Source organism: Camelina sativa, chromosome 19, assembly GCF_030686135.1.
Source record: "Camelina sativa cultivar CO46 ecotype springtype chromosome 19, ASM3068613v1".
NCBI classification, from domain to species: Eukaryota; Viridiplantae; Streptophyta; class Magnoliopsida; order Brassicales; family Brassicaceae; genus Camelina; species Camelina sativa.
Window position 1 is genome coordinate 27,114,249 of NC_141898.1, and position 69,005 is coordinate 27,183,253.

The 69,005-nt window shown below is 39.0% G+C and overlaps 9 protein-coding genes, 2 non-coding genes and 2 pseudogenes across 16 annotated transcripts; 4 read left to right on the top strand and 9 right to left on the bottom strand.

Moving 5' to 3' along the window:
- Positions 1-4,370: 4,370 nt before the first annotated feature.
- Positions 4,371-4,882, bottom strand: LOC147921117 (uncharacterized). The gene has a single exon (XM_087502588.1). It carries the CDS (start codon positions 4,794-4,796, stop codon positions 4,590-4,592), a length of 207 nt encoding a protein of 68 aa, XP_087358714.1. The 5' UTR covers positions 4,797-4,882; the 3' UTR covers positions 4,371-4,589.
- Positions 4,883-5,266: 384 nt separating this feature from the next.
- Positions 5,267-8,964, bottom strand: LOC104766740 (secretory carrier-associated membrane protein 1). The gene is made up of 12 exons (XM_087502585.1): positions 8,022-8,964; positions 7,297-7,398; positions 7,158-7,220; positions 6,883-6,916; positions 6,675-6,797; positions 6,516-6,578; positions 6,338-6,431; positions 6,097-6,142; positions 5,946-6,013; positions 5,823-5,871; positions 5,676-5,741; positions 5,267-5,577 (listed from the first exon to the last, which is right to left on the bottom strand). The coding sequence occupies exons 1-12, from the start codon at positions 8,073-8,075 to the stop codon at positions 5,491-5,493; spliced, it is 849 nt and encodes a 282-aa protein (XP_087358711.1). The 5' UTR covers positions 8,076-8,964; the 3' UTR covers positions 5,267-5,490.
- Positions 8,965-8,975: 11 nt separating this feature from the next.
- On the top strand, positions 8,976-10,818 carry LOC104766739 (lipoyl synthase, mitochondrial). Its single transcript, XM_010490680.2, has 4 exons — positions 8,976-9,606; positions 9,691-9,902; positions 9,987-10,366; positions 10,456-10,818. The coding sequence occupies exons 1-4, from the start codon at positions 9,200-9,202 to the stop codon at positions 10,573-10,575; spliced, it is 1,119 nt and encodes a 372-aa protein (XP_010488982.1). The 5' UTR covers positions 8,976-9,199; the 3' UTR covers positions 10,576-10,818.
- Positions 10,819-11,611: 793 nt separating this feature from the next.
- LOC147921118 (protein EPIDERMAL PATTERNING FACTOR 1-like) lies at positions 11,612-13,511 on the bottom strand. Its single transcript, XM_087502587.1, has 2 exons — positions 13,140-13,511; positions 11,612-13,061 (listed from the first exon to the last, which is right to left on the bottom strand). Exons 1-2 carry the CDS (start codon positions 13,390-13,392, stop codon positions 12,835-12,837), a joined length of 480 nt encoding a protein of 159 aa, XP_087358713.1. The 5' UTR covers positions 13,393-13,511; the 3' UTR covers positions 11,612-12,834.
- Positions 11,625-12,384, bottom strand: LOC104766738 (putative cell wall protein). Its single transcript, XM_010490679.3, has one exon. The coding sequence runs from the start codon at positions 12,294-12,296 to the stop codon at positions 11,874-11,876; it is 423 nt and encodes a 140-aa protein (XP_010488981.1). The 5' UTR covers positions 12,297-12,384; the 3' UTR covers positions 11,625-11,873.
- A 6,882-nt stretch (positions 13,512-20,393) lies between the features above and the next one.
- LOC104768009 (ethylene-responsive transcription factor ERF053 pseudogene) lies at positions 20,394-21,409 on the top strand (annotated as a pseudogene).
- Positions 21,410-22,046: 637 nt separating this feature from the next.
- Positions 22,047-23,868, top strand: LOC104766735 (protein THYLAKOID FORMATION 1, chloroplastic). Its single transcript, XM_010490674.2, has 5 exons — positions 22,047-22,469; positions 22,593-22,863; positions 22,962-23,178; positions 23,416-23,531; positions 23,645-23,868. The coding sequence occupies exons 1-5, from the start codon at positions 22,277-22,279 to the stop codon at positions 23,757-23,759; spliced, it is 912 nt and encodes a 303-aa protein (XP_010488976.3). The 5' UTR covers positions 22,047-22,276; the 3' UTR covers positions 23,760-23,868.
- Positions 23,807-27,777, bottom strand: LOC147921119 (diacylglycerol kinase 5). 6 transcript variants are annotated; one of them, XR_015591359.1, is made up of 12 exons: positions 27,133-27,777; positions 26,920-27,048; positions 26,738-26,823; positions 26,507-26,633; positions 26,376-26,424; positions 26,020-26,102; positions 25,817-25,884; positions 25,346-25,420; positions 25,042-25,129; positions 24,817-24,933; positions 24,279-24,720; positions 23,807-24,084 (listed from the first exon to the last, which is right to left on the bottom strand). XR_015591359.1 is itself a non-coding variant. In XM_087502589.1 (12 exons), the coding sequence occupies exons 1-12, from the start codon at positions 27,457-27,459 to the stop codon at positions 24,007-24,009; spliced, it is 1,533 nt and encodes a 510-aa protein (XP_087358715.1). In that variant the 5' UTR covers positions 27,460-27,777; the 3' UTR covers positions 23,807-24,006. The 6 variants fall into 6 exon arrangements, 3 of the variants coding, with proteins under 3 accessions (XP_087358715.1, XP_087358716.1, XP_087358717.1); XR_015591361.1 differs by having other exon boundaries at positions 25,015-25,129; positions 27,133-27,721; XM_087502589.1 differs by having other exon boundaries at positions 24,415-24,720.
- Positions 27,778-29,662: 1,885 nt separating this feature from the next.
- LOC147921120 (uncharacterized) lies at positions 29,663-32,281 on the bottom strand (annotated as a pseudogene).
- A 6,104-nt stretch (positions 32,282-38,385) lies between these two features.
- On the bottom strand, positions 38,386-39,212 carry LOC147921121 (uncharacterized). The gene is made up of 2 exons (XM_087501369.1): positions 38,588-39,212; positions 38,386-38,477 (listed from the first exon to the last, which is right to left on the bottom strand). Exons 1-2 carry the CDS (start codon positions 39,210-39,212, stop codon positions 38,386-38,388), a joined length of 717 nt encoding a protein of 238 aa, XP_087357495.1.
- A 27-nt stretch (positions 39,213-39,239) lies between these two features.
- Positions 39,240-41,842, bottom strand: LOC147921122 (uncharacterized). Its single transcript, XM_087501370.1, has 2 exons — positions 41,756-41,842; positions 39,240-40,016 (listed from the first exon to the last, which is right to left on the bottom strand). Exons 1-2 carry the CDS (start codon positions 41,840-41,842, stop codon positions 39,240-39,242), a joined length of 864 nt encoding a protein of 287 aa, XP_087357496.1.
- Positions 41,843-51,451: 9,609 nt separating this feature from the next.
- LOC147921123 (small nucleolar RNA R71) lies at positions 51,452-51,557 on the bottom strand. The gene has a single exon (XR_015591916.1). It is a non-coding gene; the product is annotated as a small nucleolar RNA R71 (small nucleolar RNA).
- A 15,547-nt stretch (positions 51,558-67,104) lies between these two features.
- Positions 67,105-67,211, top strand: LOC147921124 (small nucleolar RNA R71). The gene has a single exon (XR_015591851.1). It is a non-coding gene; the product is annotated as a small nucleolar RNA R71 (small nucleolar RNA).
- The last annotated feature ends 1,794 nt before the right edge of the window (positions 67,212-69,005 follow it).

Genomic DNA, 69,005 nt, shown 5'->3' on the forward strand with positions numbered 1-69,005 from the left:
TTGCAATGAATGAGTATTTTATAAATACTCAGTCAGGAAATCCTCATATCTACTTGGCTATACACACAAGCAATAGAGACATCTCTAACCATCAACCAACAATCAACAATCAACAATAACAAACCAGGACTCTGCATCGACCGACACGAAGCATGCATCGACCGACACGCACACTGCATCGACTGACGCATGCTCGACATAGAACAAAAACCCTAGGTTTTATGCGCCGTCCTCGCACTTGCATTGACCAATGCACATGCCGAGCATCGTTTTTCCCCGAAGCTTCTCGCCGGATCTTCGTTCCTACAACCACAAAACTCGATCCCAAGCCACAAGAAACCTTCCTAACGTCCCAAATAACATTCTAACAAGCCAAACAACAAATAAACAAGCAGATCAGAGAAATCTCCAGCTTAGATAAGCCATGATCATGCACTTACCTTTGCCAAGACGATTCTGAACCTCAAACGAGAAAGAAAACACTTCCAGGAAGCTCCTACAACGATCCCAACTACAGATCTTGTGACAACCCGTCCCGCGGATCCCACTAGCCCACCGCTAGCCGTCCAAACGGACCCCAAGCTGGCCCTGCAGGGCATCGATCCTAACCCCTCACTGTGGATAGGAACTATTCATCCAAATCCACCAGTAGGTTATTGGTGCGCCAGGCGTTCCTCGAACCCTGGTCCCCACCCTTTAACAACCTTCCCACAGGACATGCTGTCACCAATTGACCAGAGGGGTTAGGATCGATGCCCTGCAGGGCCAGCTTGGGGTCTGTTAGGGCGGCTAGAGGCTAGTGGGGTCCGCAGGATGGGTTGTCATATAAAAATTACATCGACCGACGCACAAAGTGCATCGACCGATGCACATGCCGAGCATCAATTTTCCCCAAAGCTTCTCACCGGATCTTCGTTTCTACAACAAAAAACTCGATCCCAAGCCACAAGAAAGCTTCCTAACGTCCTAAATAACAATCTAACAAGCGAAACAACACATAACAAGCAGATCATAGAAATCTCCAGCTTAGATAAGCCATGGTCCTGCACTTACCTTTGCCAAGATGATTCTGAACCTTAAACAAACAAGAACACGCTCCTAGAAAGTTCCTACAACGATCTCAGCTACAGATCTCTACAGGAAACGCCACCAATCACCAGAAATCACCAAGAACACTCAGGAACACTTAAGGAACTTTTTCTCTCTTTTCTTTTCTCTCAAAAGCAGCTAAACACGACTAATTGAGACAAAACTCGAGTTAAGGGTTTTCCTAACCCAAAACGCAACGTTTAACTTAAAATCGTCCGCAGAAAACCAACCTTGCATCGACCGATGCAACCTCTAAACCGAGATTTTCGGTTTGCGAATCTTATAGATCTCTACAGGAACAGCTTCCAATCTCCAGAAATCCTCAAGAACACTCAAGAACACTTTTCTCTCTTCCTTTACTCTCAAAAACAGCTCAACACGACTAATGAGACAAACATTCGAGTTAAGGATTTTTTTCTATCCCCAAAACGCAGCGTTTTACTTAACTCGAACCGCACAAAACCGACCATGCATCGACCGTTGCATCACCAGCATCGACCGATGCACATCCCAAACCGAGATTCCGGTTCGTGGATGTTACAAGCTTTCACTAATTTGGATAAGGATTGACTATGCGACAGGTAATTAACCACTTTAGAACGGACACTTTGAGATTTTTGGTGTTTTTGAAAACAATTATATAATTTTCAAAATTATAATTTTTAGGATAATTTCAACTAACTAAATAAAAAACATTCAACATAGAACTCTGGTAACCTGTCTAAATTTCTTACCCAATCTCTTTTAGTAAAGATTGTCTAACAATTGATTCTTTAAAAGGAGACAAATATAAGATAAAAAATTCTGATGGATATGGGACGAGACGGGACGAGACGAGACGAGACCATAATGGATAAGACGATATAAGATGAGACAGAATAAGATATGGCAAGAGGAGATGGATTAGAACGTGAGGGGATGGGATGGGACAGTGACGTGTTTCACGTTCCAAAGTAAACACGTCTAGGTTTTTTTAAAAAAAATTTACATAAAAATAACGCACATATACTGTAGCACCCAGGTTAATATAATTTTTAGTCATTTTACGAATTTAAAATTTATATGAAAATATTTTGTAACGGATACTACCTAGTGGATTATTATCTAGGTTGTCTCTAGGTTAATCGTTAACAACACTCACTAAATTGCAGTGGGTTAATAACGTCGAAGTTATTATTCGGTCTTTGCATGATGAAAATTTTGCATATTTGATATATTTAGTTGTAGCAAAGTCCATTTATGGATTTCTCTATGGAGTGTGTTTGTTTTTAGGCTTCTAAAACTGGGTTTTGTTTGGAGGCTACAATGGGGCAAGATGTTTATTAAATATCTGGGATAATGACTTTGTTGATAGTCATTTATAGTGCAGTATTACAGTTGGTAGCTTCGTTAATAGTTCAATGACATTGTTGATCCATAAGTTCATATTTTTTTACTTTAAAAATACCATATAAATTTAATAAAATATTTCTCCGCACTTCAGAGTGCAGGATACTATCTAGTATAGTACAATAGTATTTTTTTAAGGACCACTATACTCTCAATTATTGTTATGATGAACGGCCATAAGTTGCAATATGTGTGTTTATGGCTAACATAGTGACTAATCTAATATTTTTTTGTTATTATTATTACTAGGTGAATACCCACACTTAAGCACGGGTTGTTGTTTGTAAATTTGTTTTAAAAAAATTACCTTGCTTTTTATTAAAAATTGTTTCAAAAAGAATTATGTTGTCTATTGCTGTTTTTAGTTTTTGTTATTTTGTGTGCTTTTATGTAGTTAATAAACTAAAATATATTTAGTTATAACATGTATGGTAAGATTCATCTTTGACTCAAAATATCAATTATATTTTTTTCATATGTACATCTGATTATTTCGATACCTACAAAAAACAATATAGGATTTACTGATACAATTCTATGCAATTATGTTACTTATATGGTTAATGTTTCAAACTTACTTAACTTGATTCTAAAGAAACAATTCTTATTCTATATATTCTCTCATGTTCTAGTACTCGAGCTACATGCATCATGGTTGGCTCTTGATTAAAACCTGGATTGACATAATTTAAACAACATATGTATAACTATCATTTACTTATTTGCTTCATGAGTTTTCATATGAAAGAGAAAAAGAAAGCTAAAACTAAAAAGTTATTTCAGTAAACACTTTTATGAAAGTGTGTCATGTCTTGAATTTATTGGTACATCTAACGTCTCCATGTCATGTTACTAACTTACCATAATGTATTAAATTGAATAGAGAGAAGGTCATATACATATGATAATTATTATGTAGATCCCAAAAAGAAATTAGTTATGAAAATCAGTTAAGTGTGAGATTAATGAAATTTTTTATTTTCCTTCACTTATATCATCTCCAATGGTTATCTATTTTTGCCTATATAATAGATGAACTCTATAATAAAGGTGAGTTTTACTCCAACTTACCTCTACTCTCACCTCTAAGATAGAGATTGCTATTTTCCTTCTATTTATAGAGGAACCCTATTTTTTTTTACAAAGGTTCTTTTATAAATAGAGGAAAAAATAGCAATTTCTATTTTAGAGGTGAGAACAGAGGTGGATTGGTGTAAAACTCACCTCTATTATAGAGTTTCTCTATTGTAGAGAAAAAATAGGAAAAACCATTGGAGATGGTCTTATTTTAGTTAAGTTCTTATAGAAAGTTTTTATTATTATAGAAAGTTCTTATTTTGTAGTCCTCTATTATTATTATTATTATTATTATTATTATTATTATTATTGAAAAAATATTATAGAATTATACGATTTTAATGAATGATTGAATAAATAATTCCAAAATTTAGATTACAAACTATAACTATATAAGCAAATTTTAATTGAACTTTACTAAATGGAAAAAATGTTTCAGGTTATCACATTTACACATTGTTGTATGTTTTTATTACAAATTATGGTACTACTTTTTTAAGAGTGCTTGAAGAAAAATTATTGTGCAAGTAAGTATTAGTACATACACGTCTTTTGCCTTTATTATTTAGTACATACTACCTACTAATCATTTGTCTCTCTCTTTCTTAGTTTACTTAAAACAGCTCTTGAAAAACAAATTTTATCATTTAGTGATCTAAATAAAGAAGAGAGAGAGAGAAGACGCCTTGAAGGGTGAAAGCTGTGCAGCAAGTTGTTGGATTATTCCTTCGTCTTGACTCTCTAGGGAAGCTACGCACATCACGTTCATGTGGCTTTCTGCTTTTTCCTATCAACCAAACTTGTTTTGAAGAGACTTTTAAAGTAAATGGATCGCTTGCATTAGTAAGAAAGAGAGAGAGACAAATGATTAGTCAGAAATAGAGACAAACGAATAACAAACTCATCAGGACTAAAGAGTCTAAGACTCTAAGGTAAGCTATCAAGCGACATACAATGGCAAGTAGCTTTGTTGATAAAAAAAAGTAAAAACAAAAAAGAAATGTATTAACACGCAAAACGTCGATTCATCAGACTCAGTGGTAAGATTTGAGCACAGCGCCGCAGAAATGACAGACGATAGCCTTCCAAGCTTTGCGGTAAAATGGAACCCCACAGAATCTTGTGGAGGTTCTCATGTCCGCAACCACTGCTCCACCTCCGCATCTCGAACACAACCCGGCCGCCGGCTTTCTCCCCCGGACTTGCTTCCTCTGGTTTACAAGGAAGCAGAAGATGGCCATTTCTTTTATTTCTTCTTCTTGAATGTTGTTGTGGTATTTTTTGTTAGCACTTCAGGTCTTGGGGACAGGGCTTAGTTAGTTAGTAGTAGTGTGTGTGTTAAATACAAGTTTGGGAGATATCCAACCGTTTGGATGGGGGCCGCGTGTCACACACAGATACAGCTGGCTCGCTGACCTCCATTGACTCTTTTTTTCTTTTCTTTTAAATATTCAAAATTGACATTGAATTATATCACCACTTGTGCAACATCTTCTCATCACTCTCAACTGCTTGACTATTTAATACCACAGAAGCCCATTTCCTCATTTACTACACCCATTGACTTTACAACAAAATAATACCTAACTGTAAGGTCACCACCCCATACGTACTTTAGTCGTCGTCACGTATGTATTGGGGGTCAAATTCAAAAGTCCTAGAGAAAGGCGTCTGTGAGTGGACATTGTTCACTTTTTAGGCACAGTGAGGATTTCACAATTTTAGAGCTTCTTTGAAAGATGAGTAATATGAAAGGTTTTAAGTACAATATGAAAAGATGGATAGTTAAATGAAATTCGAGGAAAACAAAGGAGAAGTGAGTGGCGGAGTAAGTAAATCCCCCTTGGAAGAGGAGAGGATCTGAAAAGTTAACTGTTTGTATGTTAAATTGGGGGAAAATGGGAGATGGGTTAAAGGTGTGAATGTGGTCACTGGTCAGAGAGCTGCCATCATTGCTCGTCTGGTAGCCTCTTGCTTCATCTCTGCTGCTTTCCCGCTCCCCCTGAAGTACATGTACACTTGCTGTTCCCACACAAACAGAACAACTTGTTAACCACTTCTTCCCTTTTTTACGTACGTCAAATCTAAAATGAATAAGTGATGCAGGAAGTGAGGGAAACCTGAATAACCCAGATGCTCACGAGTGACTCCAGACAGAAGAACCCAAACCCAATGAAGTAGAATATCTGCCATCCCACCAAAAGTTAGCCAACTCAAAGTACGTACTACAACAGTTTTAAGTTTTTTTATAATAATTTTCAACTTACCCCGACCAAGATATTCCCACTCAATACGTCGATAGCCGGCAATATTCCTCTGCATAACACAACAATATAATATCATTCCACCTCTTCCTTTTGTGTGATTTAAGGAACTATTTTGTAACTTACGTCAGAGATTTTCCCTTGAAGATAATTGGAGGAGCCACCGCCGCAAACACACAAAACCCTATGTGAAACTGCAGTCGTATTTTAAGCTTTTACTCACTTCCACTTTTTGATGTGTCAAAACCCATTTAAAAAAACCAAACGCAAAACTCACCAAATACGTGAAGAAAAACCACCCAAACTTCAGAGCACTATCAGTCCTGCACACAACCAAATCAACCCACATCTCATTCGCATCCAAATTTTGACACTTATTAAGATGCTATCTGGAACTTCACTCTTTTTTTTTTTTTTGTTGCACCCCTCTTAATAAAGGAACACACCACGCAGCAGCAGCAGATAGTGTGCAGTATTTTAAAAGAACAATCTTAAGTGGCATGAATACGCGCATATACCTCATGGCACGATAAAGAGGGCGATACCACATAACATAAGCTCCAGGAACCCCCGATATGAAATAGATAATAGCTAGAAACCATATTGTCGGACCTACACCCGAAGTACATAAGTCAGCAGATTGGCATCATACAGGCTCAGTATACATGGCAACTTTTAACTGGTTCCAAGACTAACCTTCTCCCTTAATCCACGCGGTGGTAACTGCAACAATGTTCCATAGCAGGCACACCACAAGACCTACGACCAAACAGTAGAGATTACTAATAACTCAAGAAATCCACCTCTGTTGCAACTGGAGATGGGTTGATCTCATTTAAAAGAGAAAGCACATACCCAGCATTGATGTGAAAGCAACATATTGGATTCTCTGCAGATGGATGGGTATCTCATTTGAAATGTCATGATGGATGAGAGGAAAAAACGGCGGCCAGTTTTTCTCTTCGATCACAATTCCGGCTACCAAAAGAAAGATGGCAGAATAAGCATTTCACATGGAACGAAATGTCAGGTTTCTTACAGAAGATAAAATTGACAAAGATACCCTGTGCTATAGCATCTTCTTTCCGCTTGAGTTCCTGGAAAATACCAACAACAGATTTCAGAAAAGGTTGTAGCTACAAACTACTGAGGCCAATCTTTACAGATTAGATGACACGAATAAATATGCTTTCACCTACATAACACTTCAAAACGATATGAAATCCGATGTAAACTAATTATTCTTAGTTCGGGAAAAATTATATAAACAAATAATTGTGGGAAAAATGACATCATGGTATGTGACATTAGTTGGTTTCAACCGGAATTACAGCTTACCTGCTCCCGCCGGTTCAATTCAGCCTCTTTTTCCCGGAGTTGCTTCTCTTTAGCTTTAAGATCCTAGAAGTTGGCAATCATACAAAAATAGTCTCAAGGGAATATTCTGAGATTATAACTTGGTACTTAAGGAAAATACCTTTCCAGAGTCTAGAGGAATATCAACTGTGGCACCGCGGTCATACGGCTCAGGGGGAAGAGGGGAAAGCTTTGGCGTTGCGGCTGGAACAGTTCTAGGATTCTGAAGGTTCAAATACAACAAAAGTGGGTGAAGAACTTAAAGCATATAGGAAGAGAATTTTAAAATAGTCTCTAAAGCGTAAGAGGGATTGTTCTGAAGAGGAAACCAAAGAAAAAAGCTAAACAATGGAGATCCACGAGAGCTTTAGAACATCAGAGAAAACAATTCAGTGGACAAGAAACTGATATGAATGTGCAAGTAAACAAACCATTACACCCATATCCAAGACAAGTAAGCACCAAACTGAAAATCGAAAAAAAGATGTAAGTGGGAGATCTAAATTAAAATCCGTGGACACGAAAGATCATAAAGCTCATTCGAAATAACAAACACTCTCTCAACAGGTGATGGGAAAAAGCAAGCGTTACATTGATCTATCAGCGTCTAACAACCCTATAATGAGCAAATTACATTCTGAAACATGAATATCAATCAATCGACCAAATTGAAACCCAAAATTCGATCCCAGGAATTGGAGTAGAGGAAAATACAATTAACATTACGAATCTGAGACAATCAGATCAGAAACAATGCAATTCAACAACAAAAGGAATTAGAAAAAAAAAAAAAAAAAAAAAGAGGAATCCCTAGATGATGACTGATGAGATTGGAATCAAGCTTACCGCAAAAGGATTAACCTCGCCGTCATCAAAGGAAGGAGACTGGTAGCGAGACATTGGCACGTAAGGTAACTCTGCAGATCCAATCTCTCTAGACTTGTATCACCCGAGCGAGCGAGCAACGAAGAAGAAGAGTAAATGTGTTGGCGCGTCTGGGTTCACACCCGGTTTTCTAAACCAGAAATTAATAACCAACCATCTATGTACTGGGTTTACTCCCGGTTTTCTAAACCCGAAATAAATAACCAAACCATCTACAGTATAACAACAACAACCCTTTTTAACACAAATCCGTTTTATCCTCTATGTCTCACTGATCACACCATTAAAAGTGGCAAGTGTTTATTGGTTGGCAAAAGAAGAAGAAGTCAAAAAAGTGTTGTTATTGTAATGTTTTCTCATTCTTTGTTTGATAATCCGAATCTTCTTCATCGGTACTCTTCAAACCTTAACCATTTTGAATATTCATGGGTCTATTACTCTATATACCAAATGATAAGTATAAGTATTGCTAGAAGAATTCTGATTAATGGGGAGGTCTATTATTCGTCGTTTACATGGTTTCTAGTTGGGAGGCATAGGCATTACGTACATAGAACAGTACCTTGCCAGCTCTGCCCACATGGGTTGTTCACCTCCAGATGCAACCCAGCCCGGTAGAAGATGCGACTCCAGTGGAAGAAAGAGGCTGTTAATGGACGCAACTGAAGCAAACAATCATCTGGGGTGCGATTAGCTAGACTGACATTGCCATTACATTACAGAAAGGGAAAAAAATAAAGAAGAAGATGGAATTGGGGCGGCGTCAGGATTGGTAAGAGCAAGTGTCAAGGAAGGAAGGGAGATAAGGTAAAAGACAAGAAAACGCAAGAGGCAGATGTTGTTGTCTCTTCCAGGTCCCATCGATTTCATTCCGAATCCAGTTAAAGAAAAAATCTAATAAGAGAAATGGGAAGTGAACAGAGCTGAGTCGTTGAAATTCAAAAGCAAAACTCAACAGCCAAAAGAATTGGAAGAGGAAAGTTGTGTTTCTCTTCTTTACGTTATAATGGGCTTGATTTTACCAGCAAAAGGCCCAAATAAGAGCTTCTTGCTGAACGAGAGGGTTCAATCGTCACCTTATACCATCTCTACTCATTGCCGTCACCGGTGAGACTTCCTCCTCCTAATCGACGTTTGAGATGCATTCTCGCTCCGCCCTACTCTCCCGATTCCTCCGTCCGGCGTCGAGATGCTTCTCCTCTTCCTCTCCGGTCACCGTAACGCAATCTCCCAAGAGCCTCGAGGCTCTTCGAGCTCGGCTGGCGAATGAGTCGCCTTCCCTTACCGATTTCATCCACGGCGATACCTATTCGGTGGAGGTCGGAACCAAGAAGAAGCCTCTCCCGAAACCTAAATGGATGAAGGAATCTATTCCCGGCGGCGAGAGGTATGTCCAGATCAAGAAGAAATTGAGAGACCTCAAGCTTCACACCGTCTGCGAGGAGGCTAAATGTCCCAACCTCGGCGAGTGTTGGTCTGGTGGCGAGACTGGAACCGCCACCGCCACGATCATGATCCTCGGGGACACATGTACACGCGGCTGCAGGTACCTCCTCTTAATCCCCATCATCCCAGAGAAATCTTTCCTCTCTGAAAAAGGGGCTAATTCTCTATATATATTTTTTTTTAGGTTTTGTAATGTTAAGACATCGCGTACGCCTCCACCGCCTGATCCAAATGAACCTAACAATGTGGCCGAAGCTATTGCATCCTGGGGAGTTGATTATGTTGTGATCACCAGTGTAGATCGAGATGATTTACCTGATCAGGGGAGTGGCCATTTTTCTGAAACAGTGAAGAGATTGAAAGTCTTGAAGCCGGAGATGCTGATTGAAGCACTAGGTAATAATCATCATGGGATTAACAGTTTGATCGTCATGAGTTTTTTCTCTTTTTTGTAATTTTCTTTTTTCTTTGGTGATGTAGTTCCTGATTTCCGTGGAGATGGTGGATGTGTTGAAAAGGTTTCCAAGTCAGGGCTTGACGTCTTTGCCCATAACATTGAGACAGTTGAAGAGCTTCAGAGTTTTGTGCGGGATCGTCGTGCTAACTTTAAGCAGTCGCTGGATGTGCTTAGGATGGCTAAGGACCATGCTCCTGCAGGCACCCTAACAAAGACTTCTGTAATGCTGGGATGTGGAGAGACCCCTGATCAAGTGGTCCAGACTATGGAGAAGGTGAGAGCAGCAGGGGTTGACGTTATGACATTTGGCCAATATATGCGACCGTCTAAGCGGCACATGCCTGTAGCTGAGTACGTGACACCAGAGGCCTTTGAGAGGTATCGTCTTCTTGGCATGGAAATGGTAATTGTCCCTTCCTTACTTAAAAAGTTTTATTAGCTGAGAAATACTTTGGGAAAGAAAGCTAAATGGAATGCGTTGATGGTAAACAGGGATTCAGGTACGTAGCATCTGGGCCGATGGTGAGGTCGTCGTACAAAGCAGGAGAGTACTACATCAAGTCGATGATAGACGCTGACCGAGTTGCTTCTCCTTCTACCACATCCCTTTAGATACCCACTCAAGATTACACTATCTGCATATGTGAATTCTTTCACTTTATTGCTTTGTATTTTTTTTTTCTGCGGGTTTCACTACACTTATCCGAAGCGTTCTGAATAATGATGAGAAAATGTAATACCATCGTTGTTCAGTCTCCTCCAGTTTGTGTCTAGTTTCTTTCTCATACTTCCATTGTACTCCTGGAATACTTCTCTGATATATACGACTCTGCTCTGTCAGAGCATTTTCGTCCAGCTGTATTGAACTTGAAAGTTGAAACAGCAGTGGTGGCCTGGTGGGGACTAACCATGAACTGAATAAACCATTTTTTTACTTAAGATTGTAGAGTGATGATACACAGAGAAAAATACTTTTCACGTCTTTCTTATACTTTTTCTAGATATTGCTGCTCGTAAAAGCTGGGATCACCAATCCACCGTTAAGACCTTGGTGCAGGCTGAGCAATGAACGTGGGGACATCCTCTCTCGGCATTATGAACCTCTATCTATCACTTTTTAGATTAACAAATGTTCAAGACATCGTAGACTTGATGAAGATCATCGGCATTATGAACCTCTATCTGTCCCTTTTTAGATTAACAAATGTTCAAATGTGTTCGTTGATACTTATATTTGAAACCATGTGTATATTTTGTTTCTCATTGCATCATCAATGATACCTTTCTATGGATGTTTTCACTGCTACTACTGAGATGACTTGTGTGAGAAATACATTATTTGATACACTAAGTCTGTTTGGTAGCCTTCTCTTGGTCACAGAGTGGCTTCCATTATCCCTTTTGCATCAGCGTATCATATAGTTATGATTGGTTTACAGGTTTGGTCATTAAATAATCACTCATCAGAGTCTAGGGAATTATAAAAAAAAGTTTGTTACATTCAATCTGATAAGTATATGCATCAAAACTTTAACACGATGGTTTTACCAATGAATTTAATTTGCATCAAAATCTGAATTTATATATGTCATTATATAGTAGAATTAGTATTAAGTATATAGTATCTACAGCTAATTGGAGAGTCTTCTTTAACATGTTACTGCATGAACATTTTGTTTATTTAATATATAATGGTATCTAAAAATGAATTCATCTGACGAACATGACACAATATTCTCTCTTTTTGTAGACAGATATAGAGAGATACAAAGAGACAAAGAGATGGCACACATATGACTAAACGAAACGGCTGGTAAAACAAAAGGTTACTTATCTAACCAAGACTCAGGACATCAAAGTAGACCCGTTTGCATCTGGGATATGCTTATTTGTTGACAAATTAATAATACTCAGGGTAGTGGCACCGGTGGAACTTGGCCGTTGCTTCCTGCTCCAGCTCCAATGGTTGGGGTTGGAGCTTCATAACCGGGGTTCGGGACAAGCGTATCATCGCCACCAGGGAGTTGGGTGCGAGGTCCGGCCCCTTGTCCACCATTATATGATGGGATTCCCCCACCTGTAAGGGGAGCTCCGGTGACAGGATTGTAAGGGTAGAACGGCTTCTTACATTTAGGAGGCAGCAAGAACCTTCCAACACCGGGGATGAGAATAGTTGGTTTGGGCTCAATGGTGACAAGAAAGTCAGGGTGTTTGACATCAGTTGTCTTAGGGGACTTGGGTACGTGACGTAGTCCACTCACCTTGTCTGCAGATCCAAGCAATAGGCTTAACAGCACGACAGTAACTGCACAAGTGAGAAGGGAAGAAGCCATTATTTGATCTTGTTGTAGAGAAGAAACTCGGGAAAGTTAAGACTTAGGATGAAGTCTCGTGTGTTTGTTTGGCCTTGAGGAAGGAAGGCGTGTGTGTATGTATGTATGTAGTAAAATACTGAGCTAATTGTGGGAACATTTAACGAAGGTGAGATGATATGGTTGAAAATAAAGGGTGTGTAACAAATGGGTAGTGTGGTTATTATTAGCGAGCCTCCAAAGTTTGGTGGTAACAACGTAGACACGTACTTTTGTTGTTGCCTTTTAATTATAATTCTGTCTACAGCTTTGTTGTTGCAGTCTTAAATGCGGCCTCATGGACCAAACTACAGTGGGCCTGTGGGATAGCCCAAATGTAGGTGAGTGGCTTTCATCTAATTTCCAAATATTTTCTTTAGTGGATCTGAAAATGGGATAAAAAAAGAGAAAAAAAATAAACTAAAGACGCATTTTATACGTACACATCTCATGTACCCGGAGAAGAAAAAAGGAAAACAAAACGGTTGAATGCGTAAAATAAGTGTAGGAGAGAGGCTGATCATGGGACAGGGTAGGACTTATTGTTGCACATGCACTTATAAGCCATTGGACATGTCTCAGCCTCTTCCAGCGTTGCACACACAAAGCTAACCATCACAAGACGGCATGGGGAGCATGAGCCACAAGCGTGTGAGCAGTCTGGCAACCTAGACCCAGCCACCTGCACGGTGTCCGGCCTCCTCCTCTGACGCTTCAATGTCCCTGTCATCCCCACATGATGATGACCTGCACATGAACAAACTTAGAGACTTGAATATAGTAAAAGAGGTGTGAGGTGAGAGAAAGAGAGAAAAGCACACATACTTGGATGGGAGGGTGTTGGTAAATGCCTAGCCAAGAGAGAGCCAAAGAAGAAAGAGAGGAATACAGCAAGGAGAAGAAGAGTCTTCATGATATATTGTAAGTCGTATAGTAGAAGTAAAATTTTTGAGATAAAGTGGTGTGTGGTACGTACGGCAAGAAACAAGGTATATATGATCGTTAACATAAGGTTAGGAAATTGAAGAGACTCACGGTAGAGAAGAGGAAAGTCACATGAAAACAAGATCGAACACATATGGAATGATATAAATTTTGAGGAGATGTAGTATGTGAAGCCTAATTAAAAACTCTTGAACTCCATTCGTGTTGCTTTGGTGAGTGTCATGAGCTTCCTCTGTGAAAAACTGAAAGTCATACTTTTGTTTGCAATCACCTTTAATTTATCTTTTATAACCCTTCTTTTGTGTGACCTGCATTAATGCCCCCAATTAATGTTCTTACTAAAATTTAAAAATAAAAATAAAAAGGTTGAGCATTTGCTGAGATAGAGGATGAAGGGACATTTTCTTGGGCCTGTGTTATAACATCTATATATATAGTAGAGTTATTGTATATATACATGAATTCATATATAATTACGTACAGATTATACAGAATTGCACAATTCTTCTGTTATCCATTTGAGTCATCTCAAAATTCTGACACTAGCTACTACACTTTCTTAGCAATCAAATTAAATGTTCACTTTAAAATGACATCTTAAGTGATAAAATATTTAGGTTTTGAATGATTGCTCCTTACACTCCATACTACATATTGCGTACTAACATTTTAATATGGAATAGAATGGACTATAGTATATATAAAGTAAATATTAGTATTCACAACACCATAAAATAGTATGTATAACACAATATCATTATGAATGGCAAAAATCAGATTATAGTATGGAGTGATGTGTACAAATTTTTTTAAAAAAAATTAATAATATTTTTTTTATTAATAATAAGAAGATGATTGTAAAATTACAAATCAAAATATATTATTAAGTTCAAATAAAGATATCTGTAATGCTAAATAAATTCAATAAATTCGATTGAAGAGCTTCAATGATTGAAGAGAAGAGAGTACTCTCATGCTCTAGTTTTTGTTTTTTGGGAATATGATTTTTTTGTTATAGATTTTAAAATTTATGAATGATCATATATACACATTTTTTAAAATACAAAAGAAACACTAGTTTTTTTTTATAAATGGAATAATGTCGAAGATCAGCATTTGAAGAGTGTCGAACAAGCAATAATGACTGACTAACGCTCATCTTGAAACTCAACCTTTTAAAAAGATGGAATGTGATACACCGAATTTTTTAAAAAATTGATATAATTGTTAGAATATCAAAAATTCGTTTGCACAAAAAAAAAGAAACAAAATAAAAAATTCAAGGAAATCTAGCTACTTGGACCCAAATTAAAAAAGATTTATTTTTCTAATTATTCAAAAAGATATTATAAACCTATATATATTCTTACAATTATAACAACTATATCTTATTTATAAACTTTATTATTCATGTGACGTAATTATTTACTTTTGAGGTTGAATGTTCCATGTTTTATTCACGCCCGCCTTACAATTCTTGGCAGACATACATAATAACATATTGATCCAATTCCAAACCAATTGGCATTAGAAAGTTATGTATCGTGTATGGTGGTGATAATGACATGGGTAGGGCAAAAGGAGATAATTTTTAATCGAGTTGGTTGATACGTTAAGTTGAATGAGATATAAGCTTTTTCTTATTCGTGTGTTACAAATTTGGTCGGTTTTGTTTATGTCTTTTGTAGGTGGATATATATATATATATATATATATGAAGACCAAAAATAAAAAAATCAAAGCTGACTTTGACGACAAATTGCAAACCCTCGAGAGATGATATGAATAAGCCTAATTAAAATATACACGTTACGTCGTAATCACATTCTCATCTCATGTCATCCTTAGCCGCGGTTAGCCGACCATAATTACTATCAACAAAGTATAAACTGTATGCACATATTTGTAATAATTAAGAAGACCAATAAAGAATGTTTCACCTTCCAAAGAATAAACAGAAGAGGGTGTGGTACGTACTTGAGAGGGGCTAAGATATTTCGCTTAGTGATATCTGTCAACATCTTAGTTTTGCTCCGATATAAAAAAGGGGAATTTTTTTCCATTATTTCATAACCACACAACAAATTGAAAGAAACGAAGGAGAAATAGAAAGTTTTGTTCTTTTTTTATTTTCTCAATCTTAGATGTCTATTACACTTGTCATTCATATTTATAGAGATATAAAGAGTTAACCTAAACTCTAGAGTTTTTAGGAGTGTTCCAACTGTACTCTCACGAGGCATCTCTATCATCACACAATTGTAGGATCTTAAAACGATTATGCGTCGTCACCTCCGTACCATTTTCAGACTGTACTTGTTGTGTTAATCTCTTTTCTCTGTCTTTTGCAGAATGTCGTTGCACAGGATTGGAGTTGGACTTTGTTGGACTTAAGCTGGGCTTCGGCTTCAGACCTGTTCTTGAAACAGTGTCGTTTTGAGCTTCAGTCTTTATACTCCCCCTCAAACGTGGTGTAGGTGGAACAACAACACCAAGTTTGCGACAAAGGGATTCAATGGGTGCCTGCGGAAGCGACTTTGTAAATATGTCAGCAAGTTGATATTCAGCTGGAATATGATTGACAATGATATTCCCAAATGCTACTTGTTCTCGAACATAGTGATAATGAGTGGCAAAGTGCTTTGTGCGAGCATGGAAACTTGGATTAGATTATCACAGAAAAGCTCTGGCTTGTGAAACTGAGGAACTCCAAGGTCTTGTAAAAGATTCACCAGCCATGTAATTTTAGATGTAGCTTCAGACATAGCCCTATATTCGGCTTCAATAGAGCTTTTAGAAACAGTTGGTTGCTTTTTGGAAGACCAGGATATGATGTTGTTGCCATGAAACGTACAGAACCCGCCAGTGGAACGATTAGAGGATTGGAAACCGTTGTAATCACTATCACTGAACACCCTCATTTTGTAGTCTGTATTTTTATTGAAGGAGATACCCATTGTGGTGGTTCCTTTGATATATCTGAGAATGCGCTTAAGCAATTGAAAATCTGAGACAGTAGGAGCATGCATTTTATGACACACATAGTTGACTGCAAACTGGATATCAGGCCTAGTTAAAGTTAGGTACTGAAGTTTTCCTACTAGGCTTCTGAAGTATTTTGGATTTTTGAAAAGCTTATCTTGCATTGGTGTTCTGTTGAGCTGTTGTGACAGAGGAGTAGCAACTGAGGAACAATTGGACATCGCTGCTTCTATAAGGAGGTCCTCTGCATATTTTTGTTGAGAGAGAAATAAACCTTGAGGATGAAACTGAGCTTGAATCCCAAGGAAGTAATGTAGTTCTCCCAAATTCTTCATTCTGAACTGTTGATTGAGCGCATCAAGCAGAGAATTAAGCAAACCAGATGAGTTTCCTGTGATCACCATATCATCAACGTACAAAAGCAAGAAGATGGCATCATTGTTTTTGGCACAAATGAATAGAGATGGATCTCTTATACTGCAAAAGAAACCAAACTTCAGTAGAAAGTTACTGAATTTGTCAAACCATGCTCTTGGAGCTTGTTTGAGTCCATAAAGAGACTTATGCAATAGACACACATGATCATGATGTTCTTTATCAACAAAACCTTCTGGTTGCTTCATGTAGACGGTTTTGGTAAGGTCTCCATGGAGAAAGGAATTTCGAACATCCATTTGTTTGAGTTCCTAATTCAAAAGTGTAGCAATATGGAGAACTGCTCGAACTGTAGGTGTGCGAATGACAGGACTATAAGTCTCGAGGTAATCAATTCCTTCTTCCTGTTTGAAACCTTGAGCTACTAATCTGGCTTATCCAGAGATCCATCAGCATTGAGTTTAACTCTAAAGATCCATTTGGAGCCCAACACATGTATATCTGGTGAAGGAGGAACAAGAGACCATGTTCTTGTAACCTTGCAATTGTCCATTTCTTCATTCATTGCACCATTCCATTTTTCATCTTTTAATGCTTCAGTAACAGTAGTAGGCATAGGATGAGATACTTTATGTGATAGCAAAGCATATCTTGGATTGGGCTTGTGAATACCGGTTTTCGATCTTATAACCATTGGATGAATTGATTCAGAGACTGTTGAGCCTGATACAATCGGCTGAGGCAAAGATGGAGGAATGTTGTTGCCTATAGGAACAAGGTCTGAGCTTGCCGTACACTGAGTACATTCCTCATCAGAACTAGCCGAAAGCTCAGGTGAAACATTGTCATCTTGTGCTTCATGAGTGATCAAAAGTGATGATCTTGTAGGAGTAACAGAATCTTCTTGAACCAATGGTGTAGGAGTGACAAGGTCTTCTTGAACCAATGGTGGAGAGCATTCTTGAGTCGTAGTAGACTGAACTGAACAAGCATAAGGCGTCTTGAGCCAAGCAGTGTACAATGGAGTGGGCACAAACGATTGTGAAGATGCATAAGTATCCATAAAAGGGAATGATCCTTCATTGAAAATAACATGTCTGCTCAAGTAAACACGGCCAGTAGGAGGGTAATAACAACAATAACCTTTATACTTCTCTGTATAGTCGAGGAAGACACACTTAAGTGAACGAGAATCAAATTTTTTTTGAGCATATGGCCGAAGAGTAGGATGACAGGCACAACCAAATGTTCGCAAAGCGGTGTAGACTAGTGCTTGACCATTCAGAGCTTCAAAAGGACTGATTTTGTCAGCAAGAACAGTGGTTGGTAAGAGATTCAGAGATAGTTTGCAGTAAAAAACGCCTCTACCCAATAATTCTGAGGAGTTTTACTTTGAAACATAAGTGTGGGAGCCATTTCTGTGAGCTGTCTATGCTTTCTCTCTGCTAATCCATTCTGTTCTGGAGTGTGAGGACAAGAGATGTAATGCTGAATACCAGAATCATGTAAGTGAGCTAGAAATTTCTGACTTATAAACTCACCTCCTCCATCATACTGAAAAATTCCAATTTTATGTTGCAGAAGATTTTCTACTAAAAATTGATACTTGATGAAAATAGCACAAAAATCAGACTTTTTCTTGAGTGGATAAAACCAACAATATCTTGAAAAATTGTCAATGAAAACTACATAGAACCTGAATCCTTGAACAGAGGAAACAGGAGAGGGAACCCAGAGATCACAATGAACTCTCTCTAGTGGTCTAGAAGCATGAGAAACAGAAGAAATAAATGGCAATTTCGAACTCTTCCCAAGCCGACATGATTCATACACCTTGCTGGTACTTTTATTGATTTGAATCGCCTTATTGGTAGATAAAAGTTGGAGGACTTGAGCATTAGGGTGTCCCAATCTTTGATGCCAGATTTCATCGGAGGTTTTGATTTGTCTGGTAGAGTAGAACGTCTGAAGCTTTTTATCCTACAACTTATAGAGACCATCACTTTCCTTTCCCTTTGTCAGGAGTTTGTATGTTTCCTTGTCCTTCACAAAAACATCATCAGAATCAAAAGTAACAGCACATGGATAGTCTTTTGTTAGCTTTGAGACTGACAAAAGTGATTTTGCTATTCCAGGACAAACCAGAACATCATTTAAAGGATTACCTGAAGTTGATGGAAGATTTGCAGAGCCAGTGTGAGTGATGGGAAGGTAGTTACCATCACTTGCCATCACAACATCATTGCCAAAATACGGTTGAACCTTCTGCAGACGCTGTGTTGTATTGGTGATGTGAGCCGTTGCACCCGAATCTGGATACCAACCATTATCATCAGTTACATCACTGATATGCAGAGCAGAAAAAGCAGACGCCACATTGTTTGGCTTTGAGTACTCTTCATCAAACCGATACCAACAATCAATCGCATTGTGACCTCTCTTGCTATAGATCTGACAAACGGGCTTGTCACTTGAAACAGTGGAAGGATTTGCAGAGGAGAACTGTTGATGAAAACCTCTTCCTCGAGTTGAGTAGTTACCACGTCCTCTGCCTCTGTTTCCTCTTCCTCGATATTGAGAGCTTGTGTTTCTCATGGTATTAAAGGCCAAATGTGGAGAAACATCTGAGGAGACAATGTAACTTTGCAAGCAGTCATCAAAGCCAGTCAAGCGAGAGATCACACTTTCATAAGTGGGTTCAGGTTTTCTATTCATAGAGTCTTCAATAACCGTGATTCTCGGTTCATACTCACGACCTAAACCTCTTAAAGCAGCAAAAATCTTCATCTTTTCACTAACAGGGTCTCTAATAGAGGCAAGTTGATCACATATATCTTGAATTCCCCTAAGATAATCAGACATGTTCTTTTCTAGTTTTTCAGCATTTTGGAGACGCCTCTGTAACTCAAACAAACTAGAAGATGAGGTGCGATTGAAATGAGAAACCAGAGTGTTACATACCTCTTGTGCAGTAGAGCAGCCAACCACCAGCCTTAAAACGTTCTCACTCATAGATCCAAGTAACCATACTTTGACAACTTGGTCAGATCTGGACCAGAGTTCAAAGTCAGGGTTAGAGATCTCCTCAACTTTACCCTTGGTGTCGTTACGGATGGGAATCGTTTCTCGCGGTGGCTTGACAACTCCATTTACAAACCCTAGCAAGGCTTGTGTCCTCAGGAACGATTTAAACCGTGATTTCCAAATCATATAGTTCTGCTCAGTGAGCTTGATGGTAACACAGTTTGAGATATGTAACGAAGGAGAAGAATAGAGTTCCATGGTTCCATCCATGGCTCTGATACCATGAAAGAAATGAAGGAGAAATAGAAAGTTTTGTTCTTTTCTTATTTTCTCAATCTTGCCATTCATATTTATAGATATACAAAGAGTTAACCTAAAATCTAGAGTCTTCAGGAGTGTTCCAGCTGCACTCTCACGTGGCATCTCTATCATCACACAATTTCAGGAGCTCAAAACGATTCCGCGTCGTCACCTCCGTACCATTTTCAGACTGTACTTGTTGTGTTAATCTCTTTCCTCTGTCTTTTGCAGATAGCCGTTGCACAAGATTGGAGTTGGACTTTGTTGGGCTTGAGCTGGGCTTCGGCTTCAGGCTTGTTCTTGAAACAGTGTCGTTTTGAGCTTCAGTCTTTATACAAATCTCCCTGTTTCTCCTGTTCTTGCTTGTTTTTGTAAAAGACAAAAAAAAGACGTTGCTACACTGATTCCTCTTTTCTTTCTCGTTAACTGAAAAAGGGATAGTGAGAATAATATATGGCTACTGCTAAGAACAAGGGAAAATCCATCAGGAGCCTTGGTACCAAAGAAACGGAGAAAATGGATGAGATAGTGTTGGAGGAGGAGGAGCTCCAATTTAGTAGCGACAAGAATAAAGATTCGAGTTCTGGCTTGGTCATGTGGTTTGGTGATGCTTCCTCTTTGTCTCAAAGAAGTTTTAGGAAGACCAGAACCTTCGACCGACATAATACTTATGCTACTCTTCAACCGCCACCAACAACTACTACATGCTTTGTCCTCGTCTCTTCTTCGAGGGTAGCTTTTCCATTTTCCCTCGCTCCAACGATTCAGAATCAACAACCGTTTTTATACCGGAGTGACCTTTCAAGACAACACAACAACAAATGATCTCATTCGGTCATCAACTACAGGTGCATCCATGTTTAGCACAACAACAACAACAACAACTACTCTTGTAGTAATGTAGAGACATTATGAAGCTGAGCCTCAGCGGAAGAATGATGATGATGAACATGTTAAGACAAGAAGGTGATCTGCCACCGCCGATTCAACCCTTCAGTGCCACCAAGCTATATAGAGGGGTCAGACAACGCCACTGGGGGAAAAGGGTCGCCGAGATCCGTATGCCGTGAAATAGGACACATCTATGGCTAGGCACATTCGATCAGGCAGAGGAAGCCGCTATGGTCTACGACCGCGAGACCTTCAAGTTGAGGGGTGAGACCGCCAGGCTCAATTTTCCTGAGTTGTTTCTCAATAAACAAGAGTCAACTCCGGTGCATCAGCAAAAATGCGAGATGGCGGCGAATACTAGTGAAGAAGCAGGCAAGAAAGGAGAGGATGATTCGGGCGCGTCATTGGCAGTGGTAGGGGTGAGTGAGGAGACGGCGGGGTGGACCGAGGCATGGTTCAATGCAATTCTAGAAGAATGGAGACCTGGAAGCCCTCTATGGGATGATTACCACTTGCCAATTTCTAATCACAAGGCCGATCATGACGCCCTACAAAACTCTTCGTCTTATACAGATTAGAAACTTTTTCACCTTCACTTGTTAGAATATGTTGAAAAAGCTTTTTCAGTTTTTTCAGATTAGAAGTTTTTTTCATTAATTCCCACACGTTATGATTCTATTGCCGACATTTTTCTTGATCGGTAATAATATATGAATCTTAAAAATGGGGGTAAACCATTAGCTTTACATTTGTTCGACATCATTGTAATATAACTGCCCATTTGTTAGCTAAATTTGATTGTCAAAATACTATGGTATAATCGGATTGTTTTGATCTACCAAACTGGTTAACAGAACAATTGTACTATAATTTTCATCATTCATAAATAAAATCACTTTTGGTCGTAAAATAGAAAAAAAAAAAAAATCTATGGTGTTTTTTTTTCTTTTTTTCTATTTCATCTTTGACTCTTACCATAGAAAAAGAGTGAGAAGATCAGTGTACTAATAAGAAAAGAATTAAGTTGAATTCGGATGAATAAACGACTTTGTTGTACAATTGATGAAAGAGAGAGGGTGAGATTCCAAAAATAAAAAAAAAGGTCGGAATTTTTTACATCCTGTGGGCTTTGACCAGGCTTTAGCAAAAATGTAAAGTAAATGGGCCTAGGCCTAACGTGGACACGTGTCATATTACCGACAGACAACTAGTGGAGTTGGATAAGCCAAGCCACTCCAGAAATCCCAAAATCAGGAAGATTCAACCAGGAGAGGAGAGGAGAGGAAAGGAGAGCCATCATCATCCTTCCAATGGCTACTATCACTTGAGAGAGAGAGAGAGAGAGAGATTTTTGATTGATTTAAGGCCAAAAGCAACAAACTCTTCCCTCCCAACAAACAAACTCTTCTTCTTTCTCTCTTTCAATTCCCCCCCCCCCCCCCCAAATGGCTGCAACTGCAATCTCTTCTCTTTCCTTCCCAGCGTTGGGACAATCGGACAAGATCCCCAACTTCCCGCCTTCTCGTCCTCTGGCCTCCGCAATTCGCATCTGTACCAAGTTTTCTCGCCACTCTTTGACTTACCGTTCCACTTCCAGATCTCATCCTATCCACTGCATGTCCAGTGTTACCGCCGCAGGTGAATTCTCTCTCTCTCTCTCTCTCTCTCTCTTGCTATCCAGGTTTCACATTTTTTGCTCATACATTACACTAGCTTTAGTCTCAAAGAATGTTTGTGGATTGTTTTTTTTCTTCTTGTCAGATGATGTGCCTCCTGTATCAGAGACAAAGTCGAATTTCCTTAAAGCTTACAAGCGACCCATCCCGAGTATCTACAACACGGTTTTGCAGGAGCTCATTGTACAGCAGCATTTGATGAGGTATAAGAGGACTTATCGTTATGATCCTGTTTTTGCACTTGGCTTTGTCACTGTATATGATCAGCTCATGGATGGATATCCGAGCGATCAGGATCGAGATGCCATTTTTAAAGCTTACATCCAAGCCTTGAATGAGGATCCTAAGCAATACCGGTTAGCTTGCTCTCTGCCTTCCCCTTCCATCTTCTCCTTAGTCCAATTCTCTCTTTCTTCTTTCTTGTTCAAGTTTTCTTTCGTCCCTCTTCTTTCAGAATTGATGCGCAGAAGATGGAGGAATGGGCACGAAGTCAGACTTCTGCTTCCCTTGTTGACTTTTCCTCTAAGGAAGGAGAAGTTGAATCACTTCTTAAGGACATTGCAGGAAGAGCTGGGAGTAAGGAGGGTTTCAGTTACAGCAGGTTCTTCGCTGTTGGGCTCTTTCGTTTGCTTGAGCTTGCCAGTGCCACTGATCCTACTGTGTTGGACAAGGTGATTCTATTCGTCTTCCTTCGGGTTTGCCATCTTAAAACTAACGGCTTAATCATGTTATATCTAGAAACTTATTGGGGATCTAGAGGAAGAAATAATGTCGCTAGTTTTTTTTTCTTCTTTTCTTCTTCATCTACATAGATAGATATCCATTTTGTTCCCCAGCAATGTGCAACTCTCACATCTCACATTTTTCCTAGAGGTAATTTTGATCCTTGTCAGTGTCTCATGGAACAGCTTTGTACATCCCTAAATATCAACAAGAAAAGCGTGGATCGGGACCTGGATGTGTATCGTAACCTGCTGTCAAAGCTTGTCCAAGCCAAGGAATTGCTTAAGGAGTACGTCCAAAGGTACTGGATACTGTTGCTGAATCCTATCTATCTACACTAATTTTAGAATATACGGTGCTTATTGCACGATGGCAAAGAGCCTAACTCGGATATTTCTACTTTTGGTTACACAGGGAGAAGAAGAAGCAAGGGGAAAGAGCCGAATCCCAGAAGACTAATGAAACAATCTCCAAGTGTCTCGGAGATACTCTGTATAACCCATCTTTCTTAGCTGAATGGAAAGCGTAAAATAATCAAATTGTTCCGTTTTTTTGTTTTGTTTTTAGCAACAACTCTGCCGAATATATATATATATATATAAATCTGCTCATTTCTAATAACACATTTCAGACGTGTACATGTTTGCCTTTCCTTTCGGTTACATGAGTTTCATGATGTTATTCCATGTGGTATATATACATTGATGAGGTTAGTCTTGTGCTGTTAGCCTGTTACTTTGTATATGACAAGCTTGTTTAAGATTTAGGTGCTGCCTTCAGAGAAAATGTGACCAACCATGAACATTTGAATTCCTCCTCCTTGATGCCCTGCCTTTTTCATTACTGTGTTCTCCCTATAAAAAAAGTCAGATTCTGTGTTAAGGAGTTGCAACAGATACTCCTCAGTTGGAACATCTAAAACAGTTTCGCCTTTGGCGGCTTTGCGTGTAATACAGAAGGGAAAAACGGCGTTGCTATAAATCAAGATACATTATATTAAGCATGAACGACCAAAAAAAAAAAAAATGAAAAGAAAAAAGATGGGTACCAATCTAATATACCAGTTGCTGCTAGCTGGCTCCTTTATGAAAGAGCGACAATAAGAGACCAAGAAAATAATGCGTAGAATCAACAGTGAAATACTGCAAATGGTTAACTGTCTAACTAAGTTGAGAAATATCAACCTCATCAGGAATCTTGAAGGTATCCGCAGCACCAAATTTTCTAAATTCCTCGCCTTCAGCCACTGATTCGTCTTCATAATCATCATACTCTTCCGCACCATCCTGATGGCGGGGTGTTAAAGGGTCAAACACGCTTCTGGACCGGCAGTCATGAGTTGCAAGCATGTTCACTTGGCCAAGATGTGAAATCTCTACCATCACAGTTTCATCATCCAGTGGCAGTGGCTGTTTCCAGGGCTCCCCATCCATCCTCATGAATGTATGGTCGGTTGCACCTTTGTGAAATTCGAAGCGAATGCGATTTGCCTAGCCACAGAAGTTATCATTTGTATGAACTCAATCATCATTCTCTATGTGTGGTGTGTGTGTGTCCTTGTTACTTTTAACTTGTAAAACTCTTACCTGGGCAAGTCGTGTCCCATGTCCATTTGGAGCAAGAAGAACAAGACCATGCCAAGCATTTCTAAACCCAACAACCTCAATGAGGCCATCATCTACAAATGGTGGAGTCAAGCCTCTCTGTTGTGTCAGAACAAATAAACATGCATATTATTTTTACCATGGAGAAGATAGATACAGAAACTTATGTGTAGCACTCACGCAATATCAAGAGTTTTTAAGACCTACATCGCGTTGTTTCCTGGGATTAGGTGTGCCCCAAGGATTAAATCCTCCAGAAAAGCTGGGCAGATTCAGACATACAATTGACCTGATGCTACAAGAGCAGAAACAAATATCGGGATTGGACTAGTTTATATTCGAGCATGAACAGCGTATTGCAAGAGAGAAGGGCATTGCTTTGGTATATTTGAGATGTAACTAAATATAGTTAAAGGTCCCACACAGAAAAATCCCCGACTATCCAACATGTAATCCTGGACTGAAACTAGTGATCCCTCAGGACCATAGACACTGGATGAATAAAAATTACCTATGTGGTATGTGAAGGTCGTGCCACTGGCCATTTCTAGTTGCAATCTTAACCTTCGCAAGTTGAGCTATATTCCTGCAGGGGAAGCCATATAGTTTTCCTTAATGATGCGCAAGAGAGCAAAATCATATATAAACAGAAACTAAATTACAACCAAAAGACTGGAAATGTAAGAAATGTGGACAACTTAACCGAAAATATAAAACCAGCACAAAATTATATTGGTTAGCACACAATGAGACCCAAAACAAAAAATGAACATATATGCTGAAAAGAATCATGGACACCAGAAGTCCCATTACAGACACTATAACAGTATACTAAAGACAAAAGATAAGGCAGTAGTGTTGGAGAGCATTATAATCATTCATGTCCAAGAATCCTTTACTTTATAAACAAATAAAAATGTGAAAAATGAAACTCAGAAACAGAAAAACAGTGAAACAAAAAGTATGTCTACATATTACTAACCGTGAAGCAGGGTGGAAAAGAGAGGCACAAAACCATCCTTGCGTGCAACCAAGCTTTACATACGTACTCTGGCATTGTGAGAAGGGAGTGTGAAGCCAATGCAACATATTTATTCTTTGTTTAGTATATAGCTCCGAGTGAAGGAAGGGGTATGAAAAGAGAAGGTGTAATCCAAAAGGTCAAAATTCAAAAGAACAAGGTACCTGATTAACCAGCTGATTCTTAAACTTTTCAGGGTGCAGCTTCCTCTCAGAATGAAACGCATAAGATATCTGAGCATCCATTCCTGCATAACACAATAGTTAGCACTGCCACGTGGGTCATCAATTGGTTTTGTTGATTAAATTTCCATAAAAACAACCGAATAACTTCATGGCGGTTTGTAATCCAAATAATAAGATAGATATGATTGTTAGGTCATCAACCATCTGACACTGCAAGATCAAAACTCCGTAGGGAAACTAGATAGAGTGCTAATTTGCTTATGGCTTGTTGGAAATCCAAAGTTAGAAGGAAGCAGAGAGGAGCAACCGGGGGGGGGGGGGGGGAGATATCTCACCGAGGCTAAAGTAATTCCAGAATCCCCCACGAAATGTGTGGCAGCCTTCCTGAGAAATCGAAGGGTGTCTTCTATATAAGAAAAAAAGAAAAGAAAAAACAAGGACAGCTATTTAATGGCAGGAAGGTTACCTTATTAAGTTCATCTGTTGGAGAAACACGGTGAAATGCATGTAGAGAATGTGGTAACTCAAGAGGTGCAACAGGATCACAAGAACCACCTTCCTTAGGAGTTTTCATCCTCATAAGTATGTGCCAACTTGAAGCAGAAATGTATCCAGCAGTTATAGTTAGTCACCAAAAGTAAAGACTAGCTAAAACTGTGGACACAGACAGAGAGACTGATAGATGTTGTTACATTACTTGTCAATCTTCATCTCTTTTGCCTTCAACACTTGATCCAAAAACGACTCCACTGCATTCCTATCTGTTCCTGGATTTTTCTTTCCCTGTAGAAAAGCAAAGCAAAGCGCAGGTATTAAAAAAACATAGCCAGCCCAAAGTAACTGAGGAGGAAGGTGAGGAGTGCGTAAGTTGTAACCCACCCATCCAAAAGCAAAGGGAAGGTTATTTCCTGTACCCAAAGGTACAGTGGCAATTGGAGGAGGGTGCGATAGTTTAAGGTCACATACAACCCCAAGGAGCCAGCCAGCAGTGCCATCACCTCCTGCAACCTTAAATTACATAAATAAAGATGGGATGAATGACAAGATATGTTTCTGGTTTTATTAAAAAATAATAATAATAAATATTATTACAATGATTTTTAATTTCTCCCGAATTTGACGAGCGAAGTCATCATCCTTGAGCCTCTCCAGGTTAAGATAGATTCTGCGGAGCACTTTATCGGGAGTCTCTTGGCCAAGATCAAAGACCTGATTGTGATTGAGAAGAGATCGGTAGGTGAGAATGAGTTCGCCACCCAACTGACCACCGCTTTTGGAGTTGATGAAGACAAGGACGGGGCTCGCAGGTGGTTGAAAGGTGGGGAGAGCCTCCTCCTCCTCCTCCGCTTCCTGCAACAGGACGTACGTAGGGATGTAGAACTCCTTGAGAAAATCTGATAAAGTATTGTATCTATCCATCTGGATTTTGGAGAGAGCGTGAAAGAAGAACGAAGAAGATGATGATTGTTCAAATTCAAGTTCCAAGGGAAAGGAATCGGGATCTGAGAAAGTGAACTTTTAAACTAATTATAATATACTTTTCTTCCTTTAAAATAATATATATGAGAAAACAAAACGAAGAAGCAGAAGCGGAAGAAAGATTCATTTCAAGGAAATGCTCCACACGTGCGAGATTCTTAGCAGCCACGGCTGCCACGGACCAGTTGGCCCTTTTTCTGATGCGGACTCAGTCAATCATCCCCTATATTAATAGAGAAAGAGACTTCTGAAAAAAGCTCATATACGTTGTTAGAAAGCTATATGTATTTTTTTAGTAAAATATTTTTAAATTTTCTACTTAATTACATTAACATGCCATTATAATAAAAAAAATAGTTGACTGAATAATAAATGAATAATTTTAAATTGGTTATTCTAAAAAAGATATTTTAACAAATTCTCATAATAATTAAATATATAATCATTTCTCACATAAGTTTAAATATCACATATTAAAACTAAGTAAATAATTACGTACTATTTTAAGGCAAAATTTTACTAAAATTTACTTATAAACATACAAATTAAAGTTTATATTGATTTCTTAAAATCAATATACGTAAAATATTCTAAAAAGCCTATAAAAACATATCAATTAATATAAAGTTAATAAAAATAAAGAACATATAACTTATTAACATAATCATATAAAAATAAAATATATTTTTTTATATTAGTATTATTACCATAAGAATTTAAATAACAAGCTTTCTATAGTTATTATAATTGATTATAGAAATAAGTATATTACCCCTGAATTATCTCCAACTTATTAAAAAAAACTTAATTCCCAATAAATATAGATTTATATATATTTATAAATAAATATAAAGGGTCGGTGTTATATATCAACCTCTACTTACCCCATTCTCAGCATTTCAACCTGTACTTTTTAACTCTTCATAAACCAACACAAACTTATAATTTCTGTACATAGCAACATAAACTTTTTTAAAACTAATAATCATACACATCCAATCAAGACTTAGATTTACGATTACTAAACCCGATTAAACCACAAAATCACGATTATTGTTTCACGTTTACCTTCACCATACAACGTTAATTAAATATTCCGTGACGGTAACAATGTACGCTTATTAAAAAAAAATTGATTTGGAGATTCTGGATTCTCCAAAAATCGATATCTCAAAAAAAACCATGAGCTACTCTTCGGTGTCTCCGTTTAGCTAATCGAGAAGCTCCTCATGGTGTTCCGAAGAGTTGTTGGTGTGGAGAACCCTTAGCCGAGATTCTGGAGATGCTTAAATGCAATGAAGAAGAATGGATTGATCTTTTCATTTAAATTCTTGATTGAACTGATATATTGAATGGATTGTATGTGTATTAGAAGAAGAAAGAGGAACATTTGTTCGTTTTGGTGGATGATGCTTTGTTAGACGAAATAAAGGTGGTTGATGAGAAGTGTAAGAAAGTTGCAGATGATGTCAGTGAGTGGAAGACAAATTTGGAGCTTCAGAAAGAAATCCTTGAGAAGAATTTTGACAAAAAGTCATGATTGCAAATGAGCAATTGGGTGATAGTTATGATAGCTTTGAAGACAATAGGTGTTGCCATTGTAATTGTGAGCTCTATTGTATGGCTATGGGGAAGATTGTAGGTGTTACTAGTATGGCTCTCTTGTATGGCTATGTGTAAGAGTCTGTATGTGTTGATCAATTTGGATTATATGTGGTTTAAGAGACAACTGGTTTAAAGATAATAGCATAACAAAAGGCAAAACAAAAACCTGCAACACATTCTGAAGAAAAATATAGCCTGCAACATATTCTGAAACAAAAAAACCTGCGACACATTCTGAAAAAAAGAACCTGCAACTTATTCTAAAACAAAAAAAAACCTGCAACACATTCTGAAAAAAAAAAACAGGGTTTGCAACATATTCTAAAACAAAAATAAAACCTGCAACACATTCTGAAAAATACAGAGCCTGCAACATATTCTAAAAAAAAAAAAATCTGCAACACATTCTGAAAAAAAAAAGTCTACAACATATTCTGAAACAAAGAAAACCTGCAACACTTTCTGAGAAACAAAAAACCTGCAACAGGTCTGAAAATTAAAAAAACCTGCAACACATTCTGAAAACAAAACAAAAACTTGCAACTACTTCCAATAAAACTCCTTTACTCCTTTTCTTCCTTCCTAGATCTGACTTGAGTACCTAGATATTGCTTCCTTGTGTGAGTGTTTCTGGTCCTTGTGAGAGTGTGACTACCTCTGCGGCTTGCATTGTAGAAAACCAACCTCATCAAGTTCTTTCTTCTTACACTTCTTACTTGTCACACTCTTCTTACATGTTTCAGTTTTTTCAGTCTTCTTACTTGTCACACTCTTCTTACATGTTTCAGTCTTCTTACTCTTTTTTTCTTTTGGAAAGTTAGGACATCCAGCTGAATTGTGTCCAGCTTCACTACACTTACGACAATGCATGATTCTTCCTTGTCTTCCGAGTTTAACTGTCCCATGTTCATCTTCATCGTCCTTTCCTTGATGCTTCTTTGGTGCCTTTTTCTTCTTCTTCTTCTTAGGTGACTCATTCTTCCCTTTGATCCAATCAAAACTATTCTTCTGCCCTTTCTTTCTCCCTGGAAGATTTGGTTCTGGAGGTTTGGTTATCAAAATGTAGTTATTGGTCATCCAATATCTTGGACCTCTAACAGGACTAGGACTTGTGTCATACACTTCTTTCCATATCTCAGTACTAAAGAATGGAGACACAAAATCATTAACATCCTTATCAATATCTAAGATTGCCCCATAAGCATGTTCACATGGAATCCCTGTAATTTGCCACTTGCAGCAAGAACACTCCCTTTTACCGGTTGTCAAGTTCACAGAGTGTGAGTTCCCATCCAAAAAAACGTCAAATCGCCCATGTGTTCCTTTTGTGATTTCACAGAGCATAGTATGTTCTTTCTCTTCCTCCAGAATCTCTGTTGCATATTCAGACAACCTCTTTTTCCATTTGGTTATTTTCAGATTTCTCTTAGTAATCCTTCTCATTGCCTGCCTTCTTATAGTTTCCAACATTGGAACTAATGCCTTTGCCCTTGCTTTGACAATTGTGGAGTTAAAAAGACTCTGTTGCATTGTTGTCCACATCCTCACAACTGCTTCCTACCCTATAGTAGGCTCTTGACCAGCTCTTTGTATCCTCCTTCATCACATCATCATACAAAGATAAATCATATGCTCTAAGCTTGTTCAAAATTTTCTTGAAATTGTGCATGGCTGTAACTCCAAGCTAATTGCCAGACACGTTCTTTAAGCAAGTATTTCTTACCATGCTTAGTCTTCAGGTTATCCACCATGTGCTTCACACACATTCTGTGTTCAGCATTTGGTAACTCACTCTTCACAGAACTTATGATTCCCTACATAATTGCAGAAAATAAGCATTAGCAAAGAACAATGATACAAGACAAATTAAAGAATCAGGGGAACTAACATGAAAACTTACTTTAGAACGATCTGATATAATGACATAATCCTTCCCATCCTTTAGATTCAAATCATCTTTTAGTAGTTTCAGAAACCACATCCAGTTGTCAGCATTTTCAGTTTGTACAGCTGCCCACGCAATTGGGTATATCTGATTGTTAGCATCATGAGCAATAGCAGTCAATAGACAACCTTTGACGGCTTGTTTAAGAAAAGTTCCATCAATCCCAATGATATTCCGACAATAGTAGAAACCTTTTTTCATTGCTCCAAGACACACATAAAACCGGTTAAAAACATCTTTAACCACTTCACCATCAACAACTGGAATTGTATCTACTATCGCTGTGGATGCTGGATTTGAATCAATGATTTCAGCCGCATAACCTCTAAGGTGAGCAAAATGCTGAGCATATTCATCTTGCAGCCACTTCAAAGCTAGAAGTCTTCCTCTCTGCACTTTTCCTATAGAACTCAGTATGTTCCATTTCTCTTTAATGTGTCTTTGAATATCAAGAGGCATGTATTTAGGTTGCATCTTCAATAACTTGCATTTCCCATTACGGGTGCATCTATGATAGCCACATTTAGTTCTCAAAACCCACAATTGTCGATTCTTGTCGAATGTGCAGTAGACTTTCCAATCACATGCCTTATCCTGAGCACATCTAAAACCGATTTTGTCCTTCCCCATCTATCTTGTCTAATGTTTTCTCTCGACCTGAAAGCATGATGTAACACAACCTCTTTGAACTCAAACTCTGTGAAGAATGTTCTTCCAATGGCTAACTTATCATTAGTTCCCATCCTAATTTTCCTATCTCTAATCACAACAAGATCTTCCTCTTCATCTGAACTCTCTGGGATGGTATTCCGATTAATCCTAAACTCATCAAACCAGTTTGCTACAGAATCCTCTATTTCAAACTCAAACCTGTCCACTATGTCGTATTTATCTTCAACCTTCTCTTTCTTCTGCTTCACCTTCCTCTGCCTTTTGTCCTCATTGTCTTTTTCATTTTTAGACTCATCTATCTTTCGTTTTGTCTTGCTTCGCCTTGTCTCAGTCCTGGCTTCACGATCTTCGTCGTCATCACCAGCCTCATTCATGGCTTCAACATCTCTGTCGTCATCACTAGCCTCATTCATGGCTTTAACATCTCCATCTTCATCACCAGCCTCATCGCTACCATTATCTCTTTCGTCTCCACTGTCACCACGTCACCACTTCTATCTCCATCATCTCCATCTTCCCCGCTACTATCCTCATCGACTTCTTCGAGACCATCGGGATCTCCATTGTAATCATGATCATCTGGATCACTCTGATATAAACCCAACGTTGTGACCGTCATCTTTTCTCTCTGAATTCCTGCGAAGAAACCTAATTTTTACTCAAATTTGTGATCACTCTGAACAAATGTTGTGACCGTCACAAAGTATTTAATCAACGTCGTATGGTAAAGGCAAACGTGAAACAGTAATCACGATTTTCTGGTTTAATATGGTTTAGTAATCGTAAATCTCAGTCTTGATTGAATGTGTATGATTATTAATTTTTTAAAAGTTTATGTTGTTTCGTATAGAAATTATAAGTTTGTGTTGGTTTATGAAGAGTTAAAAAATACAGGTTGTAATGCTGAGAATGGGGTAAGTAGAGGTTGATATATAATGCTTACCCTAAATATAAAATGACAACAAAGTAGGAGATACCATGATGTGTGATTTATATATATCTAATTATGGCCTTGATTGGAAGAGCATATGAAGAAGCTTTTTTAATTTTATCATCCAATCAACATTTATTAGGAGAGCATATAAGGGAAGCTACAGATGCTCTCATATGCTCTCTTCCTATATGCTCTCATTTGAAGCATTCCCAAGCATTTAGAAATAAAATTTAAATATATATTAAATTAATTTTAAATAATTAATTTATTTTGTAAAAATAGAAAATTATGATATTATAAAAGATAAATATATTTGTCATAAGATAATATATATGAGAAACTACTTAATGTTATTATTAAAAATAATATAATAATTTATTTAATACATTAAAATATTAATGTGGATATAACGTTTATAATATATATTTTTGTTTTATTTTAGTTTAATGTGGTATATTATATATATTTTAAAAAGTTATTGAAACTAAAAATGTAAATATAGATATAAACTTTTATAAAAATTTATAATATATATATTAATTATTTGTAATTAATGTGTAACATTATAAATATATATAATTAAAAATTATTAAATTACACATTTATATATATATAACAATTTATAAAATTGATTAAATCTAAAATATATTTTTAAAAAATCATATAGCAATGAGTGATAATTTTTTTTTTAATGAAACACATTTAAATTATATATTTTTAATTAATATCATATATTTAATATAAATATAATATTTAATACTCCACTGCTATACCAATCAAGTAAATGTGTTATATTAATCAGAGCATACAGCTTATGCAGCTTAATGCTTATGCTGCATAATGCTAATGCTATAGTATATGTGGTTCCAATCAAGCCCTATGTAAACTAATTAATCTCAACATTTAGTGTCATTATTCATTAAAAAAATAGAAATATTGATAATCGAATAGGAATATACGTTCTAATTGTATATTCATTTATGTGCTATTAAAAAGGAATGAGACAATAACCCTTAACATTATAAATAAACTTAGTACCCAAAAAAAATCATAATATATTTAAAATGAGTGACTATTAGATTATGCAAAATTGTTATAGTTACTCGATAAACCATAAATGTAAATTTGATTTTTAAAACACACAAAACTATATATTGCCATAAATTGTAACATTTTATAAATATTTTTTTACGATGTTTACATATTTCACGAGTGAAATGTATTCTTACACGAATACGTTTATTTTGGAATTTCAATAATTTTTCCGTAATGGTATTTTATAATAATGGGTCATTTATAGAAAATATTAACAAACCGACTAACTTAAAAAATTTCAATAGCCTAATCAAAAATTTAAATCAATAAATTAGATTATCTTCAGAAAATTTAGTTTGGAATTCGATTGTTACTAACATATATTAAAACTAAATAATTAAACTACCGAGTAATTTAATATATGTTATGGTTACATAAGAAATATGCAAAATTGTTATGATTTCAAAATAAAACATAAGAAGATATGAATTTGATTTTTAAACCACACAAAAGACATGTTGCAATAAATGGTAACATTTTATCAATATTTGGGGTGAAACGTGTTTTTTACAACAAAAAATGCAGTTTTGAATAAATAAATAAAAAACTTTAATTACATGTTATATATTTATGTTTTACACACACATATATATATATATATTGGTTATAGATAATAATTTTACTTATAATGTTTTTTTTAAAATCGATTTATTCCGCATATAGTGCGGGTTGTTACCTAGTCTGTAATAAATTCAAATTTCAGATCAATAAAAGTATTACTTTCTTACTCTGTTTTTTCTTATTGTAAACACAAACACAAAACATCAACATGGTATCAGAGCTTTGCGATTGAGAGGACCAGAGAGAAAACACCAAAAGAAAGAACAAGAGAGATCATATCGTCATCAGCAAAAAGTAGAGACGATGCAAGGCTCCTCACATCAAGTGATCCCTATATTCAATGGGGAGAAGTACGACTTCTGGAGCATCAAGATGGCAACCATATTTCGAACCAGAAAACTATGGTCGGTGGTTGAAGAAGGCGTGCCGGCTGGACCGGTGCAAGAGGGAGAAACCCCTGAAACTGCAAGAGCAAAGATGCTCAGAGAAGAAGCAGAGGCGAATGATACGATGGCTTTGCAAATTTTGCAAACTGCCGTAACTGATCAAATCTTCTCCTTCAATCATTGCATAGGGAGTATGAAAACCTAAAGATGTATGACAACGACGACATCAAGACATTCATCGATAGGTTAATTGTTTTGGAAAATCAATTAACTTATCATGGTGAAAAGAAATCAAACTCTCAACTCATACAGAAGATACTCATCTCTCTCCCAGCCAAGTTTGATAGCATTGTTAGTGTCCTAGAGCAAAAACGCGATTTGGATTCACTAACAATGTCATAACTTTTGATATCTTAAAAGCACAAGAAGCGAGAGTTACTGCAAGAGAAGAAAGCATAAGAGAGGGAACATTCTATGTTCGTTCCAAAGGAAGAGAATCCAGTTTCAAACGAGAAAACACCAACATCCATGTCAATCAAGGCAAGAAGTGATGTGGTTTTCACAAGAGCAACAACCACACAGAAGAAGAGTGTCGAAACAAACCGAAGAAAGACGATCATGGCAAGAAACAGAAGAGTAACATCAAGTGTTACAAGTGTGGTAGTATCGGCCACTACTCCAATGAATGTCGCTCAAAGAAAAAAAAGAGAGCACATGTAAGTCTTGAAGAAGAAGAAGGCTTAACTGAAGATCATATGCTGTTTAGTGCAAGTGAGGAATCAACAAAAACATTAGGAGCAGATGTTTGGTTGGTGGACAGTGGCTGCAAAAACCATATGACGAAAGAAGAGAGATACTTCTCAAATATCAACAGAAGTATCAAAGTGCCGATTAGAGTCGGAAATGGAGACATAGTCATGACAGCCGATAAAGGAGATATTACCGTCATGACTAGCCATGGCAAAAGAATCATCAAAAATGTTTTCTTAGTGCCTGGTTTGGAGAAGAACGTACTGAGTGTTCCTCAAATCATCTCAAGTGGCTATCAAGTACGTTTTCAAGATAAGAGATGCATCATCCAAGATGAAAATGGCAAGGAGATCATGGATATTAAAATGATGAACAAAAGCTTCAAGATCAAGGTTGAGTTCAGTAGAAGAAGAAGCCATGACAGCAAATGCACAAATGGAGGAAACATGGCACAAGAGACTTGGCCATGTAAGTAGCAAGCGTTTGCAACAAATGCAAGACAAGGATTTGGTAAAGGGGTTACCAAGTTTTAAAGTCAAGAAGGAAGTGTGTGAGGCATGTAACCTTGGGAAGCAGTCACACAAAATCTTTCCAAAAGAATCTCAAACGAAGACAAAGAGAAGCTTGAGATTGTGCATACAGATGTATGTGGGCCGATGCAGAACCAATCACTTGATGGAAGCCGTTATTTTCTATTGTTTCTGGATGACTATACTCATATGTGTTGGGTATACTTCCTAAAACAAAAATCGGAGACCTTCTTATTATTCAAGAAGCTCAAAGCGATGGTGGAGAAGCAATCAGATTGTACCATCAAGACGTTGAGATATGATGGAGGTGGTGAATTCACTTCACAAGAATTCAACCAATTTTGTGAAGAAGAAGGAATCAATCGGCAAGTGACTTTGCCTTACTCACCACAACAAAACAGTGCAGCAGAACAGAAGAACAGATCCTTGATGGAGATGGCAAGAGCAATGCTTGTGGAACAAGGTTTACCGTTTAAGTTATGGGTAGAAGCGGTATATACTTCGGCTTATCTACAAAACCGTCTACCATCAAAAGCAATCGAAGAAGACATGACGCCAATGGAGAAGTGGTGTGGACACAAGCCAAACGTGTCACACTTGAAGATGTTTGGAAGCATATGTTATGTGCATATTCCAGATCCGAAAAGGAGAAAACTAGACGCTAAGGCAAAGCGTGGGATTCTTGTTGGCTATAGCAATAAATCTAAAGGCTATAGAATCCTCATCTTAGAGAATGAAAAAATTGAAGTGTCGAGAGATGTGGAGTTTGAAGAGAATAAGAAGTGGAGTTGGGATAGACAAGAGGAAGTCAATAAGATCGTTGTCTTACCCATCAATGACACACAAGAGTCAAGAGATCAACAAGGAGAAACCTCCAGTCCTGTTCTGTCTCAAATCAATGATCATGCGAATAATGAAGAAAGAGAAACCTCCAGCCCAGTTTTGTCTCTAACCGATGATCATGTGAGCGATAAAGAAGGAGACAGCTCAGAATCTCCAAAGAGATACAGATCTGTGAAGGAACTCATGAAAAATACACAAAATGTGGTTCTCAAAGAAGCAGCTCACGTCATAGAAGTTTGTCTTCTTGCTCATGAAGAACCACAAACTTATGATGAAGCTTGTGATGATGAATAGTGGAGAAGGGCCATGAGCGAGGAGATAGAAATGATCGAGAAAAACAGAACATGGAAACTAGTAGACAAGCCAGAGAAGAAGAATGTGATACGGCTTTGTACACTAAGAAGAAAGAAGAAGACGTGTTGATCGTTAGATTATACGTCGATGATCTCATCATCACCGGAAACAATGTTCAACTCATCAACACATTCAAGGAGAACATGAAGAGCGTTGAGATGACTGATCTTGGTTTGCTGAACTACTTCCTTGGGATGGAAGTGATCCAAGATGATCGTGGCATATTTCTTTCACAAGGAAAATATGCAAACAAACTTATTGATAAGTTTGGGATGAAGGAGAGCAAGAGTGTAAGCACTCCACTTACACCACAAGGAAAAAAGGAGTAGAAGATGAAGACAAAGAATTTGGAGATCCATCAAAGTATCAAAACATTGTTGGAGGACTTTTGTACTTGTGTGCATCAAGACCTGATGTGATGTATGCAAGCTCCTATCTATGAAGATACATGTCATCACCACGCATGAAGCACTATCAAGAAGCCAAAAAGGTGTTAAGATACGTCAAGGGAACCTCAAGCTTTGGCATGTTCTTTACAAGAAAAGAGACACCAAGGTTAATAGCTTACTCGGACAGTGATTGGGGTGGTTGTCCTGAAGACAAGAAAAGCACCACATGCTATGTTTTTAGTCTTGGATCAGCTATGTTTTGTTGGCAGTCATGTAAGAAGCAAACAGTGGCTCAATCAATGGCGGAAGCAGAGTACATAGCAGTATGTGCAGCAACAAATCAAGCCATATGGTTACAAAGACTATTGGAAGACTTCGATTTAAAGCTTGAAGAAGGAACTCCCATCTTCTGTGACAACAAGTCTGCAATAGCAATTGGAAGGAATCCGGTGCAGCATCGAAGAACAAAAGACATAGAGATCAAGTACCATTTCGTGAGAGAAGCTGAGCACAAAGGACTCATTCAACTTGAGTATTGCAAAGGAGAATATCAACTCGCGGATATACTCACCAAGGCCTTAAGTGTTACAAGGTTTGAAGATCTTAGAAGAAAGCTTGGAGTGAAACCGAGATATGATGAAGGGGGAGTGTTGAAGCATAATCAAATCTTGCATCACAACACATTTACATAACATAACACATTTACATAACATAACACATTTACATAACACAACATATTTATATAAGTTAGTTATTTGATTAAGGGACACAAGTTGTTCTGTTTTACAGTTGTGTCTTTTGATCAAAGAGTTGTTTCTGGTCTGTTATCACACAATAAAATGGTTTGGTTCATATAAGTATAGATCAAGTCTTTGTAACACAACACAATCGAGTCTGTAATACATTCAAATTTCAGATCAATAAAAGTATTACTTTCTTACTCTATTTTTTCATCATCGTAAACACACAAACACAAAACATCAACAAATATGACTGATACCTACCGTCCCTTGTGACACTCCTTGCAATAGCATTCGCCACCTTATTCACTGGAGTAGCTACTTGACGACAATCCCACGAACTGAAGCCAGCAAGCTGAGCATGAATCGCCTGCAACACAAAACAGAACCGAGGCCAGTCCTGAGGCTTGTTGATTGCTTCCACCACTGCTTCGTTATCTATAGCTATCTCTACTCTTGAAAAATGGAGAACAAATAGAGCTTGAATCGAGCAAAGCACCGTGCTAAGCATTGAACCCATCTGCGAGTCAGATTGTGAAAAGGCATGTCTAACATGAAAGAGTACCTCCCCTTGATAATCCCGAGCAATCCACACCCCACCAGCCGTTGATTCCTTATTCACCCATGAGTTTGCAATGTTACACTTAACCACTCCCTCAGCTGGTGGACGCCATTTGTTCTCTAAGTTCGACTTCTGCGTCTGCGAGCTCGATTTGTCCAAAGAGACCATTACATGTACTTCTTGCCATTGTGCTGCTTCAAGTTGAGATTTCTTCACCAAGTCCCATAAGTCCCCCCATTTCCCTTGAAAGAAAAAGTTATTCCTGTGTTTCCATATACCCCACAACAACCAAGGAATAGACATACGGATTTCTTCACGAATCACCATATCCTGGATTAAACTCATAAGATATTCCTAGTTCATCTGCACACTATTCTCAGAGAAACCATTTAAAGGCAGCGGTACACTTGCCAAAGCAAAAACTTGCCTTCCTACAGGACATCCAAAGAGAGTATGGCATATAGATTCCTCATTGTGACCACAAATTGTACAAATAACATCCACCTGCAGTCCTCTTGATGCTAAACGACTCGAAATTGCTAGAGCTCCAGATAGCATACGCCATAGAAATGATTTTACCATTGGCACTGTTTTCAAATTCCATACCTTTGCCTTGAGCTCATTAGTCTTCTGGTCTTCAGTTGATCGTGGCTCATAAAGGGTCGGGAAAGAACGAGCCAACCAGTACCCACTTCTCACAGTGTAAGAACCCGACTTGGTATACGGCCAAATGAAACGATCCAAAGAAGCCACCGAAGGCTTCATCAGGAGGATTTGACGAGCATCATCTGGTGGAATCAAGTCCTTCACCTTACCACTATCCCACTGTCCATTGGCTTGATTTATGAGATCCGCCACCCGTAAGTTGACTTCAAAGAAGGTTTGGAGTCTATATGTTGCTCGAGGGTGTTTATCAAATAGCCATTTCTCCTTCCAGACAAAGGTGTCACAGCCATTCCCAATGAGTTTCATCAAACCATTCCTCAGTAAATCCCTACCATGTAGGATGCTTCTCCAAGCATACGAAGGTCTGGTACCAGTACCACATTGCAGAACTGAGCTTTTCCTGAAATACCTGCTTTTATAAAACTTTGCTATCAACGATTCCGGTTTGTTGAGAATACGCCATGCCTGTTTGACAAGCAATGCTTGATTGAAATCAGCAAGGTCTAATAAACACTTTTTATTTATGATATGTGGTTGAGTGAAGTTTTCATATATTTATTTAGGGTTTAATCGCCCCCGACAAAAGAGCTTATGCTTTTTGCCTAGTTTACATTATCATAAAATGAGTTGAAAAATAAATCAAAAATTGTTAAATGAAGAAAAACCAACTCTTATTTCGAAGGTTTAATAACACTTTTTATTCATGACATGTGGTTGAGTGAAGTTTTAATATATTAAAAAGAAAAATTTGGCTTCTTTTCTTCACCTTCTCTCTCTTTAGTTAATAATTCTGATTTACGAAAACAGAGAATGAATCGGAAAGCCAATCAGACGACTCGTTACATGAGGTTATCATACTTTTAAATCATCATCTCCACCCTCGCCGAGTCTCAACGTTGACTGTGGTTCAGCTAATCAGCGAGTTGGTTCATTGAAAGCGTTGAGTCTCCTTAACCAAATCGAAGCATTTCTTTCACTAAAACCGGAGATTTTGGTTCACCAATCTTTTTCTCATTACGACTTCAATGAGATATCCACAACCATCTAATCATCATCCGTCACCATTCTATCACTTAAGTATTTTTTTTCATATTTTTATTTATGATTATTATTGATGGTTTTAGGTTTTTGTTTCACAGAGAATGCATTCAGAGATATCAACCAAAATTCGAATGAACTTAGCCTAGTTCAACTTTGATGTCAAGCAACCAAAGTAAGTTACAAACGGTTAATCACCACATCTTCATTCGACAGCCGACCTCTAGAAATTTTTTTGGCAACCATTAAAATGTCTTAGAGTCGACAAGCATCATTCCATCAAGGTGACATTGTTCTTAAAATCAAACTTTTCTTTATGATTTTCCATCCTCAACTTTTTCTTTTTGTCCACCGAGGATGATATGATTTAAGTTTGGGGGGGAAGGATGTTCCACCCTATACTAATGTGTGAGAATCAAAGTTTACTCTTCTACCTCCAGAGAGTTACTGGGCGGAGGTGCTTACCACCGTTCTAGTTCCGACCTAAATAACAAAGTAAAAACTACTATTGCGAAGTGAAAGTAATATGTTATTGCCAAGTAAGAGTTTTTCGACCCCCATTACAATCATCTCTCTATTCGTACTTATACTCCCAAACTATCATTAATTTTCTCTCATTAAATCCCGCACATTTTGCGTTATTTAATACAATTGATTAGGGGAATCTTTGACCGTCTTCCGAGCTCCGGAGTGACTCGTACCGCTCTTCACCTCGTTCCATTCTTCCCGTTTAACGTTTAATGGGCCAGTCTTGTTTATAACTCTGGCCCATGTTCCTGAGGAATTGGGCCATGGTCCAACTCCCGAAGTGAATGGTCGCGGTACCAATAGTTGCCCCCCCCCCCAAGTCTCCCGAGCTGCTTAGTTCCAGGGACTTTTGATCTTCAATTGGTCATTTCCGGAAACTAAATATCCCCCGTATCCCATGATATGATTGAGGTAATGAAGGGTTTCACTTCCCAAGCGAGCCTTAGGGCCCACTTTTCTACCTCGACACGCTATAAGAGAGTGGGAAACGAGCCGTGTACTTTCGTATTCTCGGCTAATCATTGCTTTTTGGTGTATAAAGGTAGTCTTCTCCCCTCTCTTTTTCATTAATTCCTGAACTTTGTTTAATATCTCTCTCTTTTTGCTCTCGTTTTTTTGCTTTCACTATTTCTGTTTACCGGAAAAACAACTCCCTCTTCCACCGATTTCCTTTGAAAGCCATGTCTCCTCCGAAATCTACTCCGAGCAAGACCGCTAAACCTCATATTTCTGGAGTTTTCGGCCCCCACCCGCCGTCTATTCTCACCCGAAAACAACGCAGCAAAAATCAGAGGGTCTTACAGAATCTCTTCGGGGATCGAGATTCGATTCCCGAAGGCTCACAATTCCTTGGAAAATCCTCCTCAGGGTTACTGCTGCGCGTTCGAGAGCTTCTTTTCCCCTTGCGGGCTATCCTTTCCGCTTCCCGAACTCATCGTTCGGATGATGTTCGAGCTTGGGTTTGCCCTACCTCATATGTGCTCGAATTTTGTTTGGACTGTTCTATGTCTCCAAACCTTGGCAGAGGAGTATAGATACAAGCTGTCTCTTGCTGACTTCCTCCATATCTATACTGTGAAGACTGGGCGTACCAAGGGTACCCTTTATGTGAGCCCGCTCTCTGGTCTCAAGGTATTTGACGACCTCCCCGAGAAGGACAAGAAATGGCGGAAGTCGTTTTTCTTCTTCCCGGTCAACAAGCTGACCTTTGGTCACCTCACGGGTTTGCACGTGTCGAAGTGGGCCTCGAAAATTGGTAGCGTAGAACACCTTACATGGCATTACACACCCTTTCCCTTGGTTTCCTTTTTCTTAAATTTTGCCTTTTTTCTTTTCTAGCTCACTTCGAGCGTGGTCAGCTTGCTCCAGTCTTTGCGGAGTACTTCACTAAGTTAAGCGGAGGTCAGATCGCTTGGGACTCTTTTTCGTGCGTGCGAATCAGGGAGTCCGGAGTGAGGCTCAGGAAATTCTCCCACATCATCTCTTCCTCACCCCGCATCGACACCTCTTCAATGGGTTACCGAGAAGAATGGGCTCTTAAGAAGGAGCTTGAGATCGCTGAAAAGGAGGCAAAGAGGCTGATGTCCAATGCCCTCGCTGAAGGCAAGACTCGTATCTAAGGTAAGAACACTGATTCCTCGACCTCTAAAGTGGCAGAAGTTCATGCTTCGACCTTGGCCCCAACTCCTGCTCCTACTTCGGAGCCTACTGCTGCTCCTGTTTCAGAACCCTCAGGGCCCCCAGTGATTGTCATATCGGACTGTGCCGATGACCCTAAGGGGGAGGAGGTTCCTGCGCTGGCCGCTGGTAACGACCCTCAGCAAACCAACAGTGACCCACAGCGAACCGAGCCGTCTAGGAAAAGGAAGGAGTTGGAATCCTCTTCTTCTCTTCGCGAGAAAGTCTGAGCTCGAACCTCTTCTTTGGGAGATGGGCAGAGCCGATCCGAGTCTCGGGACCGAGCCTCCCTCTCCAAAAAGAAGTCCAGGGAGTCCCAGCATGCCAAAGAGTCCGGAGGTTCTTCCGGTCGAATTCCCCGAAGGAACATCGCCACTCCCCCCGTGGTAAGCAGAAATCTTTATGCCATTCCTTAATTTCTGTTTTATTGGGAGTAACCCATTTTACTTTGCTTAGCTCCCCCCGCATCTCCAGCTGACTTGATGAGGAGCTATGTGCGTCCTAGAGTCCGCATCCAGGCGTTCTCTGACATGTCCGAGATCAACCGCGGAAATTTCTTCCGATTTGCGGACTAAGTCGGCGAGGTTGGTAAAAAGGGGCTGCCTTGATTATTATACACATTTTTGTGCCTCTTTACTAACTTTCAATCTTTGCAAATGATGATCGAGTTCAACACCGCTGTGGCGTCCTACGAGGAGCAGCTGTTCACCTCCCCCTCGGTATCCGAAGTGGCCAAGCTTCAGCGCAAGGTGGCCGATCTTGAAGGTCAATTGGCAGAATACGTTCGGCTAGAAGCCGAGAACGCAAAGACTGTAGAGAAGGCCAAGCAGATTCGAGCTCGGATGAAGAAAGCCGAGGTACAGGTTCTGGATCTCGGGGTTGCCAACGAGGACCTCAGGGGAAAGTTGAAGAAGGCAGGCGAACTGTACTACAAGGCTGCTGAAAACGAGAAAGCGGCCAAGAATAGGTTACATGAGGTTGAGATTCGCAACCAGCTTCTAGAGGCTGGGAACAGCCGCGAGATAGAGAGGGTGCAGAGAGAAAGCCGACAAGGAGAAAGCCGACAATGAGGTCATGAAGGTAACCGTTCGTGACTTTGCCCCCCCCCCCCTTATGTTATTTTTCTTTTTATTTTCGCTGAACTTGGTTTGGGGTTTTTGGTCGCGGTGACCGCCCCTTTTGTTTTTGGCTTTTGACTTTTGATCAGTTACTTCCTTTTCGTTCCCTCAATTTCTGTTGAAAACCAGAATTTTATAAAGTAATTATAATTCGTACTTTGGAAATGAAACTGAGTTCCCAAAGTTGGACTTAGATAGTGCAAAGTAAGACTTCGGCTTGAACTTATTTTTAGTGACACACTTTTATCATTGAAGTTTGGAAAGAGATCAAACTTATAGAGTAGATCTGATACGGACTTCGGAAATTAAGCTGAATCCCCAAAGTGAGATTTAGATAGTGCGAAGTTACTTCGAGTTTTAGCGAGTTCGGGACTCTGAAGTTTAAAAATCTTAAAGTATGATTCTTAGTGTTTCGAAGTGCACGAAGTAATACCTCGGTTTCTGAAAAGTATTACGAAGTGATTCTTCGAAGTTAATGAATTTACGTTAGGTTTATTTATTTATTTATTTTAAGAGAAACTTCGCTTTTTACGAGCTATACGAGGTAAGACCTTGGTTTTTTACGAAGAAGGGCCCCATTTTTCGGAATTATACGAGGTAAGACCTCGGTTTTTTAGCTATACGAGGTAAGACCTCGGTTTTTGAGTTTTACAAGGTAAGACCCCGGTTTTTGAGGTTTACGAGGTAAGACCCCGATTTTCAGAATTATGCAAGATAAGAGAACATATTGACAAACTTAATAATTTTATTAAATGCGGATAGCTGGACCTGAAGTGGGCTGCCTACGTACCTTTGTCGGGATCAAGCCAATCATAGTTCGGTACAAAGTTATTCGAACTAACAATAAAAACATTTGAGATGCATGGAGTTCCAGGACCTCGGGACTGCTTTCCCGTCCAGATCCTCTAACTGGTAGACCCCATTTCGCACTTTGCGGGTGACTCTATATGGCCCTTCCCTGTTGATCCCTAGCTTTCCTGCGTTACCCTCTTCGGCATTCTCGTGGACTTTCCAGAGTACTAGGTCGCCAACTGCTAGAGGCGTAACTTTAACCTTTGAGTTATAATAACGGGCTACCGCATTCTGATAATTCTGCATCCGAACAGAAGCTCGGTCTCGACGCTCATTTATGACGTCCAAGGTATCCTTTACTAATCAATCAATCATTAACTTATTGCAAAGGCAATTAAATGATCAATAAGCATTACAATCAAGTCTACCTAGCCACTAAGCACCATAGTCAACAATTTACAAAGGTAAGGAATGCAAAACACTTAAAAGTTTTGGTTCAGGAATTCCATCAAACACCTTCTGGGCATGAAATTCCTAAAGTATAGAATCAACATGATCAAGGCTGATCTAGTTTTATTAGCAACCAATAAGCAATGATCTAAAGCAATATAACCATAAACTCCATAACCCAACTCCTTAATCATCTTAATCTACCAAAACCCAAAGACTCTATAAGATTACTCACTCATAATCATGATCACACAAAGGAAAAGTCTTGATCTTTGTGAAATCATAATAACAGATTGTAGATTAGGAGAAATGAAGAAGAAATTACAATTAAAAACTTAGAAGTACACCAAGGGTTCAACAATCCTATAATAGCAAGTTTAAGAACCCTCAAAGCTGCTAAACAAAAGATAAGTCCTCTCCTTAATAGGTTTAATCTATTTATAGGAAAATAGAAGGGAACTAGGTCAACCCTGGACAAACCAGTTCAAACCCGAATCAAAGCTGAACCAAGTGTGGACTAGGCGGCTACGGGGTGGTCTTGGTCGAAGGGAGAACGTTGTATGGATTCTTCAACTATGGTTTGGACGTAGGGTTAGATCGTTTACTCTTTCTGATCTTCCATCCGAGAAAGTGAGTCGGGCAAGACTTGGCCAAAGGACAAGGATGAAGGTGTGATCCGATTGTCGTCTGGCCAAAGGAGATGGTCTAAGGTGTGAACTGGTTGTCGTCTGGCCGAAGGAGATGGCCGTTTATCAATTCTGATCTTGACGTTGAGAAATGGTTTCGATTGCTTGTTGGCCGAAGGGAGATGCCGAAGATGAGCTACAAACATGGTCTGACAGGAGGGTCTGGACGCCTATCCGTTCTGGAACTTTGCCAAATCAAGTCCAAATGCTCCAAATGTGATGAAGTCACTCCAAATCCTGAGAAACAACCAAATATATGCAAATACCCCTAAAAAAACCTTGAAATGACAAGATTATGCAACAAAACTATGCAAAACAAGTCTTAAAACCTAACAAAAACACAATATATCAACTCTCCCAAACTTATCTCTTGCTAGTCCTCAAGCAAGAACCAAACAAGTAAGTGAGAGAGAGAGAGAGAGAGAGAGAGAGAGAGAGAGAGAGAGAGAGAGAGGTTTGAAAGAGGGATTTGAAACCAAACAATATCAACAAAGGATTCAAACTACAGTCCTTAAATGCAATTCAATGGTGCTCAAATCAATCAAAGTGTTTACAAATATTTTTTTAGGCTTATCATATTGCACCACTCTAGTTCACCTTCTATCTATTGGTAAAGACTTGCAATCATATTGGACATCTCTTTCACATTCATTAAAGTGTTTGGTGTGACATTGCAAATAGAAAATGAATTAAGCTGAATCTGATCAAAGGGAAGGCTTTTTACTAAAGTGGTTAACAATGAAGTTTTTAGGTGGCTAACTCTCAAACAAGAAGGAATACTGATGAGACCATGGACAGCTCAACCAAACAACATGAACATGAGGAGCAGCTTGAACCAGAGGAAGCATTGGAAAAGCAGCTTGAACCAGAGGAAGCATTGGAGGAGCAGCTTGTACCAGCAGAAACATCAGAGGAAGCATTGATCGTTCCGGCGGGTCCTCTAACAAGGTCAAAATCAAGGAGGTTCAACCAAGCCATCAATGGTCTACTTAGAGAGCTGGACAAGAAGCAAGAAGACATGGCTCAAGCCATCCTAACAATGATCACAGCTCAGGGTGTTCAATGAAGGGTTAAGTGTTGCTTATGCACTCTTTTTCCCTTGTCAAGTTTTGTCCCATTGGGTTTTCTTGAAAAGGTTTTTAACGAGGCTTAAGTGACACTTACAAGGCCCCTTTTTCACCCATTTCGTGGTCCAAGGCCCATCTCTTTGTCTTGGCCCATTTTTTATTTCTCTCTTGTTCAAACTTTGCATTTATTGCTTTTGTATTTTTCTAGGCATTGTGCATGAGCTTGACCTTGTTAATGCTCTTGCATGATTTCCGAGACATTTATTTCTCCCTTCTCTCCTCTTCTCCTTCGTCCCCCCTTCTCCTATAAAAAGACAATGTAGTTCTCATTTGTTTCTCATCAAACATTTCAATCAAAAACCTTCTTTCTACTTGTTTGATCAGAGAAGTATGTAGTATCTTCTCAACTTGTTTACTTCTCAGTGTGTCATATCTAAGTTGTAATCAAGCCTGTAGTCTAAGAGATCTCCATCTCTCTTATAAGTACACTTCGTTCTCCCCTTCAATTCGTTGCAATTACACCTCTTCACCTGCTCCGCCGATCATCTCTCCATTCCGTTGCATCTTCCACCCATTCATCATCATCATTTCGTCCATTCCTCTTCAAAACCTTGCAAAGTGTGTTCTTGGGAGTAGATCCTCATCCAGGAGTCTATCAAATACTAAACACTTGTGAAACTAATCTAAGACTGATAACAATTTAGGCATACAAAACTTAGCTCTTGATGTTCTACCCACCTAGAAGCTTTTTTACCCTTTTCTCATTCCTTTTTTCTTTCTTATCAACCCAAAAACTCAGATTTTGATCTCTTAAACCCCCTTTGTAACTTCTGGTCTTATTATTTTTGTATATCTCTAAGGCTAATGTTTATTTTAAACACTAGCTCCTTTTCTTTCTTTGTTATACTCCCAATCTTATTTGACTTTTCTTTACTCTTTTCTTTTTGATTCTAGGAGAGTATAACAAGACTTTCTATACCTTTTCTCCGAGACTTAAAGCTTATAACCAAACTTAACCTTAGAGACCTTTCATTTGTTTTCTTTTGACTAAGTAAACGTTTCTTTCCCTTATTATTCTCTCTTGTTCCCAAACCTGAACCCAAATCAACATTCTGACCACCTATTCTTTCAAAACCAGTCGTATTAACTAGTTCTAATGATTCCAATCCTAGCTAAAACAAGAGCCAATTGTTTGTCGTTCTCAATACTCTCAAGATTCCACAACCTATAGCATTATCAACAAAGATGCCTCCCTTAACAAATCAATACAAGGCTTGAAAGAAAAGGCTGGGGTTTAAAGTTATGGCTAAATGAGTGGAGTGGTAAAAAGAGATTCTTAACCCAAAATTAAGTTCCATGAGCTAGCATTCATAGTCCATAAGCAAGATATTTTAAAGTTCAAATTAAAGCCCAAATAATATAGAGATGCAGAAATGATCATAAAAGCTTTGCATTAGAAGAAAGTGCTTTCAAGTGGCACAATGCTTTAAGCTAAAATTCTTCACTTTTTACCAAAGTTAATCAAGCACCAATGAACTATAAATGAGGGCTGTGGGTTCAATCCTAAGACTCTACTTCTACCAAGGCAACTTCATCATCATCCCAAATGCAAAATGCATACTACATGCTTCTAGACTCAATCCTAAACACAAGAATGAAAACGCAAAACTACATGCATTTGTTTTTGGTTTTTGAAATTTTTTAAAATTTTTGATTTTTTTTAAAACATAACTATTAATAATGCATCACACAAAAGATGAAAAATAAAATGAAACACAGTGTTAGATGGTTAGTCTCTCCCCCAAACTTAATTCACACCGTCTCAGGTGTGAGAAAAGTCCAAGAGAAAGACTAATGAAAATAAATAAAACAAAATAAAGTTGTTGACCCAAATCCTCTTTCTAGAATCTCCTTTGAGGTAATCAAATAAAGAGTCTAAACACTCACCATCCAAAATTTCCTCATCAACCTTTAGAGTCTCTTTAATCCCCACATTAGCAACTTGGAGCTCTTCATGTTGATCATTCAAGTCTCTATGCTCTTCCTTAGTTGCCACTTCTTCGCTAGTGATTGTTCACAAAACATTGTAGAGGAAGGTTTGATAGGATAGGATGTGTTGGGATTCACTTGAAGAAGAGTTACTTTCTTATTTGGGAAATCAATGCTTGCCCCCACAGTGTTGAGAAAGGGAGTTCCTAGTATGAGAGGGAGCTTATTGGTTTCTTTCATCTCAACTACCATAAAGTCTGTTGGAACTGTGCAATCACCAACTTTGAGTGGATAGTTCTCAAACAAACCAAGTGGAGATTTTGAAGAAGCATCTCCAAACATGATGGAAGAAGAGGGCTTCTTCATGTCTTATCCCAAGACTCTTTACCATCTCAAGTGACATCACATTAAAAATTACTCCTAAATCACATAAGGCATCATCAAGTTGTAAAGCACCAAATGAGCAAGGTATAGTGAATCTGCCCGAGTCTTCAAGCTTGGAAAGCGATTTTGGTCCGGGTTGTTGTTCACTTGGTGAATCAAAGATTCCCATGATTTCTTTCACATTTTCTTGGTTTGCTAGAATTGCTTTGATGAAATCTATATCGAGAGGAACTTGAGACAAGCTATCCACATAAGGGAAAGGTGCTCCAACTCTACTCATATTGGCTTTCAAACTTGAGAGCACTTTCTTTTTAGATTTTGTAAGAACTCTTTTTGAAAATGGAAGTAGAGGATTATAAAGAGGAAGATCAACACTTGACACATCTTTCTTTTCAACACCCTTGACAAATATATCATTTCCTTTAGAGCCTTACTCGGTCTTCTCCTCTTTATCAACCACTAAGCTCTCAATACTAAAACCATATAGAAGAGTAGAGATCTCTTTAATAGACCGTTCATTCTCATCCCGTAGCTGCCTAGTCTGCACTTGGTTCAGCTTTGACCAGGGTTTGATCCGGTTTGTCCCAGTTCCCTTCTATTTACCTATAAATACATTAAACCTATTATGGGGAGGACTTATCTTTTGATTAGCAGCTTTTAGGGTTATTAAACTTGCTTATTCTAGGTTTATTGAATCCTTGGTGTACTTTTAAGTTTTTAATAGTAATTTCTTGTTCATTTTTCTTAATCTACAATCTCTTATTATGATTTCATAAAGATCAAACTATTTACTTTGTGTGATCATGATTATGAGTGAGTAGTCTTACAGAGTCTTTGGGTTTTGGTAGATTAGGATGATTTAGGAATTGGGTTATGGAGTTAATGGTTAAATTGCTTTAGATCCTTGCTTATTGGTGGCTAATAAAGCTAGATCAGCCTTGATCATGTTTATTCTAGACTTTAGGAATTTCATGCCCAGAAGGTGTTTGATGAAATTCCTGAACCAAAATTTTTAAGGGCTTTGCATTCCTAACCTTTGGAAAATCTTGACTATGGTGCTTAGTGGCTAGATAGACTTGATTGTAATGCTAATTGATCATTAATTGCCTTTGGAAGAAGTTGATGATTGATTGATTGATTAGTAAAGGGATTAATGTCATGGAAATGTGTTAGTCTTGCTATTGTTCTATTGCCTAGGGATCTTGCTTAGTTTAAGTTGTTTGATACTCCATAATCCATCTCTTATTTCACTCATAATCAATTACCTTAACCCTGAGATATTCTCCTTTAGCTATTGTTGAGTTGATTTTCTATTTCTTTCTTGGTTTATTTGTTGAGCTTTTTACAATCAATTTGCTTGCTTAAGTTAGGATTGTTACAAAAACCATCTATTGTTTAAGGTTATATTAAACAGCTTTGTGCATTCCTAGTGTGTTGATCATTGCAAATTGAGGATTGATAATTTAATTGATTGAAAAGTACTACATCAATTTGGCGCCATTGCTCGTATGCATTATATTTTACCATTAGGATTTCAACTTTGCTTGAGCCTAATCATTTACTTTACATTGTTACTTACTTGGTTTGCTTTGGTGTTTTGAATTCTCTTTTGCAAGGTGTATGAACTTGATAAGTCAAGGCCAAGATGACTAGATCAAGCGTGTTTACGACATTTACTGTAATGAGCGTGAGAATCACCGGTTAGCACGACAAGCTATGGAGAACAACCCTCCTCCCGCTGCTGGTCATAATGGAAATGACCAGCCCAATGATGACTGAGCTCCTCACCATGTGCCAAGACAAGCCCCACTGATTGGAGCTTATGATGCGCCAAACGTCAATGGTCATCGCACCAATATTAGAGCTCAACCAGTTGAGAACAATCACTTTGAGATCAAGGCCAGTCTTATGAAAATGGTTTAAGGGTAAAAGTTTCATGTTTTGGCGATGGAAGACCCACTTGATCACATGGATCAGTTTGATCGTTTTTTATGTCACTGTTAAGATAAACGACATTTTGGAAGATGCCTTCAAACTCCGCCTCTTCCCATTCTCTCTTGGTGACAAGGCTCACATATGGGAATAAAATCTGCCTCATAACACCATTACATCTTAGGATATCTGCAAGAAGGCTTTATTATCAAAGTTCTTCTCTACTACAAGAATAGCTCACCTTCGCAATGAGATATCCAATTTTTCTCAGCGGTATAATGAGAGTTTTTCTGAATCTTGGGAGAGATTTAAAGGGTACATGTATTAATGTCCACATCATGGTTTCTCCAAAGAGTCACAATTGAGTACACACTACCGAGGAGTCTTGCCTAAATACAAAATGCTTCTTGACATAGCAAGCAATGGAAACTTCTTGGGTCAGAATCCAGAACAAGGGATGTCGTTTGTTGAGAATCTTGCTCAAAGTGATGGAAATTATGGAGAGGATTATGATAGAACTCCAAGGGACCATACTGATATGAATGAGCAGCACCGCAAGGAGATCAAGGCGTTGAATGATAAAATGGATAAGTTACTTGTTGCGAATCAAAAGCCCGTTCACTTTGTCAGTGAGTGTGAACTTTTACTAGAAGGTATAAAAGCTTGTGTTGAAAGACAAGAATAGGTCAATTATGTTGGTGTCCAGGGTTATAACAAGCTCAATCCCAATTACCGCAACCATCCAAACCTCTCTTACCGCATTACTAATGTGGAGAACCTGCAAGATCAGACTTATCCGCCACAAAAGCTTCCCGGTTTTCCCTCCCAACCCAATTATCATCCTCAACCTCAAGGGAACTACGCCAAATTGATGTAGTATATTTCAATCAATTAAATTATCAATCCTTAATTTGCAATGATAAACACACTATGCAAAAAGCTACTTAATCTATCCTTAAACAAGAGATGGTTTTTTTAAGAATCTTAACCTAAGCAAAGCAAATAAATTGTAAAAAAGCTCAACAATAAACCAAGAAAGAAATAGAAAATCAACTCAACAATAACTAAAGGATAATCTCAGGGGATACGGTAATTGATTAGGAGTGAAATAAGAGATGGATTATGGAGTATCAAACAACTTAAACTAAGCAAGATCCCTAGGCAATAGAACAATAACAAGACTAACACATTTTCATGCAATTAATCCCTTTACTAATCAATCAATCAATCATCAACTTCTTCCAAAGGCAATTAATGATCAATTAGAATTAGAATCAAGTCTATCTAGCCACTAAGCACCATAGTCAAGATTTTCCAAAGGTTAGGAATGCAAAACCCTTAAAAGTTTTGATTCAGGAAATTCATCAAACACCTTCTGGGCATGAAATTCCTAAATTCTAGAATCAACATGATCAAGGCTGATCTAGCTTTATTAGCAACCAATAAGCAAGGATCTAAAGAATTATAAACATAAACTCCATAACCCAACTTCTAAATCGTCCTAATCTACAAAAACCCAAAGACTCTATTAGACTACTCACTCATAATCATGATCACACAAAGCAAAAAAGTTTGATCTTTGTGAAATCATAATAAGAGACTGTAGGTTAGGAGAAATAAAGAAGAAATTACTATTAAAAACTTAGAAGTAAACAAAGATTCAACAAATCTAGAACAAGTTTAAGAACCCTAAAAGCTACTGAACAAAAAATAAGTCCTTTCCTTAATAAGTGTAATGTATTTATAAGAAAATAGAAGGGAACCGAGTCAACCCGGGCCAAACCGGATCAAACCCGGGTCAAAGCTGAACCAAGTACGGACTAGGCGGCTACGGGGTGGTCTTGGTCGAACAGAGAATGTTGTGTGGATGCTTCGACCATGGTTTGGCCGTAGGGGTAGACCGTTTACTCTTTCTGATCTTCCATCAGAGAAAGTGACCCGGGCAAGGCTTGGCCGCAGGACAAGGCCAAAGGTGTGATCCGGTCGTCGTCTGGCCGAAGGAGATGGCCGAAGGTGTGAACCAGTCGTCGTCTGACCAAAGGAGATTGTCGTTTATCAGTTTTGATCTTGATGTTGAGAAATGGCTTCAGGTTCTTGTTGGCGAAGGGAGACACTGAAGATGAGCTACGGACATGGTCTGACCAAAGGGTCTGGACGCCTATCCGTCACTTCACTCTTCTTTGCTTCTTTGCACCAAATAAAGTCCAAATGCTCCAAATGTGATGAAGCCACTCCAAAATCCTGAGAAACAACAAATTAAATGCAAATGCCCCTAAAACAACCTAGAATGACAAGATTATGCAACAAAACTATGCAAAAACAAGTATTAAAACCCAACAAAAACACAAAATATCATCAAATAACTCTCAAGCTTCAAGGATTCACATACAAGAAGAAGAAGGAGAGGGTGGTTGCTTCTATCTCAGAAGAAAACCAAAGAAAACACTCTTTTTATTTCATTCAACGTTGAAAGGATACATAGCTGAGAAGGGACTTTATATACTAGTCCAACAGCCGGGAACCTTCTAGGGTCGAAGATATTACATAATAAAAGGGCTAAACTTGTAAAAACAACAAAATTGAAAGGGAATTAAAAGAAGAGACTCTTAAAAACTATAACGGTCATAATCCTGCAAAACAAGAAAAGAACCGTTATTTATTCAAATTGAAAATCATACCTTAGATAAATAATTGTGTCCACGTTGATACTGGCCGGGTGGTGAGCAGTCTGTCATACTGGCCGGTTTTGCCTAATGTCATCCTGGTGGGAATAGCGCCCGGTCTGAAGCTTTGTTGTGGTGGGTTTCCTAAACTGGTGGGTTCTCCTGCACTTGAAATGGTGAATACAGTAGCTTCCTTGATTCCTTGGAAAACTGGTAGAAACACAGTTGTTGGAGTCTTGAGTTTCTCTTGAGTGATTTCTAGCATTTCCTTGTCGATCTTGTCTTCTTGGAGTTCTTCAAGCTCAATGATAAAAATGAGTGTCTTTACAGAATTGTTAAACTCCTCTCTTAATTTCCTTGTGCTTGATCTAGTTCTTGGTGGTTGATTCACACTAGGGATATTGATGGTCTCTTCGTCAGATTCAGTTGAGTTGGTTTCGATATCCTCATCACAAATTTCCCCCCTTTAGGATAGCGGGAAGAGGGCATTACAAGTCAACCCCCCCCCCCCCCCCCCCATAAAATGGATTAGTCCTCAAATTCGGTAGGCGCAGATTTTCCCAAGCTTTGTCCACTCGAGACTTGATCTATTACTGGGACTTGGTCATTTTTCCTTCATCTACGTCTTTCCCGACACAATATTTTTCCCTTGATCTTGGTCAGTTTCCGAATAGATCAAATATATTCCCATACTAGTTCCATCCTAACTAGAACAATTTCCTGACCAAGGTCTTTCCCGGATGCAATCGTCATTCTCGATCGTTGGTCGTATTTTCCCTGACATTTGGTCGATGCTTTTCCGACCTTTGGTCAACATTTTCTTCGAACCTTGGTCGATATTCTCCTCGACGCTTGGTAGATGTTTTGTTAACCTTCTAGTTTATATTCTTCTCTCGACCTTGGTCGGTGTTTTTCTGACCTTCGGTCAATCCTTTACAGACATTTGGTTCTTTTGGATCTTATCATAGACTTCCATTTCGTTTGAACATATAGCACAACCGCATACATCCTCACAGGATCTTGCATGCTCTGCTACCAACCCGAAAGACCCCGACCCGAACGTTTAGGCGTCCAATATCACGACTTCTATTTGTCCCGTTTCTCGGCCGAACATCCATTGACTTAACCTATTTACTTAGCTTTGGCTCGCGACCTTGCCTATTAAACCCTTATAGACAGCGATTATAATATTACACTTGACCTCCATCCCTTTGTGCCTTAGCCATACAGCCAACCAACCCGATAGGATTTGCACTCATTAGAGATGGGGACATATAGTCCCTTCGGTTCACAACGATCAGTTGCACTATCGGCTTCTCGAACCACTCGTGTTCCCAAAGCATGGCACCAGACATGCGATAATCGACTCGTCGGTCTTGGTATTAAAGCCAGGTCAATATATCGATCCGACCTCATCATCTAATCGTCGATCATCCACCGAGTAGATTGATACTTTTGTCTGAATCACTGACAATCTGATCGATCATTCCAACATACGGCTTGAATCGTTGATCATTCGATCACCCGATCCGACTAGTGATTGAATTACCGATCAACCCTCGAACGATTCGACCATTTCAATGGATCTTCGATGACCTTTTGATCGGGTCAAACTGATCGAAGGAGAAGCAATGATTCGACAAGTCATTTGGAAGTATCAGTCGAGTCTGTAGTTGATCCTCGATTTGATTGTGGGGTCGGACACATCGATCAGACCTAGCTCTGATACCAAGTTTGACGAGTCGATGGAGGTTCGAAGATATGACTGATAGGTCAATGGATGATACTAAAACGACCCGATCTATTTTTTCGTTTTTAATATAATATTAAACTACTGATCCTATACTCACCAACATCCTAACCCCAATCAACATACAATGGAAATAATCAATAATGTAAAACCAGAAACTCCAATAGAATTAATATCCAATAACCAATGAATTCAATAACCAATAAGCATCAAAGTCATAAAGCAATGAAACAACAACCTAAACATACATTCTAGACAAGTACATTCAATACTCGAAACCTAACAACAACATAGAACAAACAACCGAGCCTCTAGAACATCCTCATCCTCATTGCCTTGACTTCACGATAACACATTGCCTTTATGATAACAGGATTTTCAACCAGGGTATCAATTTCCTATGCAGTTGTAGTACAAAGGGTTATCAATCCAAATGGTTATTATGTTAGTAGATAAGATATGATCAGAAACTAGCAAGTCAAGCCAAACAATAAATGGGGTTTTATCTATTAATCCTAAAATAAGCAAAAGTAAATAAAAAGGCAAGAACTACACGACCTAAGCACTCGATGCAAGCATTCGAGTACAAGATCGGGTGGGGTGATCGGATCAAATAGTCAAGGATGAACAGCTCGAAGGTATACACGAAGCTGGTGATCGAGTACCAGTTCGGGTAAGGGGTCGAGTTATAGAATAAAGCTAAACAATCAAGATAAGAAAGCTCCTAAGGATGGGGTAATTGACTCATAAGTGTTCCTAATCAATTTGGAATGTCCTACATGCCTCAAGCAAAATATTCCCTAGAAAATGAATCTCTTAAATCTTTGTTAAAACACTCTCGTGATAGGAACAATCAACCTTGGTTACTCACCTACCCAACTCTCGTTGGAGAAACATGACCAAGCATGCATTACAAACCGATTCATTATTGTCAATAAACTCCTTACACATCTAATCTCTTAGGCTAAGTAAGTAAATCTCTAGCATTGATTGATTCAAGCATTTCAACAACATATCTCGATGGCAAAACACCCTAGATCTAGTTTCAACCCCTCAATCTGAAAATAACATTAAGAACACCAATCTAGAAGGGAATTTATATAAAATAAACAATCAAGCTAAGACATCCTAACCGGTCAAGAACACATATTTGTCTATCCCATCCCTAGAAACTTTATTTCACTACTCAGATCTCATTTTAGAAAGCATAAAAACGCAAATGAAAGTAAACTGCATTGTATTAAAAATAAAATAAAAGTAGTAGGGTGCATAATCGAAAACTAGAAAAGAAAAGCAAAAGAAAGCAAAATTGAATCCTAACAAAGTGGAAAAAGTGTTTGAATCGCTCAGTCTCTCTCTCAGAAACTCTCGCTCTCTGTTCTGAGTGTCTGCGGCGTTATAAGGCAAGAGGAAGAAGAGGCGGTTTATACATGGAAACCCTTTTAACCTAGCTGCTCAGTCATGCCCGAGGGTCTGCTTGATGCGGTGCACGAGGATAAGGTCGGGGTGTTCCTTGGGTAGGTCTTCGGGTTGTTCTTCCTGCTCTTAGATCCTCTTTGATCGGGTTTAGGTTCAGACTAATCTTCTTGCACAATACCTCCTTAGGGTACATGCTCGGGTTTCACCTTGTTTTCCCCCATTTCAGGCTCTAAAGCACCTGTTTTCATCCAAAATGCACAAATGCAAGAATGCAGCACCCTAAATGGCCTAAATGCAAATTCCTACAGTTAATGAGCTAAAAATGCTAAGGTTAGGGAATATATAATGCATAATATGGACAAAAAAGGGTGTCTAAATCATGTAAATTAGAGAGTTATCACACCCCCAAACTTAAATCTTGCTAGTTCTCTAGGAAGGAAGTAGGAGAATGAGGTTTAAAAATGGGGACTCATAACCTTTTTGTGCTAAGCGAAGGATTCAAGCTATAGTCTTTAAAGATAGTCTAACGGTGCTAAGATCAATCAACATACTTAAAAATATTTTTCCTTGCTTATTGCCATGCATCGATCCAGTTCATCCTCCAACTATCAGTAAAGACTTGCAATTCCAAACAACATATCTTTCACATTCAATAAAGTGTTTGGCGAATTCTTGCAAATGGGAAGTGAATCAAGCTCAATCGGTTTCAAGGGTAAGGCTTTTTTTGGTAGGTAGGTTTTAAACAATATCTTTGGGTGGCTTACTCTCAAAAGAAGAAATGCTAGACAGTTGTGAAAACTATCTAAGATTGAGAACAATTAGGGCATACAAAGCTTAACTCTTGATAATCTACCCTTTTGTCATTCACCTTCTTTTTTTTACCAAATACCCTAGAGTAAAACTGCCCACAACCTTGATTTAAACTCTTTTTTTTTTTTTTATAATCCCTAAGGTTTTAACTTTAAACATCTAGCTCTCTAATTTTTTTTCCTTTCTTTTTCTTACTTTAATAAATTCCCATTTTTTTTGTTTTCTCTTTTTTTTTTAGGAGATCTTTCTCTTTTTTTTTTTTTACTTAGAGACTTAGAGCTAATTAAACTCAACCTTAGAGACTCTCCTCTTTAGTTTCTATTTTATTCCTCAACCCAACCCCAAATAAACATGCTAACCACCTATCTTTCATAACCGATTCTATTAGCTAGTCCAAATAATTCTAAACTTAGCTAAAACAAGAGCCAGTTCTCTGTCGTTCTCAATACTCTCAAGGTTTCACAACCTATAGCACCAGGAAAAGGCCTCACTCAACAAATCACAACAAGGCTTGAAAGAAAGGTTTGGGTTCAAGGGTGGGGGAAAGCAATTCGGGTTAAACGAAAAGATTGATAGAATTGGAGTGTTAACCCGAGTTTAGAGTTACCATGAGCAAGCATTCAAATTCCATAAGCAAGATAATTTAAGTTTAGGTTAAGTCCAATAATATAGAGATGATGCAATGTTCAAGAAAGTTTCACACAAGTGGAGGAAGCTTTCAAAAGACACAAGGGTTTACACAAAGATTTTTCATTTTTTTCCAAAGATTGATCTAGCAACAATGAACTGTGATTAAGGGCTATAACTTCAATCATAAGGTTGGACTTTAAACTAGGTGGTTTTAATCATTGTCCCCTAAAATCTATATGAAACAATCCTATATGAAGCAATCTAGACTCAATCCTAATATGTAAATGCAACTACATGAACACTCTTTTTTTTTTTTTTTTTTTTTTTTTTTTTTTTTTTAAATTTTTTTTTAAATGTTTTTGGGTTTTTAATGCAAATAGATGCAGACTCAAATGAATAAAACTAACATGTAAAAATTTGAAATAAAAAAATAATAAAATAAAATACAATGTTAGATACATTCTCAGACCCTCTACCAAACTTAAATTACACAGTCTCTTGTGTAAATAAATGTCTGAAAAAGAAGTCTGAGAATCACACAAATTGAAACAAAATAAAATGCAATGGTATAAACAATGGTGTGGATGAAAATGGTACCTCATGGGTTGGTGAAGAAGGAGGTTGTGGCAGCCTTCATGCTTGCCAACGTGTACCCAGGATCGTCATCGGCTTCAGTAGGCGCCGGGATTTGCTCATCAGAGAGCTCGGTTATGTGCACGGACGACTTGCTCAGACCAGCATCCGAGGGGTTGATCGGGTAAGGCATCGCGTAGCTCATCGGGTAGGGCATCGGGTAGGGCATCGGGTAGTACAACGGGTATGGTGGGAGAGGTCCGGAATGGTCACCGTGTAGCTGCTCGCAGGGTGCATTGAGTAGGGCATCATATATGACATTTGATAGGTCTGCGGGAAAGGACCCGAGTGGTCACCCGAGTGTGTGCTCGGTGCAGGCATCGGGTATGACATTGTGTACCCCGTCAGGTGAGGCGTCTGATAGGCATCCAAGTGTCTTCTCTGTGATCTATGGGGTCTGGTGATACCTTCCTCTGCTTGGGGCTCGTAGGATGACGCCCTAGGAGGCTCTGGAGGTGCTAATCCTTGGATTCCTCCTAGTGGTCCGCTCCTCCCCATCCATGTGGGTGCATATGCTGAAGTGGGAGCTGAGGCACAACTTGCCTTGTCTTGTAACTCCCTGGTCTGTCCTCCCATCACCTTCACTGTGCCGGTAAGGTCTTTCACTTTCCTAGCTAGGAACTTGTTCATCCTCTTCAACCATCTGATTCTCTTGTGAGCTTCTCTCACCCCAAATGGTTGCTTTTGGGAGCAAACATACTCCTCAAAATCATAGTTTTCCGAATTGTCTCACTGTCCTTGCCCTGTTGGCTCTCTCTCTTCAGCTTCAGATTTCCTCTCAGGGTTGTACAACTCCTCCAATGGTGGCATGAAGTCTATGTTCTCCCCTAGTCGGATCTTTGTGCACACGACGTTGGGCAGAATCATTTGAGTAGCTCCGACTGATGGATGAACGAACTTGAAGAGTAACCTATCATTTGGCTTCTCATAAGCCAAGAATCTTGTCAATGTGAGGTAATCGATGTCTAGCCATCTCGGCTCATGTACCACTCCCTTCAGGGGCACATTGTAACACCCGTACCATCGCAAAAGACGGAACAACATGTAATCCATCCGGTCTGGCCAAAAACGTTTATTTCTTTAAAATTCACCAACGAACAAACTTCAAACTGCAACTCTTGAACTTACTAACCTGGGAAAAAGGGAAATAAGGGGGTGAGTAAACAAGTTTACTCAGTGAGGAGATCAAACTCTGCCCACTGGACAAACAGTAATCATGTTCCATATATAATCACAACCATTACTTAGCATAGATTCAGAATGTCAACAATAACTTCGATATTATTTTATGTACTTTCATGGCAACTACCACACTAAAACATTTCTGCTTTCTTTATATTATTAGAGAAGTTTTACGTTCTTTATAGGTTTGGCCATTAACACTTTTTCTGGCTCCCAAACCCCCTTTCTTAGAAGACCACGGCCAATAGCTCGATTCTTCCCTGCTCGTCAGCGGTTTATGACCTGCAATGAACCCGTCGGTCCATTACAGTCCAACATCCTCAAGTATCTTTTCCTTTCTCATTCTCATCTCATTCTCATGTATGTTCGTAATTATATTTATGATATAATATATAAGTTAATTCATAACATCATATTATGTAGCTAATGTGCTTCACATATATCATGTTACTAACAACCGACTTTACCATTCACACAAATCCACACAAACACATTCAACTAACAAACAATTCTTGAGTCTATACTCAGTAACTCTCGAAGAGTACATAAGGAAAGAGGTTACTGTTATCCGCAAATACCACCATCACCTTAGCCATTGAATTTAATACTTGGTTTAGAAAAAGCAACAACAGAAACCCGCTTCAGCAACAATCCTTGATCTGCAGCGGTTTAGATGACTATAATCAATTAACCCACCCCAAAATCTCTATTTAAATTGTATGGGTGACATTCCAGTTAATTAATTAGATCTAGCTTAGTAATTAAACCAAACCAAAATCCAATAATTAATAATTCCACGAGACCATGATTCAGTTCAATAATCACAATTCATCACCACAATCATACAACTGAGTTTAATAAATAACCAATTACAGCACACTATCCATTACACCGCCGTTCAACTTATACACGTGACCACACCAACACAAATCAACTCACGTATTGAAACTTCGGTTCAAGACGTCAATTACGCAACTTAGAATTCTTGATTTACTCTATTTGAGATCCGGTTTAATAACAACACAACAACGACAAGAGTAAGCTTCACCGTTGTTTGCTCCACGATTCAAGCAACGGAGTCTACTCGGCAACAGGGATCCAAGGTGGCTCAAGCTCACGTTGGTGTTCAGTTCTCATGATTCACAATCAAACAACAACAACAGATCATTAGAAAATATTATTTACTTAATGCGCAAGTTACAAAAGAACACTAGGGTTTCCTTACCCTTAACGGCCTCGACAATGGCTATGGCTGTTACGGAGACAACGACTGACATTTCTGCTCATAGTGGTTAACACATGGTTTCAAACTCTGGTGATTCACGATGGGTTGCTGACTAACGATGGTGATCGAGGATGACGAACAACAAATCCCCGTGACCTCTTGCTCTCCTTCTCAACGATGGCAATGACAACAACATGAGAAAGACGGTGACGATGGTGAACTACGACGTTGAGAGAGACTTAGGATTAGGGTTCACAAATTCTCTTCTTTCGACAAAACAAGTACGACGATATGAGTGCATCCACACTTACACCATAAACCCTTTGTCGTTTTAACTTTGGTTAACTTGGGCTATTAATGGGCTAAAACTTCAAATAGCCCACTAATTAAAAATGGGGATGTTACACATCGCAAGCTACCAAAATCGGTGTGACTAAACCTCCTATAGAGATCTCTCCAGCTCCTTCCCGCCTCTCTGTTTTCATTGCCCAGGATTTCAGATACAAGAACTGATCAAGCAGCACAAAAACCAAACTAGTGTCCGCAACATCCCCTACTAGTGGTCTACCATCTCTAGTATTATCCAAAATCCCACAAAAGGCTATATCTAGCAGTTGGAGCTCATGATCATTCACATTCCTAGTTTCCTTCCTAGCAAATAAATTGCAGGCTAGGGACTTGTGGAAATACCTCAAAACAAGGCTCCTAATTTGAGCAGATTTGGAGCTTGTAGATTTGTAGGGAAGCTTATCTCCTATTGTCAGCCATAGGGATCTCATCTCCTCCTTGCTTACCTCCATGTTTTCTCCACTACCAGCCTTGAAACCATACAGCTCCACCATCTCCCTGAAAGTGAGTCGGTATTCCTTGTTGTGCACGGAGAAGGTGATGAACCCAATCCCCCCATCGGGTAGCAGGGTCGGGTGGTCTTCAAAATAATGTAACTGCAGCGTGGAAAGGAAGTGAACCGTCTCCTCCTCGTATGCTTCGAGGTTGGCTCGCATCATCTAGCCCAGGTAGCACATGTCAAAGAGAAACTCGACGTCTCTAGCGATTCCCAACTGTTTCATCGTTTTGCGGTGGGTGTAGCGGGTCCCAACAAAGCTCATCTTGTGGAGGACCTTGAAGAGCTTGGCCGGACTCTCAACCTCTCTTTGCTTCAGCCTCCTCAATGCCAACCGGGTGCGTTCTCTCTGCTCCTCTTCATTGTCATGACTCTCACCCTCCGTGTCTCGATCTTCTTATTCCGCCGCCCTCTCAGCTACCTCCTTAGCTTTTTCAGAAGCTGGTCTCTTCTCTCTTGCAACCGCGGCTCTTCTCCTCAACCGTGAGGTTTGGTTCTCCTCCATCGGTGTCTGAGTCAACCTTCATAGGGTCTATGACAGTTTGCTCGGACGTAGAAAGGTCCCTATGTCGGGGATATCTCCGGACAGCACTCGCCACTGGGCTTGGTGAGCGAACTCGGGGGTCTACACGATCAGGTGCTCGAGCACCGGCTTGGGTGAAGGATCGGGTTGGGGAATGGAAACGTCCACTCAGCAGTTGAGAATGTGAAGCGTCTCCTCCTCCTTGGGAATCGCGAGCATCCATGCCGTCACCTCCGGTTCTAGCAGCGGCAGAGGTATACTTAGATCCCTTCTTTTGATATGTCCTTATCTTTGGAGCCATTGGTGAATCTTTGCAATGAAGAAAAAGATACTAAACCGAGATCAATAGGGTTAGTCCACCAAGATTGAAAAACTCGATTTCTAGGGAGAGAGAAGAAGTTTGGAATACAAAGAGTTTTAGAGTTTAGAGAAAACTTATGGATTTATGAAGTTGGGGAGTTGAGGCTCCTTAAATAGAGAGGGTTGGCTTGGGCTTCACCGAGAGTGGGCTAGGGTTTGTGGAATTCGGACTCCACTCGCCATCCGAGTGGGTACACGATCAGGCGCGTCGGGTACGGATTCAGGTATAGCCTCGAGTTCCCCAAATTTTTCTTTTTCCTTTTTTTTTTTTTGAAACTCATGGAAACATAAAAATATTGTAAAATCCGAATTAAACAAAACAAAAAAAAATAAAATAAAATAAAAGTAAAAGAAAGTAAAATATACCTTTGGGACTTCCTCCCAAGTGAGCTTGTTTTAAGTCACTAAGATTGACTCTTCACGCTCTTCAAGCATGATTTTTGGGAGGGAGAAGTTTTGGAATCCTCTCCACTGTAGCAGACTGATTAAATGGATTTTTCGGTTATTGTCCTGGTTCCACAACAAATGTAGTATGAACTTCCTGGTGATGTTTGATTTCTCTTGGCTTCGTATGGGTGGAGAAAACTTGACCATCAATGGTTGGCCTTTTAATCACCTTCTTGATGTCAAGTTCCATTTTGAAGTGCTCTCCATGCTCAATGCTGATCTGTCCCTTTTTTACATCAATCACTGCTCCTACTGTTGCCAAGAATGGCCTACCTAGGATCAGTGGATCGTCTGGTTCCTTATCCATGTCCAGGATCATGAAATCGGTAGGAACCTCCACTCTTCCAATCCTGAGAGGCAAGTTTTCCAGGATACCAATGGGGTGTCTGATTGTTCTATCAGCTAGGACCAAATACATACTACTTGGTTTAAAACTGCTGAAACCCATCTTGTTGGCAACTGAAAGTAGCATGATGCTGACCGAAGCACCCAAATCACACAAGCAGTTGTTGAAAATCCGAAGGCCTATTGAACATGGCAAAGTAAAAGAGCCGGGATCCTCTAATTTCTCATCAATTCACAGTTCAGGATCTAAACACACTCCACTCCTCAGAATCGCATTCCTAATCTCTTTAACAGCTTATGATAACTCTCTAATTTACATGTATTAGACACCCATTTTTGTCCATATTTTGCATTATATATACCCTAATCTTAGCATTTTTAGGTCCTTTACTGCAGGAATCTACATTTAGGCCATTTTGGGTGCTCCATTGTTGCATTTGTGCATATTGGATGAAAACAGGTGCTTAAGAGCATAAAATGGGGGAAAACAAGGTCAAACCCGAGCATATACCCGAAGGAGCAGTTGTGCAAGAAGAACAGTCCAAACCTCAACCCGATCAAGGAGGATCTAAGAGCTGGAAGAACAACCCGAAGACCTACCCGAGGAGTTACCCGACTTGAACCTCGTTCACCCCCTCGAGCAGACCCTCGGGCAGGACCAAGCAGCTAGGTTAAAAGGGTTTCCATATATAAACCCCCCTCTTCTTCCTCTCGCCCTAGCACGCCGCAGACACTCAACATAGAGAGCGAGAGCTTCTGAGAGAGATTTTGAGCGACTAAAACACTTTTTCCACTTTGTTAGGATTTGTTTTCATTTCTTTTGCTATTCTTTCTAGTTTTCGATTCTGTACTCTTCTACTTTTATTCTATTTTCAATACAATGCAATTTTCGTTTATTTGTGTTTTTATGTTTTCTGCAATGAAATCTGAGTAGTGAAACAATGTTTCTAGGGATGGGATTGACAAATATGTGTTCTTGAATGGTTAGGATGTCTTAGCTTGATTGTTTATGTTATATAAATTCCTTTCTAGATTGGTGTTCTTAATGCTATTTTCAGACCGAGAGGTTGAGATTAGATCTAGGGTGTTTTGCCATCAAGAGATGTAGTTGAAATGCTTGAAACAATCAATGCTAGAGATTTACTCACTTAGCCTAAGAGATTAAATGTGTAAGGATTTTATTGACAATAATGAATCGGTTTCTATTGCCTGCTTGGTCATGTTTCTCCAACGAGAGTTGGGTAGGGGAGTGATCAAGGTTGATTGTTTCTATCACGAGAGTGTTTTAACAAGATTTTAGAGATTCATTGTCTAGGCAATATTTGCTTGAGGCATGTAGGACATCCATACTAGTCAGGGACACTTATGAGTTGATTACCCCATCCTTAGGAGCTTTCTTATCTTGATCGTTTAGCTTTATTTTATAACTCGACCACTTACCCGAACTACTACTCGATCACCAGCTTCGTGTATACCTTCGAGCTGTTCATCCTTGACTTCCTGACCTGATATCTCCACCCGATCCTGTACTCGAATGCTTGCATCGATTGCTTAAGTCGTGTGGTTCTTGCTTGTTTTTTTTCTTTTTGATTATTTTAGGATTGTTAGATTAAACCCCAACTGTTGCTTGGCTTGACTTGCTTGCTTCTGATCATATATTATCTGCTATCATAACAACCATTTGGATTGATAACCCTTTGTACTACAAATGCATAGGGAATTGATATCCTGGGTGAAAATCCTGTTATCAGCTTCCTTTACTTCAATCTCCAGCTGAGCTGTCTCCTTGATGGTTTCCTCTCGAAGCACGTGTGGTGGCAACATCTTAGGAGGTGGGGCTTTTCGTCTGGACATACGCTCTGCAAGCGCCTCCAATTGGATGTCAAGAGCTGCTCTGAATCTTTCCTCTAATTCCCCTTCCTCAGCTGCCGGCAGTTGAGGTTGATCTATCATCTGGACATCTACCCGATGGATCATCCGATCACCATCATCGGGTGTGTCATCAGGTTCAGCCTCGAGTGGTGCATTGGTTTGCGATTCTCAAACCAGTGCTCGATCATCAGCTCGATCAGCCTCCTCGGGTGAAGGATAGGGTTCATACTCGGAGAAGTAGTAATGGTGCTCATACATCTCACCGTGATCCATATCCTCCCTCTTGAACATCGTTGTACTCAGTGAGGTAGTCATCAACATCTTCAAGAATGATGACCTGGGCAGTAGCATAGTCTTTTGGGTTCTGAACAACTTTACCTGGAAGCTGGTTAAGTTTTGGAGGTGGTTGGGTGTTGTGTTGGCCTTCTAGGTATCGCAACTTAGTGTTGAGAGAATCATACTTGGCATTCAGGTCATTGTACCCAGAATCGATCTTGTTGCTCATCTCCGCGAATCGTTTTGCATTGTCCATTGCAGCCGATGATTGACTCTGTATCATCTGCTGAATTAGGCCGCGTAAGTTAGCTTCTTGAGATTGGTTATGTGATCCTTGTTGTGGTGGGAATCCAGGTGGTGCAATTGGTTGGTGGTAATGGCAAGAGTACTGCTGCTTAGGAGCAAAGCTTTGATTGTATTGGTTAAAAGGCTTTTGCTGGCCATGGTTTCCTTGGACTGCGGAAGGGTAAATTTGGTCTTGAGGATTTGCAAAATTCGGGTTACGATAGGAGAGATTCGGGTTTGGTTTGTAGTTGTTGTATCCTTTATTGTAACCTCCTTGATTGTTGATGTAGTTAACATCCTCTAGCTGAATACTCTCCCCATCTTGTTGCTGAAACTAGTCTTCCTCCGAGATGGAATGGACATGTTGCTGCTGGTTGAGGATTTTGTCCAATTTGCCATTGAGTGCTTTCATGTCTCTCTTGTATTGACATCATCCTCTCCAGAAGATCGAATTCTACGATCATACTCCTCATTGTAGTTCCCATCAGATTGGACTAAGTTCTCCACTAGATCCCAACCTTCATCAACATCCTTGTTGAGAAAATTACCATTACTAGCGGTGTCTAGCAACATCCTTATCTTAGGGACTACACCTCGGTAAAGTGTACTTAGCAACAAGGCATTGTTGAATCCATGATGCGGGCATCTGCTTGTGTATCCCTTGAAACGTTCCCAAGCTTCACTGAACGTCTCATTGCTCTTTTGAACAAAGCAGGAGATGTCATTTCTCAGCCTTGCAGATCTGGAGTTGGAGAAGAATTTGGCAAGGAACACCTTTTTTTATTCTTCCCAAGTGGTGATGGACTCCTTGGGGAGTGATTTCTCCTAGATGTGTGCTTTGTCACCCAAAGAAAATGGGAAAAGCCGGAGCTTGAATCCATCTTCACTAACTCCATTGATCTTGTTTAGGCTACAAAGCCTATCAAACTCATCCAGATGATCCAATGGGTCCTCCATTGGGAATCCATGAAATTTATTGCTTTGAATCATTTGGATGAGACTACTCCTGATCTCAAAGTTGTTGTTTTAAACAGCAGGTGGCACAATGCCATGTCCTTTGAGTGTGAGTAGATGGAGCATATCCTGCTCCTATGTGGGTCCTCTCTTGAGGAGCTGGTGGACCATTCTGAGTATTCATGACCTCCTCAATTGTTGTTGGTTGCGGTTGCTGGACTTGTTGTTGATGGAGTAACCTTGGTCTGTCGATGTTGTCGATGAAAAGACTCAATTGTTGGCTACCCTTGGACCATGTTTGCATGCACAATCAGTGAACCGAGTGAGTACACGAAGGTCTACCCGATCTAGGTGATCGAGTGACGGGTGGGTACTCGGGTTGTACCTGAAATGCAAAACACAGAAACACGAAAGTAAACAAGTTAGATCCGAACCAAAGTATAGAAAAGAACTTGATTTAGCAAGTGCTGAAATCTTAAACGTTGCAAACAAAATTCAACCAAATGGCAACGACGCCAAATTGATAACAGGATTTTCAACCAGGGTATCATATCCCTATGCAATTGTAGTACAAAGGGTTATCAATCAAGATGGTTGTTATGCTAGCCGATAAGATATGATCAGAAACTAGCAAGTCAAGCCAAGCAATAATTGGGGTTTCATCTAACAATCCTAAAATAAGCAAAAGTAAATAAAAAGGCAAGAACCACACAACCTAAGCACTCGATGCAAGCCTTCGAGTACAGGATCGGGTGGGGTGATCAGATCAAATAGTCAAGGATGAACAACTCGAAGGTATACACGAAGCTGGTGATCGAGTACCAGTTTGGGTAAGGGGTCGAGTTATAGAAGAAAGCTAAACAATCAAGATAAGAAAGCTCCTAAGGATGGGGTAATTGACTCATAAGTGTTCCTGATAAATTTGGGATGTCTTACATGCCTCAAACATATATTCCCTAGACAATGAATCTCTTAAATCTTGTTAAAACACTCTCGTGATAGAAACAATCAACCTTGGTCACTCCCCTACCCAACTCTCGTTGGAGAAACATGACCAAGCAGGGCATTACAAACCGATTCATTATTGTCAATAAACTCCTTACACATCTAATCTCTTAGGCTAAGTAAGTAAATCTCTAGCATTGATTGATTCAAGCATTTCAACAACATCTCTCGATGGCAAAACACCCTAGATCTAGTCTCAACTTCTCGGTCTGAAAATAGCATTAAGAACACCAATCTAGAAAGGAATTTATATAAAATTAACAATCAAGCTAAGACATCCTAACCGATCAAGAAGACATATTTGTCAATCCCATCCTTAGGAACTTTATTTCACTACTCAGATCTCATTTTAGAAAGCATAAAAACACAAATGAAAGTAAACTGCATTGTATTGAAATAAAATAAAAGTAGTAGAGTGCAGAATCGAAAACTAGAAAAGAAAACCAAAAGAATACTAACAAAGTGGAAAAAGTGTTTGAATCGCTCAGTCTCTCTCTCAGAAGCTCTCGCTCTCTGTTTTGAGTGTCTGCGGCGTGCTAGGGAGAGAGGAAGAAGAGGCGGTTTATATAT

Excerpts from the sequence above, each read along its gene's own strand:
- LOC147921117 (XM_087502588.1), bottom strand. The coding sequence starts at position 4,796 with ATGGCCATCTTCTGCTTCCTTGTAAACCAGAGGAAGCAAGTCCGGGGG.
- LOC104766740 (XM_087502585.1), bottom strand. The coding sequence starts at position 8,075 with ATGTCTCGCTACCAGTCTCCTTCCTTTGATGACGGCGAGGTTAATCCT. Across the intron at positions 6,143-6,337 it reads CCTCTTTATCGTGCCATGAG|GACTGATAGTGCTCTGAAGT; the intron begins GTATATGCGCGT and ends GGTTGTGTGCAG. Across the intron at positions 5,742-5,822 it reads GTGGGAATATCTTGGTCGGG|ATATTCTACTTCATTGGGTT; the intron begins GTAAGTTGAAAA and ends GTGGGATGGCAG.
- LOC104766739 (XM_010490680.2), top strand. The coding sequence starts at position 9,200 with ATGCATTCTCGCTCCGCCCTACTCTCCCGATTCCTCCGTCCGGCGTCG. Across the intron at positions 9,903-9,986 it reads GATGCTGATTGAAGCACTAG|TTCCTGATTTCCGTGGAGAT; the intron begins GTAATAATCATC and ends TTGGTGATGTAG. Across the intron at positions 10,367-10,455 it reads GTCTTCTTGGCATGGAAATG|GGATTCAGGTACGTAGCATC; the intron begins GTAATTGTCCCT and ends GATGGTAAACAG.
- LOC104766738 (XM_010490679.3), bottom strand. The coding sequence starts at position 12,296 with ATGGCTTCTTCCCTTCTCACTTGTGCAGTTACTGTCGTGCTGTTAAGC.
- LOC147921118 (XM_087502587.1), bottom strand. The coding sequence starts at position 13,392 with ATGTGTTCGATCTTGTTTTCATGTGACTTTCCTCTTCTCTACCGTGAG. Across the intron at positions 13,062-13,139 it reads ACCAACACCCTCCCATCCAA|GTCATCATCATGTGGGGATG; the intron begins GTATGTGTGCTT and ends GTTCATGTGCAG.
- LOC104766735 (XM_010490674.2), top strand. The coding sequence starts at position 22,277 with ATGGCTGCAACTGCAATCTCTTCTCTTTCCTTCCCAGCGTTGGGACAA. Across the intron at positions 23,179-23,415 it reads ATCCTACTGTGTTGGACAAG|CTTTGTACATCCCTAAATAT; the intron begins GTGATTCTATTC and ends CTCATGGAACAG. Across the intron at positions 23,532-23,644 it reads CTTAAGGAGTACGTCCAAAG|GGAGAAGAAGAAGCAAGGGG; the intron begins GTACTGGATACT and ends TTGGTTACACAG.
- LOC147921119 (XM_087502589.1), bottom strand. The coding sequence starts at position 27,459 with ATGGATAGATACAATACTTTATCAGATTTTCTCAAGGAGTTCTACATC. Across the intron at positions 26,425-26,506 it reads CAACAGATGAACTTAATAAG|GAAGGCTGCCACACATTTCG; the intron begins GTAACCTTCCTG and ends TCGATTTCTCAG. Across the intron at positions 26,103-26,375 it reads CTGGAATTACTTTAGCCTCG|GAATGGATGCTCAGATATCT; the intron begins GTGAGATATCTC and ends TGTGTTATGCAG.
- LOC147921121 (XM_087501369.1), bottom strand. The coding sequence starts at position 39,212 with ATGGTGATTCGTGAAGAAATCCGTATGTCTATTCCTTGGTTGTTGTGG. Across the intron at positions 38,478-38,587 it reads AAGGAGTGTCACAAGGGACG|ACTCGATTGTGTTGTGTTAC; the intron begins GTAGGTATCAGT and ends AATGTATTACAG.
- LOC147921122 (XM_087501370.1), bottom strand. The coding sequence starts at position 41,842 with ATGAGGTTTAGCGGTCTTGCTCGGAGTAGATTTCGGAGGAGACATGGC. Across the intron at positions 40,017-41,755 it reads AAGAGGGAGTTGTTTTTCCG|GCATGGCGTATTCTCAACAA; the intron begins GTAAACAGAAAT and ends CTTGTCAAACAG.